The sequence below is a fragment of the Salmo salar genome, chromosome 06 (assembly GCF_965601325.2).
Source record: "Salmo salar chromosome 06, fSalSal1, whole genome shotgun sequence".
NCBI lineage: Eukaryota > Metazoa > Chordata > Actinopteri > Salmoniformes > Salmonidae > Salmo > Salmo salar.
In genome coordinates this window covers 33,163,409-33,233,234 of record NC_138296.1, presented here as the reverse complement: position 1 = coordinate 33,233,234, position 69,826 = coordinate 33,163,409, and the positions used below count along the sequence as shown (strand labels likewise).

The following is a 69,826-nucleotide window of genomic DNA, read 5'->3' as shown; positions in this document are numbered from 1 at the left end:
ACAGGTTATAGTGGAGTTAGGTGAAGAGACATTACAGGTTATAGTGGAGTTAGGTGAAGAGACATTACAGGTTAAAGTGGAGGGAAATCAGGCCACAGACAGTACATTCCTGTTGACTTGGGCCTAGTGACTATAGCTAGAGCCTAGAGTTACAACACATGGTAAGGAAAAGCTCAGTCCTATTAAGATACCAGACATATAAACATGTGGCTTTCAGAGAATAAGAAGGGCAGTACGTGCAAAGTCAGGGCGGTCCCATGGCACCATGTTCAACGCTGCTGCCAGTGAGGAGGATCAAGGAGGCAGTTGCCACCGTCGCCTCGTATCACAGAGCATCACTGAGCTGAAGACAGAAAGGCAATCAGCTGGAGTCAAAGCTGATTCTGCACACAGACACTCTGTGGGCGCAATTGATGCACAATGCCCCAAACAGCTTCTTAGATTAAAGGGGAGGGGTCAGCTGAGGTTAGCTCCCAGATTCAGGACTCCGCCACCGGCTGCAAATGAGAAAGCCTGGCCCCATCCGAGGTGAAGCATTTAAGGAATTTCAATGAGCAGAGCTCATTGCGATGCAGAGGGAAAACAGAGCATGTTGATGCTGTATTAGGTGGTATGTGCTGCCCATAGTACTGTGGCCAAAGGAGTTTTGGATAAGATCCAAAACTGTCCGATATGCTGTACCTTTCCTCCTGAACAGAATTCAGATTAGCCTATCAGAGGACTCATAATGTTGAAGACTGCTGGTTATGTAAAACACCTTGGTGAAACAGAACATAATATTCACCCATACAAAATGGTTGAATGTACTGTACTGTAGCTTCATTGACTGTAATTTCGTTGTTGTGTTTCCAATTGTCTGAGGGGACAATGTTTGAAGGTCATCTCACACATTCAACATAATAGCATACTGATTTCCCACATGACAGCTTTTGAATCTTTGCTATGCCAACATTTGACAGACACTCTTCCACAAAAACTGTACATGATGCCTCCTGGCCTGGTCTCGCAACATGGGGGTCTCAATGCTACCTGTCCCTGTCTCCCTGCAGTTTCCTCTGGCACATATCCTGTACTGAATACTGAAATAACATGCTCTATTCAAAATACAATAGGCAGAATCAAAAATAGTGTTAGTCCATATCTCTTAACAGCATAGACACTATGTTTCATACTGAATAATTAATATAATATATTATCTCATCATTACACTATTGGTATAATACACAATCAAATCATTATTTCAATCTCTATTTGAGATATGGTTTGAGATTCACTCATCAACTGTGGCACTCTCTCGGCACGACAGTACCCAAATCTTCTTCTTTCATCCTTGTTCCATTGAAGCCTCCAAACTCTAGTGTGTGGAATCTCTCTCTTTCCTAACAGGCTGAGGGGGAGAGAATGAGGATATTCATTAATTAATTTCCCCTCCTTCTATTCCTGACCCAGGATGACCTTGTACAACCTTTCCTCGGAGACGTCATTATTACATAACCACAACAGAAACCTAGTATGTAGGCAACTCTTCACTCCAATACGGCTCAATCTCTGACTAAAATATGTGTGTGTGGTATTAACATAGGGGCATGCGTCTAAGCAGATTATGTGTGTTTCCAGCATTAGTTAAACCAGAAGAGGCTTATTAAATGACGGGCTCCATACTGTAACGTTCGTCTGTGGAAGAAGGAGTAGACCAAAGCGCAGCATGGTACGTGTTCATGATGTTTATTATGACTTGAACACTGAATAAAAAAAAACAAAGTGGAACAAAACGCAACAGCTCTGTCAGGTGAACACACCAAACAGAAAACAACTACCCAGACCAACCCTGTGGGAAAAGGCTACCTAAGTATGGTTCCCAATCAGAGACAACGATAGACAGCTGTCCCTGATTGAGAACCATACCCGGCCAAAACAAAGAAATACCAAAACATAGAAAAAGGAACATAGAATGCCCACCCTAGTCACACCCTGGCCTAACCAAAATAGAGAATAAAAACCTCTCTATGGCCAGGGCGTGACAGTACCCTCCCCCCAAAGGTGCGGACTACGGCCGCAAAACCTGAACCTATAGGGGAGGGTCTGGGTGGGCTTTTCTCCGTGGTGGTGGCTCCAGTGAGGGACACAGACCCCGCTCCACCTCTGGCACTGCCCACTTAGTTGGCGCCTCTGGAGCGGGGACCCTCGCCGCCGACCCCAGACTGGGCACCGACTCTGGCAGCTCCGGACTGGGCACCGACTCTGGCAGCTCCGGACTGGCGGGCGACTCTGGCAGCTCCGGACAGGCGGGCGACTCTGGCAGCTCCGGACAGGCGGGCGACTCTGGCAGCTCCGGACAGGCGGGCGACTCTGGCAGCTCCGGACTGGGGTCAGGCACAGGACTCACCAGGCTGGGGAGACATGCAGGAGGCCTGGCTCTGGGAGCAGGCACAGGACTTGCCAGGCTGGGGAGACATGCAGGAGGCCTGGCTCTGGGAGCAGGCACAGGACTCACCAGGCTGGGGAGACATGCAGGAGGCCTGGCTCTGGGAGCAGGCACAGGACTCACCAGGCTGGGGAGACATGCAGGAGGCCTGGCTCTGGGAGCAGGCACAGGACTCCCCAGGCTGGGGAGACATGCAGGAGGCCTGGCTCTGGGAGCAGGCACAGGATAGACCGGGCTGTAGGGGAGCACTGGAGACTTGGTGTGTAGGCTTGACACCCCTCTTCCAGGCTGAATGCCCACTTTCGCCCAGCATGGGCGGAGCGCAGGCACAGGATGAACTGAGCCCTCCCAGTGCCCCGGAGACACAGTATGCAGAGCTGGCGCAGGATACCCTGGGCAGAAACGGCGCACTGGAGACCAGACGCGCTGAGCAGGCACAATCCGCCCTGGCTCGATGCCCACTCTCGCATGGCACTTGCGGGGGGCTGGTATATAGCGCACCAGGCTATGAGCGCATACTGGAGACACCGTGCGCTTTACCGCATAACACGGTGCCTGACCAGTACCACGCTGCTTCCGGTAAGCACGGGGAGTTGGCTCAGGACTATCGCCTGGCTCCGCCAATCTCCCCGTGTGCCCCCCCCCCCCCCCAAAAAAAATGGGGCTGCCTCTCAGCCTCCTCTTGCCGTGCCAGCCGATCCTCCCAGAAACGCCGTTCCGCCTTCACTGCCTCTATCTCCTCGAGCGGGCGGCGGTATTCTCCCGGCCTTGTCCATGGTCCTGCCCCATCCAGGATTTCCTCCCAGGTCCATGACTCCTTTCTATCACGCTGCTTGGTCCGTTGGTGGTGGGTAGTTCTGTAACGTCCGTCTGTGGAAGAAGGAGTAGACCAAAGCGCAGCGTGGTACGTGTTCATGATGTTTATTTTGACTTGAACACTGAATCAAAAAAACAAAGTGGAACAAAACGCAACAGCTCTGTCAGGTGAACACACCAAACAGAAAACAACTACCCACACCAACCCTGTGGGAAAAGGCTACCTAAGTACGGTTCCCAATCAGAGACAACGATAGACAGCTGTCCCTGACTGAGAACCATACCCGGCCAAAACAAAGAAATACCAAAACATAGAAAAAGGAACATAGAATGCCCACCCTAGTCACACCCTGGCCTAACCAAAATAGAGAATAAAACCTCTCTATGGCTTGGGCGTGACACATACTTCGAGCCCTCAATCTCCCTTTCTGTCCCTCTGTTGCTGGGCTCTTGTACTGACTCTGGGGCCAGCTGGTGCAAGGCCACATGATCCTCTCTGGCACTCCACTGAAGATGCTGCTATGTCATATTGGAAATAGTAATTGCTTGAATAGCAGAAGTAGTTGAGAGAATGAGAGGAGGCTAGTCTCTCTCATTAAGAGGAGTGTGGGCACCTGCATCTCACTCTCATTTGAAGGATGAAAGAGAGCACTGCCGAGCATTCAGAACAACCCACCACCAAACATGAATACACACATAGATACAAACTGTCTGTAGTCTTTTCTTTATAGATTTAGATGAGTCTTGGATAAAAGACTAAGCAAGGCTGTTTGAGGATGAGATAACAAGAGGTACATTTCATTTCAATGATAAGAGCGTGGCATTGCCTTCAGGCTAACTTGAAGCTGAACTCGCTGGTCACCACTGGACAGTTTAGATACATTTTGAGGGAGATATGTGATTGTTGTGCTTGTTTTGATTAATCTTGTTGTACTGTATGTATTGTATTGTGTTGATGTTATTTTGCTTTATGTTGTATTGAATCGTGTGTTCGTGTTCACAGGGCTCCCTTGAGAATGGACCCTGGTCTCAATGGGGACCAACCCCTAAAAGTTCAATAAAACTAATTATAAAAACAAATGAGGTGAGAGCACTTAACTAGAAATCTTCTTGGAAATAGTACCACACACATACAGTATGTTTCATGTTTTTTTAGTAGCACAGCAAATACTAAATCTCTCATCAAAGCAATGTATTTGAATTGATTTCCCCCCATCTATCTTCAGAGTTCGTTCTGTTAGGTGACCTAAACTGGGATATGCTTAACAACCCGGCAGTCCTACAATCTAAGATCAATCTCACACAAATGATCAATGAACCCACCAGGTACAACCCTAAATTCATAAACATGGGCACCCTCATAGATATTATCCTGACCAACTTGCCCTCCAAACACACCTCCGCTGTTTTCAATCAGGATCTCAGCGATCACTGCCTCATTGCCTGCATCTGCTATGGGTCTGCGGTCAAACGACCACGCCTCATCACGGTCAAACGCTCCCTAAAACACTTCTGCGAGCAGGCCTTTCTAATCAACCTGGCCTGGGTATCCTGGAAGGATATTGACCTCATCCCGTCAGAAGAGGATGCCTGGTCATTCTTTAAAAGTGCTTCCCTCACCACCTTAAATAAGCATACCCCTTTCAACAAATGTAGAACTTAGAACAGATATAGCCCTTGGTTCACTCCAGACCTTACTGCCCTTGACCAGCACAAAAACATCCTGTGGCGGACGGCACTTGCATCGAATAGTCCCCGCGATATGCAACTTTTCAGGGAAGTTAGGAACCAATATACACAGTCAGTCAGGAAAGCAAAGACTAGCATTTCAAACAGAAATTGGCATCCTGTAGCTCTAACTCCAAAAAGTTTGGGACACTGTAAAGTCCATGGAGAATAAGAGCACCTCCTCCCAGCTGCCCACTGCACTGGGCAGCTGGCCCAGAAACCCTGTCACCACCGATAAATCCACGAAAATCGAGAATTTCAATAAGCATTTCTCTATGGGTGGCCATGCTTTCCTCCTGCCTACCCCAATCCCGGCCAACAGCTCCGCACCCCCCGCAGCTACTTGCCCAAGCCTCCCCAGCGTCTGCTTCACCCAAATCCAGATAGCAGATGTTCTGAAAGAGCTGCAAAACCTGTACCCGTACAAATCAGCTGGGCTAGACAATCTGGACCCTCTCTTTCTAAAATTATCTGCCGCCATTGTTGCAACTCCTATTACCAGTCTGTTCAACCTCTCTTTCATATAGTACGAGATCCCTAAAGATTGGAAAGCTTCCGCGGTCATCCCCCTCTTCAAAGTGGGTGACACTCTAGACCCAAACTGTTATAGACCTATATCCATCCAGCCCTGCCTTTCTAAAGTCTTCGAAAGCCAAGTTAATAAACAGATCACTGACCATTTCGAATCGCACCGTACCGTCTTCGCTGTGCAATCTGGTTTCCAAGCTGGTCATGGGTGCACCTCAGCCACGCTCAAGGCATTAAACAATATCATAACCTCCATCGATATCATAACCTCCACCTCCACAGTACTGCGCAGCCGTCTTCATCGACCTGGCCAAGGCTTTCGACTCTGTCAATCACCGTATTCTTATCGGCAGACTCAACAGCCTTGGTTTGTCAAATGACTGCCTCGCCTGGTTCACCAACTACTTCTCAGATAGAGTTCAGTGTGTCAAATCGGTTGTCCGGACCTCTGGCAGTCTCTATGGGGGTACCACAGGGTTCAATTCTGGGGCCGACTCTTTTCTCTGTATATATCAATGATGTCGCTCTTGCTGCGGGTGACTCTCTGATCCACCTCTACGCAGACGACACCATTCTGTATACATCTGGCCCTTCTTTGGACACTGTGTTAACAAACCTCCAAACGAGCTTCAATGCCATACAACACTCCTTCCGTGGCCTCCAACTACTCTTAAACGCTAGTTAAACTAAATGCATGCTTTTCAACCGATCGCTGCCCGCACCCGTCCGCCCGACTAGCATTACTACCCTGGACAGTTCTGACTATAGAATATGTGGACAACTACAAATACCTAGGTGTCTGGCTAGACTGTAAACTCTCCTTCCAGACTCATATTAAACGTCTCCAATCCTAAATTAAATCTAGAATCGGCTTCCTATTTTGCAACAAAACATCCTTCACTCACACCGCCAAACATACCCTCATAAAACTGACTATCCTACAAATCCTCGACTTCGGCGATGTCGTTTACAAAATAGCCTCCAACACTCTACTCAGCAAACTGGATGCAGTCTATCACAGTGCCATCCGTTTTGCCACCAAAGCCTCATATACCACCCACCACTGCAACCTGTATGCTCTTGTCGGCTGGCCCTTGCTACATATTCGTCACCAGACCCACTGACTCCAGGTCATCTATAAGTCTTTGCTAGGTAAAGCTTCATCTTATCTCAGCTCACTGGTCACAATAACAACACCCACCCGTAGCACGCGTTCCAGCAGGTATATCTTTCTCGTCAACAACCAAAGCCAACACCTCCCTTGGCCGCCTTTCCTTCCAGTTCTCTGCTGCCAATGACTGGACCGAATTGCAAATATCGCTGAAGTTGGAGACTTATATCTCCCTCTCTAACTTTAAACATCAGCTATCTGAGCAGCTTACCGATCGCTGCATCTGTACACAGCCCATCTGTAAATAGTCCATCCAATCTACCTACCTCATCCCCATATTGTTTTTATTTACTTTTTTGCTCTTCTGCACACCAGTACTTCTACTTGCACATGATCATCTGCACATCTATCACTCCAGTGTTAATTTGCTAAATTGTAATTACTTCGCCACTATGGCCTATTTATTGCCTTACCTCCTCACGCCATTTGCACACACTGTATATAGACTTTTTTTCTATTGTGTTATTGACTGTACGTTTGTTTATTCCATGTGTAACTCTATGTTGTTGTTTGTGTCGCACTGCTTTGCTTTATCTTGGCCAGGTCACAGTTGTAAGTGAGAACTTGTTCTCAACTGGCCTACCTGGTTAAATAAAGGTGAAATAAAAATAAATAAATAAAATAAACGTAGGCTTCCAACTAAAGGGGAGAGCATTGACATTGTTCTGAGACAAATTGAAAAAATGCTGCTGCATTACTCAGCAAGCTTTTTGCACAATGTTATGATTGCCTCGAGAAAATGAGGTAGAGCGTGATAGTGTGTGCGTATGTGTGTGCATATGTTTGTGTCCGTGTGCGTCTGTGTGTGTCATTCAAGGCTGCCTAATGTTTTGAGATGAGCCAGCGATTGCGTCTCTTCAGCTGAAAGGAAGAGGAAAAAGATAGAAAACGGAAAAGAAGTCCTCCTGGGTCTAGAATTCTGTTTCTATAAAGTACACACTCCAACACACAGCTCACCACTCCATTTCATACCTTATGTGTCAATGCCATCGCAGGCAGAGTAACAATTGAGCCATTTCTTGCACAACACCTCCCACTCAACCACAACTTCCATGGTCCTGAGAACACTGAGCAGCTTGCTTTGGATCATCTCCTCATGCACAGAATGTCATTCACCCTTTTGAGTGAAAAAAATCTAATTAGGACACATGATGTGTAACTGACGATGCAGTGTCCTCAGCAGACATTTGGGTTCTGGCAGAAGAGATGGGGAACACAGGAAGGGGTGACGTGTGCAGTAACTTTGGTTTGGTTGCTTCGGTTTTTAATTCACCTGCTTAGCTACTCTAATGGGCTAGAGGGGACTGCTGGTTTATCATTTACAACCAGAATTTTTTCTAATGATGGAGGCAGGAGAGAGATGGGTGACCTTTCAGGCATTGTGGGGGAGGTCTCTCCCTGTCGCAATATCTCTGTAATGTACAGAGGTCTGCTGCCACTGGGGATATGCATCAGAGAGGGAATCCCCCAATTAGCTGACTGACCATTCTTTATAGCCGATGGACAGGGACGGAAAGGGAACAGAAATTGTCCCAGACATTATTAACACATTGGCTTGTTTTGTTCTTTGAGGCCCCCACACCAGCCCATTTTTTTCCCTTGAGGCCCCCATTATAAACCAAGTAATGACCATTTTGTGCAAAAAACACAATTTAGACAGGCCCACTGGGCTCTCTGCCGATGGAGCTATTCTTAAGCCTGCAGTCTCTGCCAAATGTTTCTGGTTTCTGACTTCCATTATAGTGGGTCTTCACAGAAATGTACAGCAGCTGAGTGGATTCCTGGTGAGGATAGATTGATTTGCCTGAGAGAGAGCACTGGAATTGTCCGTACGACAGCAAACTAACAGGAGAAAAGCAAGATAGATTTGTTTCTAACTGCCAGCATTAGTGCCTCTGTTTTAACTGGTGGTCTTGTCAAACATATTCTTTGTATAGGAGGAAGATATTTGTGGTCCAATAGGTTCTATTGTGTAATTATAAACCAGTACTTATTAGATGTTCTCATGCTATAAACGTATGTGATTGATTAATGTGCTGGAAGATTTATCCTGAACTCCCTTGGGAAAAAGATCACCACACCACATGTTAACAATAGCATACTTCGGTTATTATCAAGAGGGCAGACACCATGCTACAGATTAAGTGGGCAGTGACTGGTGGAGTGCAATGTCCAAGTGACTTAGATGTAATTCAAAGAGTAGAATCCCCAAAGCCCCCCATCTCTCTCTCTCTCTCTCTCTCTCTCTCTCTCTCACACACAAACACACAGTCATTTATCTCAACGCCTCCTACTTTTCTCTCTGGGGCGCCTGCGAGCAGAAGACCCGTTACCTAGTTACAAGCGAGTGATGGTGCAACCAGTAGCCTAATGTAATGTTGGTGGCTTTCAGTGCAGGCTACCTCTCGGACTGTGAACAGTCAGGTGGAAGTGCGCATAAAAGAAAGTTAATTCCGTTTTTATTTATTTATTTTATATCGGACACACTAAAGAAAGAACAACTGTGTACCCTATTATTTGCATGTAACATTTTTGAGGGTAATTTCTCAAGAGAAAGCACAACTTCACCATTATTTAATCACCCAGCTGTGGATACTTACCGAAAAAACGTGTTTGCAAAAGTGAAAGGTAAGATTTTTTTTAAATGGTTTTTGTTTAGTCTATTACTAGAGCAATATACACTGAGTGTACAAAACATTAAGAACACCCGCACTTTCCATGACATAGAATGACCAGGTGAGTCCAGGTGAAAGCTATGATCCCTTATTAATGTCACTTATTAAATCCACTTCAATCAGTGTAGTTGAAGGGTAGGAGACAGGTTAAAGAAGGATTTTTAATCCTTGCGACAATGGAGACATGGATTGTGTATGTCTGCCATTCCAAGGGTGAATGGGCAAGACGAAAGATTTAAGTGCCTTTGAACGCAACCTGGTCTCAGAGCATTTCGTATTATTCTGTTTGTAAACCCAAGACACATCATTTAGTATGATATGTTACGTTTTGTATAGTATGTGTTAATTTGTGGATTTCCATCACCCATTTCGTATGATATGTTATGAAATATGATTTATATTATATGTTACAAATTTGCAAACGTACCATAAGTTACGAATTTGCCAAACGTACAATATGTTATGAATTTGCATAACATATGATCTGTTACAAATTCTAGCTAGGTGGCTAACAATAGCTAGCATGCTAACATTAGCTAGTTTAGGGGTTATGATTAAGGTTAGGGTTAAGTTTAGGAGTTAGGTTAAAGGGTTAAGGTTCGATTTAAGGGAAGGGTTAGTTAAAATGGTTAAGCTTAGGGTTAGGTCGAAGGGTTAGCTAAAGGGGTTAAGGTTAGGGTAAGGGTTAGCTAACATGCTAAGTAGTTGCAAAGTAGATAAAAAGTAGTAAGTAGTTGAAAAGTTGCAAATTAGCTAAAATGCTGAAGTTGTCCGTGATGAGATTCGAACTCGCACCCTTTTGGTTGCTAGACGCGTGCTGTTCATCACAGTGTCTCGCCAACATTCCCTAGGTGTAAAATACAGAGAGGCAAGGTGTTCTTGCAGACCATGCCCACTCCAAACACCCCTCACCCCCCTGCTCACCTCCTCCCACCAGCCAAAAAAGACCAAAAAATATATTTATTTTTTACTACTTTAGTTTTGATAAGAAAGAAGCTGGGGGATGATGTCTGCTGGAGATTGATGGACGAGCAAATGGACAGAGCGCAGAGTTGAGGCAATCTGAGGATGTTTTTAGCACTCAGTCTGGGCGATTGGTGGAAAATCTGGGACAGAGGGCCCGGGGGCAATCAAAAGAAAAAAAACTAGAGCTCAGTTAAAGTTAAAGATCATAGGAGAGCAGACTCACCAATGAGCATGATGAGTTCCATCTGTCTGTCCGTAGCTCTGGAGGGACCGTATGTGAGTCAGCAAGCCCTGAAGAGCTATACCCCGTAGAACAACACCCACAGGATTAGGTTAAAAATAATAACATTAATAAATCATCCAAAATTAATTTATAGACATGCTGGATCATCACTCTTTAATTTATTCAAGGCTTTTTGGCAGATTTGAATATGTGGGTAGGACCTCGCTCAGATGGAAAATCTGGGATCCCAGCAGCTTTCCCACACACACACACACACACACACACACACACACACACACACACACACACACACACTTCCCCACCCATTGAATCTGGCACCTCCCACACACATGCACACTCAGTATGTGTGGTCATTTGGCATTTACAGTCCCTACAGTACAAACACACAATGTTAGGAACTTCTGTAGATGGTCCAATGATGTTTGTTGTAATTAGAAAACAATGAATGGCTTTTATTAAGACATCATCTTGAGACTACACTGTTAGAAAAAATGGTTCCAAAGTGGTTCCTTGGCTGTCCCCATAGGAGAACCATTTTCAGTTCCAGGTAGAACTGTTTTTTGTTCAAGGTAGAACTCTTTTGGTTTCCATGGAAAGTGTTCTACATGTAACCCAAAAGGGTTGTACCTGGAACCAAAAAGGGTTTGTCAAAGGATTTTCCTATGGGGACAGCCGAAGAACCCTTTTAGGTTCTAGATAGCATATTTTATTCTAAGAGTGTATATTATGAGTTGTCAGTAGAGCAGTGCCTTAGTTCTGTGACTGTTGGGATGGGATTTTTAGATGAAGGCAGAAATATGGAAGCAGATAAGGTATGTAAACATCTTTGCATGGCAATGACATTGACCTTGGTTCTCACGTGGTCCTGTTTGTATTCAACACTGAAGGAGACTGATTCGAATGGTGTGTCCAAGCCATACATGGTGGTTATGTACAGATGTAGGATCCAGGGGCGGAAATCCCGGGGGGGGGGGGGGAAATATTATTTGTCCCCCCCAATATATCACTGAAACATAACTATGTAATTTAAATAATATTAATAATACGCAATGAAAGCAATTGTGCTGATTATAGACACTTAATAGCGCGTTTTTAAGTTTCAAAAGATTGCAACCCCCCCACCCTTTGTCTCACAATGGTTTGATCCACTGCCAGTTCCTTAGCTTGCTAGGTAACAGAGAGGTCGTATCTACTGTCTGAAAGGCACTCAATGCACGTAACTGACGTGAGGTTAATCCAGTCAATCGCGCACACACACACTAGCTGAATATGCAGAGCTAGCGTGCAAATATTAACTATTAAGCTAGCTAGTACCTATTCCATTTATGTGGCGTCGTCAAAGATGGAATCAACATGCAGATGATGTAAGTTAGTGCTTCAAAGTCCCTGTGATAAGGTTAGCGATAAACTGAAATCCAAACTGAACAGAACTACACTCTCTTCTACCATTGTCTTAAATATATTTAATGGTCTCGATGCAAAAGCTAAATTGTCGCAAGTGAACTTTTATTTATTTATTTATTTTATTTTACCTTTATTTAACCCGGGTAGCAAAGATTATAGCAAACACCACTGAAACTGAATTGGTGCTCGCTAGCTTTGCAAATTCAGCTATTGTTGGAAGCCAGGCAATATGAAACAAACTATTAAAATTACAAAAGGTTGCAGCATATGTTGTGTAAATGGTGAATTCATACAGCTGTCAACTCTTGTAATTTTAATCGGTTTCACATTTGTTAGCTACATTTTAGATCGAAGCCCAAATAGAATGATTGAAGATGATAGAAGCCCATCTCCTACTGTAAATAACCTACACACTGTGTGTGTAGCCAGCCAGCCAGCCAGGTAGAAAAATGGCAGAAAAATAAAAGACGGACATCAGAGTATTTTTCAATACACCAAAACGCATAGTAAGAACCCTAGTAGCCTAATATCTCAAAGACTAGTTGATAAAATGTTCATAAGAAATAAATGAAATTCTAATGGAAATGTTTCACAATGATGTCATTAGGCAGAGCAGGCAACAGATGGCACACAGACAGCAGAGTTGGGGATAGATATGCAGGGACAGACTGGCAGAGACAGGGAGTCTCAGGTAAGTTTGTTGAATCTTTGTTTGACAACATTATGAAAGGTTCTCAATTTTTTGGACTTGTAAAATAGGAACATAATTGGAAAATGCCATGGATACCCCCACTCTCAACTTAAACTGGTGACTGAACTAAGATTTGTTAAAGGCAATGGTATTGCTGTTGTGATTAGTTGTGTAGTTTTGGGTACCGGTAGTTAGGAGTACGGCAAACACCTTATTTCTTTGGTTCCTCAATATACATTTACCATATTACAATGTAGGCTATGTGTTACAGCACTACTTTTGGTGTCCCCCTCAGGAATTGCTCTTGAGAAAATGTCATGTAATTGTCCCCTCCAAAGTTGATATCAGATTTTCGCCCCTGGTAGGATCTTCATTTGAGCCAGTTTGCTACAGCAGGAAAGTAATCCTGCAGCAAAAAGAAATGTGGATTATCATGTTGATTATAGTTAGTGGACGTTTTTATATGGGTTGATTGATACATTTGTCATAGGGAAAATCAAGTTTGAAGTTTAAAAGTGGAAATTAGAAAATGCAAAAGTATTTTTAAACCTCAAATACACTACAAGTAAAACATTTCCTGCATTGCAGTTCTCCTGCAACAGGGTGATCAAATTAAGATCCTACAACTGTATGATGATACTTGACTTTGACCCATACCTTTGGCTGCATATTATTCAGTTACTAACATGGCACTGAATCTGTAGGACACATGCCAACTGATTTGAGGGCTCCATGAATGTTTCGTTTAGATTTTTGTTAGGTTGCTTTAGTTTTGCATGTTGTTTAGCATATCTGATCATTATTTCATAAGAATGTGTGAGGTAGCCTGGTCCCATGCTCTTTGTGCTGTAGCCACCTAACGTTTGGCATGACAACAAGAGAGGAGTTGGCTCAAGCACAAACAGACTGGAAAACCAGGCTATGTAAGGGGTGTTGTGGGCGGAGTTGACCCTGTCTGAAGGAATGGATTTATTGGCTATCTAAGTAGTGTTTCCCATACCAACTAATTAACTGATTGGCCCATACAGGTAAAACAAGGCTTTTATCAAGAGGCCTGTCTGCTAGGGCTGTGTTTGGTTTACAGGTTATCTTTGCCAACAACTATCTAGACAACTTGTCACAACAGCTATGCTTTACCTCACAAGTGTGATAATTTATTTATTCGTCTTTTATGTAATATACTTTACAGTAAAAAAGATTAAGTGCCAAAACGTCAACCTAGTACTATATGTTAGGAGTGATGCAAGTGCTAGTTGGATTAGTTAGTGTGCTGTGATCACCTATCTATCAGGAGAATCTTTTGGCCAATTTGTGCTTGAATGCTTTCTGATTGGTAAAAATGGTTAGCTGTATGCTAAATTTCAGGGACACTGAAGTCTTTCTGTACTGATAGATACATTATTGTGTTCAGTTCCCTTATTTCCTCAAACAATTTGGCCTCTAAATCATCAGCTTTTATTGACTCTGACAGTGGCACGACATGGAAAAACAAGATTGATATTTATGAGGCAAGAATCTTTGAGATTGCTTTCTGTTTGAAGGGCAAGATTAGATTGGGTAAAAAAAAATGGGACTGATACTTAATTAAAAACTGAATGGCCCTTCTCTTTTTCAGAGATTTTTTGTGTTCCCTAGAGGTTCACAGCTTGCAAAAAGTGTTATCTGCAAATGCCAGCAGGCAAAAAGAACAGAAAAGAACAGTTCAAGGAAGCAGTGATTTTACCTCCCAGGTAGCAAAGGAGGGTGTTCTACATCTAGTCATTTAGTTAGTGGGACCAAATAACAGCTGAGAGTCTTCATTCCCATGGAAAGCTATTTTCACCAATTTATCTGAGATTCTTAGAAATAGACCGGCTAGTCTAGTGTTCAGCAGTCATATAACACTGTGCGTATGCTTCTGGTTCAACTGCAAGTTACCCAAGTTGATGATCACTTGTGATTGATCAGGCCTTTGTTAATGACTGCAGTTATGAAGCTTATGAAATATGTAACTGAAATTATTCATGCAAGTTCATGCATTAAAATGTATTCTGGAGATACTCTGTTTTTAATTTTTTTAAATGGTGTACTTCTTCTTTTACCGTTGCTTGTTTTAGGTCCTTTTTAGCCATTGGTGGAGCCTCAGGTACTATTTACAAATGTGGTCAGCTTTTGGGGAGTGACAAGTCCCCATATATAGTGCACACTTTAGATGAGGAGCTGCAAATAATTAATCAATGGTTTCTAAGCAACTACATTAATCATCATCTGAGGTATGAATAAGTGCATGTAGACCTACTCAGATTTATAAATGCACTCATTAAGAATTCCTAAATATCCCATTCATGTTAAACAGTGCCTTCAGAAAGTATTCATACCCGTTATCTTAATCCACATTTATATGTGTTACAGCCTGAATTCAAAATTGTCTAAATTGATATTTTTTCTCAACCATCTACACACAATACACCATAAAGACAAAATTAAAACATGTTTTTTTTTTTTATATTAGCAAATTTATTGAAAATTAAATACAGTAATATCTCATTTACTTGAGTATTCTCACCCCTGAGTCAATACTTTACAGAAGCATCTTTGGCAGCGATTACAGCTGTGAGTCTTTCTGGGTATATCTCTTAAAGCTTTCCACACCTTGATTGTGAAACATTTGCCCATTATTCTTTTCAAAATTCTTCAAGCTCTGTCAAATTGGTTGTTGATCGTTGCCAGACAACCATTTTCAGGTCTTGCCGTAGATTTTCAAGTAGATTTAGGTCAAATTTGTAACTCAGGAACATTCACTGTCTTCTTGGTAAGCAACTATAGGTGAATTAATCTCCCAGTGTTTGGTGGAAAGCAGACTGAACCAGGTTTTCCTCTGGTCCTTAACAATTACAAGCATACCCATAGCATGGTGCAGCCACCACTATACTATGGAGAGTGATGTAATGTGTAATGTGTTGTATTGGATTTTCCCCAAACATAACACTTTGTACTCAGGACAAAAAGTGAATTGCTTTGCCACATGTTTTGCAGTATTACTTTAGCGCCTTGTTGCAAACAGGATGTATGTTTTGTAATTTTTTTTATTCCGTACCGGCTTTCTTCTTTTCACTCTGTCAGTTAGGTTAGTATTGTGGATTAACTACAATGTTGTTCATCCATCCTCAGTATTCTTCTGTCACAGCCATTAAACTCTGTACCTGTTTTAAAGTCACCATTGGCCTCATGGTGAAATCCCTGGGAGGTTTCCTTCCTCTTTGGCAACTGAGTTAGGAAGTGACTGGGTGTATTGATACACTATCCAAAGTGTAACTAATAACTTCACCAGGCCCCCCCCCCCCCCCCCCATCTATCAATAGGTGTCCTTCTTTGTGAGGCATTGGAAAACCTTCCTGGTCTTTGCGGTAGAATCTGTGTTTGAAATTCACTGCTCGACTGAAGGACCTTATCAGTGGCTTCCCTAAAAAAATGTAGCTAGAAAAAAACATAAAATAACTTATCTTTCATCTCTCTGTGTTTCATAATTTTTTTTCAATTCGCAAGAGGATGAATATCTTTCACTGGAGAAAGCATCTTAGCAAGTGAAACAGCACCCCTCTGTCTCTGTATGTGTAGGCCATCTATCCGATTCTGTCTGGTCAAAAAGTGTATGACATTGTTGCCTCCCGTAGCGTTGAATGCAAAGGAAGACAGAATTTGGCTTCCCTTGATAAAAAAAGTATACAAAAATAGCCAATCAGTGTTGAGCTAAAGTGAGCGCAACTGTGAATGGTCCTGGCGCACCAAAACAAAGTGTCAAGAGAAGCCAATTTGGATTTGGCTTCACTCAAATCACATCGAGAGCAATACGTCATTAACAGAAACAACTTGAATTGTTGCATCTCATTGTGTTGTTGACCTCCGGTGGCTAACTAGCTAGCTAAAATTGTCCCATTCCTAAATTATCCATGGATGGAGATAAGGATTTGGACTTGTGGTTTAACCTAAATCTCCATACTGGCCAATGATTATAACGGAGATTCTGATCCAATCATAAATTCATACGCCTGTGAGGATGGAAACTCAATATGTAGCTAGATGTAGAAGGTTAATGTTAACGAGCTAACATGGTCCATGAAAGGAAGTTAGGCTAGCGAGCAAGCATTTTAGCCAGGTAGCCTAGGACATAGATGTTTCGTCAACATGAAAGAGAGGAGGATAGCATTGGCATTTCTCTACAAGTAGGGTGAATCAGCACACACACATAAATCAGAACCATGGACAGCCACATCATATTTAGCTTACATTGATTGGATTAAATCATTTTTGGTATCTTTTAGTTGTCACTACATGCAATATGCTTTGTAGACTTCACCGGACAGAGGTTGCTCTCCGGTTTTGTGATGAAACTAAAGTTGGGATGAATATATTCTGCCACTGTGTCCTCTTATTGTCTAGGTCTTAGGCCTCTATATCACGGCCGCAAGGCATACTGTATGAACTAACAGGTTATAGAGCAAACAACGCAATTATCACAACACATAGGTTGTAATATGCCTTTTTTTCTGGCTTGGCTACCCCAGTGATATTACCCACCCACTGCTACTGGACCTTAGAGATGATTATATATGTGGGGTAGAGAGATGCGGTAGTCATTCAAAAATCATGGTAAACACTATTATTGTACACAGAGTGAGTTCATGCAACTTACTATGTGACTTGTTAAGCACATGTTTACTCCTGAACGTATTTAGGCTTGCCATAACAAAGGGGTTGAATACATTTTGACTAAAGACATTTCAGCTTTTCATTTGTAATACATTTTGTAAAGATTTCTAAAACCATAATTCCACTTTGACATTATGGGGTATTGTGTGTAGGCCAGTGAACAGAAATCTGAATTTAATCAATTTTTAATTCAGGCTGTAACACAACAAAATGTGGAAAAAGTCAAGGGGTGTGAATACTTTTTGAAGGCACTATATATAAATACATGTATAAATATCAAACCATTAGTCAGCCATTAACAAATGCCTTATAAATCATCTTATGAGTTGATAATCATTTCTTTATAACTGTTTTATAAGTACAATAGTATAACATTATTAATCATTTACAAATTGTGAACATACTATGATCCAACACCTTATTAATTATCAAATAAAACATTTAAAATAGTGTTTATAAATGCATCAATTACTATTTCGAGATTGCTTATTGACATTTACAAATGTAGGAACAATGATTAATAAATGGTAAGTAAACTCTTTTTAAACTGTTTATAAATGATTAATTAAGGGATCTTTATCTCTATGAACTTCATGTTGTATCCATTATCTCAGATGGGCAAAGAGGAGAAATGACAGAAAGTGCTCAGTATTGAGTCAAGGCCCTCGACCAATCAAAGAGCATCAAAATAGACTGGCATCAAAGGCTGTGACACCTGTATCAAAGAGCATGACCAAGCCAAGAGCAGGACTGGGTGGCAGTTGTCAAAGAACATTGGATTGCTGTTGTTTTTTGTTATTGTCGTCAGTGGCGGTTCTAGACCATTTCAACTGGGGGGGCTAAGCTGGGGCCAGTTGTACTGTTAGAGGGGCCAGTTACATTAGACGTTATTGTTGTCATATCGTTTTCTTCACTGCATTGCAGGCATTAGCAGGCAAAAGACCATGTTCATAACCATCATCGTTGCCACTGTCTAATAACGGATGTAAAAAAAGAACGATAGCAAAAATTTGTTATGTAAAATGTATTTCATATTCCACATTTAGGGGGGCCACAAGGGGGTCCAAAATTGTCACAGGGGCACTGGCCCCCCCAGAACCGCTAGTGATTGTCGTCCCATTTATATCATGCCCAAGAAAACGAGAGCACTCCCTGTGCCTCAATAACCTTGCCATAGCAACATATCCTCATGACAGTGAAATGAAAGCGCCTATGGAAACATAAAAAAATATATACTCAGTTGCCAGTTTATTAGGTACACTACCCCATTCACTAAAATGGTTCGCTCCTACAGTGAGTCACGTGGCCATGGTTTGCTATATAAACCATGCAGACAGGCATCGAGGCATTCAGTTACTGTTCGACTGTCACGAAATTCGAAGTGGTGTTGAAGGGAAGACCAAAATGCAGCTGGTATGTGGATACTCATTCTTTTAATGGGAAAAAAACAAACAGCATCCACAGGAAAAAAACAAAACAATAAACAGTACTCACGACTAACAACAGTGTGGCAGGCTCAACAAGCAGTGCTCACAAACAGTTCCCCACAAACACACAGACAAACACACCCAACTAATATAGGACTCCCAATCAAAGGCAACACCACACACCTGCCTTCAATTGGAAGTCCACCCCAATTAACTAAACATAGAACAACCCAACCTAGACAGAACATACAAAACACACTCCTTCTGCCACGCCCTGACCAAAACGTATACACCTACTCCACCTGCTGGTCAGGACGTGACATTACCCCCCCCTAAAGGTGCAGACCCCGAATGCACCTTCAAAAGAAAACACAGAACACCCAAAACAAACCGAAAAAATCCCCCTAACTACAGGGAGGGAAGGGAGGGTGGCTGCCATCAACGACGGCACTGTGCTACACCCCCCCTCCCCAACCCACCTATGTTGGAGGCGGCTCAGGTGCGGGACGTGGACCCCGCTCCACCCTCGTCGTTGCCCACTTCGGTAGCGCCCCTGGCTGCTCCGGAAGACTAGTAGGCGCACCTGACTTCGCCCGACTGGCGGGCGTCTCTGACTGTGGCCGGCTGGCGGGCCACTCTGGCTGATCCTGGCAGTCGGCCCACTCTGGCAGCTCCGGGCAGTCGGGCCAGTCTGGCAGCTCCGGGCAGTCGGGCCAGTCTGGTAGCTCCGGGCAGTCGGGCCACTCTGGCAGCTCCGGGCAGTCGGGCCACTCTGGCAGCTCCGGGCAGTCGGGCCACTCTGGCAGCTCCGGGCAGTCTGGCCACTCTGGCAGCTCCGGGCAGTCTGGCCACTCTGGCAGCTCCGGGCAGTCTGGCCACTCTGGCATCTCCGGGCAGTCTGGCCACTTTGGCATCTCCGGGCAGTCTGGCCACTCTGGCATCTCCGGGCAGTCTGGCCACTCTGGCATCTCCGGGCAGTCTGGCCACTCTGGCATCTCCAGGCAGTCTGGCCACTCTGAAATCTCCGGGCAGTCTGGCCACTCTGGCAGCTCCTGAGTAGTGAGTGACTCTGGCGGCTCCTGACTGGCGGGCGGCTCTGGCGACTCCTGACTGGCGGGCAGCTCTGGCGACTCCTGACTGGCGGGCAGCTCTGGCGACTCCTGACTGGCGGGCAGCTCTGGCGACTCTTGACTGGCGGGCAGCTCTGGCGACTCTTGACTGGCAGGCAGCTCTGGCGACTCTTGACTGACGGGGAGCTCTGGCGACTCTTGACTGGCGGGGAGCTCTGGCGACTCTTGACTGACGGACAGTTCTGGCGACTCTTGACTGGCGGGGCTGGACTGACGCACTAGAAGCCTTGTGCGTGGAGCTGGTACTGGACGTGCCAGCCCGGAGACACGCATCTCAAGGCTAGTGTGTGTAACGGGAAACACCGGACTGTAGAGGCGCACTGGCGGTCTAAAGTGCAGGGTTGGCATCACCCCTGCTGGCTCGATGCCTACTTTCCCCTGGCACATGCGGGGTGCTGGTACTGAGCATACTGGCCTGAAAATACCAGGCCTTATCATAGCACCTAACACAAAGCACGGGACCTGTCCAGTCTGTCTACCTCTAAAAAGGGTACGGGGCGCTGGCCTGGGTCTCCAGTCTTGCCCCGTCAAACAGCCCTTGTGCCCCCCCCTAAAAAATTATTGGGGGTGCCTCTCGGGCTCCCTTACCAGTCGTTTTCCCCAGTCCTCGCCAGAACTCTTCCGCTGCTTGGTACTGGTTAGGTGGGGAATTCTGTCACGAAATTCGTCGTGGTGTTGAAGGGAAGACCAAAATGCAGCGGGTATGTGGATACTCATTCTTTTAATGGGAAAAAAACTAACAGCATCCACAGGAAAAAATCAAAACAATAAACAGTACTCACGGCTAACAACAGTGTGGCAGGCTCAACAAGCAGTGCTCACAAATAATTCCCCACAAACACACAGACAAACACACCCAACTAATATAGGACTCCCAATCAAAGGCAACACCACACACCTGCCTTCAATTGGAAGTCCACCCCAATTAACTATACATAGAACAACCCAACCTAGACAGAACATACAAAACACACTCCTTCTGCCACGCCCTGACCAAAACTTATACACCTACTCCACCTGCTGGTCAGGACGTGACATCGACTGAATGTTAGCATGGGAAAAACTAGTGATCTAAGCAACTTTGAGCGTGGTATCATTCCAAGATGGCGTAGCAGTCAGGCGTCTTTGTCTTCGTCCTGTCGTGTCCCGTGTATATATCTTTTTCCTTCGCATTTTCTTCGCATATATTTCGTATATATTTTTAAAATATGTTTTAACCTCAACTCCAACATACTTTCCTGCAACCCGCCTCACCCAATGTGGTATGGATCTGCTATTTTCTTTACTCTAGAACCAGAACCCCGAACAGAAGCTATCCAGCTAACTAGCTACAAGCTAGTAGTCAGCTAGCCACTGCTAGTGGTCATCAGCTAACCTTTAGCCCGGACAACTCCTGCCAGTCTGCACAACGCGATTCAACCCAGAGCATACCGGACCCTTTTTCCCCACATCTCCGGATTCCTACCACAAGCTCTGAACCTTTTCACCTGGATCCTCGCAGCTAGCTAGCTGCTATCTGAGTTGCTACTCCTGGCTAACGTCTCTGTCCCGAAGCAAGCACCAATTAGCCTGGAGCTAGCCTATGCTAGGCCCATTTCCCGGCTAGCTGAAGAGGTCCATCAGCCACTCCTTGGGCTACAATACCTATTTTGCCAATTGGCCTGGACCCCTTTTACTGCCGATACAGAGCCCCGCCGATCCTTCGCCACTGGTCTATGGTCTATGATGATATCGAATTTCTAGCTGCAGACTATTAATTAATATCAAAGACTTGTTATTATTCTGTCGATATCGATAGTCTAAAAGTTTAACCACGTGGTATGGTTAAACTTCAGTAGAGGAATGCATGGTCAAACCTTGGCTCTCTCTTCTGAGGTAAGCTGGTCCGGTGAAAGAAACCCTGGGTGGGGGTTTTATTCGGAATGACAGAAAAAGGCTGTCTCATGACGCCAGGTCTCGTCTGTTCATGGGGGTGTGCCGATGACTTGGTAAAACTTTAAACAGAAAATACAATTCTCTCACATTAACCTGTTAGGGCTAGGGGGCAGTATTGACACAGCCGGATAAAAAACATACCCGATTTAATCTGGTTACTACTCCTGTCCAGTAACTAGAATATGCATATAATTATTGGCTTTGGATAGAAAACACCCAAAGTTTCTAAAACTGTTTGAATGGTGTCTGTGAGTATAACAGAACTCATATGGCAGGCCAAAACCTGAGAAGATTCCATGCAGGAAGTGGCATGTCTGACAAATTGTGTTTCATTGTGGCTCTTTTTATTGAAGACTGAGGATCTTTGCAATAACGTGACACTTCCTACGGCTCCCATAGGCTCTCAGAGCCCGGGAAAAAGCTGAACGATATCGAGGCAGCCTCTGGCTGAAACACTTTATCGCGTTTGGCAGGTGGCCGATCAGAGTACTATGGGCTTAGGCGCGTGCCCGAGTCGACCGAATGCTTTATTTTCTTTCGTCTGTTTACCTAAACGCAGATTCCCGGTCGGAATATTATTGCTTTTTTATGAGAAAAATTGCATAAAAATTGATTTTAAACAGCGGTTGACATGCTTCGAAGTACGGTAATGGAATATTTAGAATTTTTTTGTCACGAATTGCGCCATGCTCGTCACCCTTATTTACCCTTTCGGATAGTGTCTTGAACGCACAAACAAAACGCCGCTGTTTGGATATAACTATGGATTATTTTGAACCAAACCAACATTTGTTATAGAAGTAGAAGTCCTGGGAGTGCATTCTGATGAAGACAGCAAAGGAAATAACATTTTTCTTATAGTAAATCTGACTTTGATGAGTGCTAAACTTGCTGGGTGTCTAAATAGCTAGCCCTGTGATGCCGGGCTATCTACTGAGAATATTGCAAAATGTGCTTTCACCGAAAAGCTATTTTAAAATCGGACATATCGAGTGCATAGAGGAGTTCTGTATCTATAATTCTTAAAATAATTGTTATGCTTTTTGTGAACTTTTATCGTGAGTAATTTAGTAAATTCACCGGCAGTGTTCGGTGGGAATGCCAGTCACATGCTAGTCACATGCTAATGTAAAAAGCTGGTTTTTGATATAAATATGAACTTGATTGAACAAAACATGCATGTATTGTATAACATAATGTCCTAGGGTTGTCATCTGATGAAGATCATCAAAGGTTAGTGCTACATTTAGCTGTGGTTTGGGTTTATGTGACATTATATGCTAGCTTGAAAAATGGGTGTCTGATTATTTCTGGCTGGGTACTCTGCTGACATAATCTAATGTTTTGCTTTCGTTGTAAAGCCTTTTTGAAATCGGACAGTGTGGTTAGATTAACGAGAGTCTTATCTTTAAAATGGTGTAAAATAGTCATATGTTTGAAAAATTGAAGTTTTTGCATTTTTGAGGAATTTGAATAACGCGCCACGGGATTACACTGGCTGTTGAGTAGGTGGGACGCGTCCCACCTAGCCCATAGAGGTTAACATCTTACCAGCGTCTCAACATATTCCAAATAGTTTTAATCTTATTAAATCATTGTATACAACCATTTAGATGCAAGTCCCATATCTGAGGCTATTATATAAACCTTAGTATGGTAATATGGCAATATTGTCTCTAATGAGTATCACAAAATTGTACCAAGCGGACCAGTTCGTAGCTGGATTCTTCACCGATCTTTTATACCTTCTCCAGAACATAAATGTCGTTCGGTTCTCCAATTCTGTGAGGTGGAAAAATCCTTTGTTCTCTCCATGAAAACACTCTGTCTCATAATACTGGGGCCATGAGGCAGGACATTCTCCTTTGGAATTGTACGACCGCCTTTACACAGCCTTGTGTCAGAAGTATAGAGGTCGGGGGAGGGTGCATAGAAAACCCAGAGGGCAATGTCATGACACCCCCCATCTATCGTCAAAGCTCGTACTGTTAGGTGACCTAAACTGGGGAATGCTTAACACCCCGGCCGTCCTACAATCTAAGCTAGATGTACTCAATCTCACACAAATGATCAATGAACCTACTAGGTACAACCCCAAATCCGTAAACACGGGCACCGTCATAGATATCATCCTAACCAACCTGCCCTCCAAATACACCTCTGCGGTCTTCAACCAGGATCTCTGCGATCACAGCCTCATTGCCTGCGTCCGTAATGGGTCTGCGGTCAAACGACCACCCCTCATCACTGTCAAACGCTCCCTAAAACACCTCAGCGAGTAGGCCTTTTTAATCGACCTGACCCGGGTATCCTGGAAGGATATTGACCTCATTCCATCAGTAGAGGATGCCTGGTTATTCTTTAAAAATGCTTTCCTCACCATCTTAAATAAGCATGCCCCATTCAAAAAATTTTGAACCAGGAACAGATTTAGTCCTTGGTTCACTCCAGACCTGACTGCCCTTGACCAGCACAAAAACATCCAGTGGCGTTCTGCATTAGCATCGAATTGCCCCCGCGATATGCAACTTTTCAGGGCAGTTAGGAACCAATATGCACAGGCAGTTAGGAAAGCAAAGGCTAGCTTTTTCAAACAGAAATGTGCATCCTGTAGCACAAACTCCAAAAAGTTTTGGGACACTGTAAAGTCCATGGAGAATAAGAGAACCTCCTCCCAGCTGCCCACTGCACTGAGGCTAGGAAACATTGTCACCACCGATAAATCAATGATAATTGAGAATTTCAATAAGCATTTTTCTACGGCTGGCCATGCTTCCCACCTGGCTACCCCTACCCGGTCAACAGGCCTGCACCCCCACAGCAACTTGCCCAAGCCTCCCCCATTTTTCCTTCACCCAAATCCAGATAGCTGGTGTTCTGAAAGAGCTGCAAAATCTGGATCCCTACAAATCAGCCGGGCTAGACAATCTGGACCCTCTCTTTCTAAAAGTATCTGCCGCAATTGTTGCAAACCCTATTACTAGCCTGTTCAACCACTATTTCGTATATCGTCTCAGATACCCAAAGATTGGAAAGTTCATCCCCCTCTTCAAAGGAGGAGACACTCTAGACCCAAACTGTTACAGACCTATATCTATCCTACCATGCCTTCCTAAGGTCTTCGAAATCCAAATTAACAAACAGATCACCGAACATTTAGAATCCCACCATACCTTCTCCGCTATGAAATCTGGTTTCCAAGCTGGTCATGTGTGCACCTCAGCCACGCTCAAGGTCCTAAACAATATTATAACCGCCATCGATAAGAGACAATACTGTGCAGCTGTATTCATCAACCTGGCCAAGGCTGTCGACTCTGTCAATCACCACATTCTTATCGGCAGACTCAACAGCCTTGGATTTTCAAATTATTGCCTCGCCTGGTTCACCAACTACTTAGACAGAGTTCAGTGTGTCAAATCGTAGGGCCTGTTGTCCGGACCTCTGGCAGTCTCTAGGGGGGTGCCACAGGGTTCAATTCTCGGGCCGACTCTTTTCTCTGTATACATCAATGATGTCGCTCTTGCTGCTGGTGATTCTCTGATCCACCTCTATGCAGATGACACCATTCTGTATACTTCTAGCCCTTCTTTGGACACTGTGTTAACTAACCTCCAGACAAGCTTCAATGCCATACAACTCTCCTTCCGTGGCCTCCAACTGCTCTTAAATGTAAATAAAACTAAATGCATGCTCTTCAACCGATCGCTGTCCGCACCTGCCCGCCCATCCAGCATCACTTCTCTGGACGGTTCTGACTTAGAATATGTGGACAACTACAAATACCTAGGTGTCTGGTTAGATTGTAAACTCTCCTTCCAGACTCACATCAATCATCTCCAATCCAAAATCAAATCTAGAATCGGCTTCATATTTCGCAACAAAGCATCCTTCACTCATGCTTCCAAACATACCCTCGTAAAACTGACTATCCTACCGATCCTTGACTTTGGCGATGTCATTTACAAAAAAGCCTTCAAAACTTTACTCAGCAAATTGGATGTAGTCTATCAAAGTGCCATCCGTTTTGTCACCAAAGCCCCATATACTACCCACCACTGCGACCTATATGCTCTCGTTGGCTGGCCCTCGCTTCATATTCGTCGCCAAACACACTGGCTCCAGGTCATCTGTAAGTCTTTGCTGGGTAAAGCCCCACCTTATCTCAGCTCACTGGTCACCATAGCAGCACTCACCCATAGCACGCTCTCCAACAGGTATATTTCACTGGTCACTCCCAAAGCCAATTCCTCCGTTGGCCGCCTTTCCTTCCAGTTCTCTGCTGTCAATGACTGGAACGAATTGCAAAAATCACTGAAGCTGGAGACTCATATCTCCCTCTCTAACTTTAAGCACCAGCTGTCAGAGCAGCTCACAGATCACTGCACCTGTACATAGCCCATCTGTAAATAGCCCATCCAATTACCTCATCCCCATACTGTTTTTTTTTTTTTTGCTCCTTTGCACCCCTGTATCTCTACTTGCACATTAATCTTCTGCACATCTATCACTCCAGTGTTTAATTGCTAAATTGTAATTATTTCACCACTATGGCCTATTTATTGCCTTACCTCCCTCATCTTACCTCATTTGCACACACTGTATATATACTTTTCCATTGTGTTATTGACTGTATGTTTGTTTATTCTATGTGTAACTGTGTTATTGTTTGTGTCGCACTGCTTTGCTTTATCTTGGCCAGGTCGCAGTTGTAAATGAGAACTTGTTCTCAACTGGCCTACCTGGTTAAATAAAGGTGAAATAAAAATGTAAATTAAAGTATGACCGTCGGTGCCAGGCGCGCCAGATCCAGTATTTCAGAAACAGCTGCCCTCCTGGGCTCTTCACGCACGACAGTGTCTAGGGTTTATTGAGAATGGTGAACACACAAAAAACATCAAGTCAGCGGCAATCCTGTGGGCAAAAACAACACATTGATTAGAGGTCAAAGGTCAATGGCAAGCTAACAGACGGGCCACGAACAGGCAAATAACGGTGCAGTACAACAGTGCTGTGTATCTCGAAATGCACATTTTGTCAATCCTTGTCACGGATGGGCTATTGCAGCAGACAACCACACCGGGTTCCACACCTATCAGCTAAAAACGAAGCGACTCCAGTGGGCACGCTATCACAAACACTGGACTATTGAGGAGTGGAAAAACATTGCCTGTTCTGACAAATCCCAGGATTTGGTGTAAGCAGCATGAGTCCATGGCCTCACCCTGCCTGTTGTCAACGGTACATGCTGGTGGTGTTGGTGTGGTATGGGGAATGTTTTCCTGGCACACGTTAGGTCCCTCGATAACATTTGAGCAATGTTTCCATGCCCCAAATAATTCAGGCTGTTCTGGAGGCAAAGGGGGGTTAGACCCAGTACTAGATGAGTGTACCCAATAAACCGTGTATGATCATGTGCATTAGTGATCATCTTTAAGAGGCATGTGTCTTCTGTTCTTCCCAGCTTTGGAACACAATTGATCTGGCAGAGAGGGCTTATTACGTGGATGCAGCTCTGAAGTAGTCACTTAGCATTTATGTCTCTTTTCCCATGGCAGCTCCGCACTGACGCACTGACTGGCCAGACTCATTCAGAAATATTTGTCTTCCGAGTGGCAGTAAAAGAGAATGACATTGATTAAAAGACGTGTGTGTTCTTCATTCATACTATATTCCTGCCTTCCCCATGGTACCCTGACCAGCTCAGAACCCCAATTTGTAAATGTAATAGTCTTTAGATTTTTTTTTAAAGGCTGGTCCACAGGTCCTGAGCTGCCCTTCTCTGTGCAGAGAAGAGAAATGCTGGAGATAAGAGAGAGCCTTCAGAGAAAAACAGTCCAATCGTGCAAAGACCATTCCACTAACAATATGTTAATAACTGAAGAAAATCCAGGCATTAGTGACAATGTTATGTTCATAAGCCAAGGATAAAGATAAATGCAATGGCTTCCCTCTCTTCTCCATGTGGAGCTGAAGACTTCAGAGCGTGATCTTGTTAGCCTGTCATGTGTGCCCTTTATTTGGTTCTGTTTGATTTATGGCAGCAATCCCAACGCATTCCTTCTCCCTGGTGTCTCCGCAGCTCGGGGAAACCAGCACCAATGTTGGAGGATGGTAAATGTATGCACCTCGCATGAAAATAATCAAACAATTTAGAATATAGAAATTGTGCGATGGAGGAAAATGCTCTTAGTCAAAATGAAACATTTAAGAAATATACACTGAGTGTACAAAACATTAAGAACACCTTCCTAATATTGAGTTGCATCCCCTTTTGCCCTCATAACAGCCTCAATTCGTCAGGGCATGGACTCTACAAGGTGTCGAATGTGGATGGATGTCCTTTATGTGGTGGACCATTCTTGATACACACGGGAAACTGTTGAGAATGAAAAACCCAGCAGCGTTGAAGTGGATTTAACAAGTGACATAAATAAGGGATCACAGCTTTCACCTGGAGTCACCTGATCAGTTTGTCCTAATGTTTTGTACACTCAGTGTATATACTGTATAATATTTCTCTTCAACCCCTAAAACATCTGTTTATCTCTCACGTTCCTTTGCCAGTACATTTTCACAGTTGGTCTTTCTTCATGTAGCTCCCTCAGATCAGAACCTGAGCGTCAGTGAGGTGGAAAGCCTGCTTTGAATCTGCTTCACCTCAGCTTCCAGATTTTGAAGTGATGATGACCTTTTAGTGAACTGAGGAAACAGTCGGAGTGTTTGATGAACCCTATCAATGAGCTCAGCTCACGTCTGTGCTATTATAAGTAGGGTTTTGATTTTCCTGAAAAAAATTCATTCAATTACATTTCCAAAAACAGAGAAAATATTATTATGCATATTTCATAGACAGAAATGAATAGATTTGAAAACCATGATAATATGCTAAATGGGATTACATTTAACTGTGGTGATAGATATGACATGTTCTAACCCACTTGGTACAGATGTCCGTTCAACTACTATTTTTTATGTATATTTTGTTGAATTGTCAACTAATGTGAAGTCAACATGAAATAAAAAAAAATGCACCATGACATTGGATTTACGTTAAAAGTTTGGTGAAAAAAAATACAAAATTCCCTTACGTTGATGACGTTGATGACTTTTTGCAAATCTAATCAGTTTTCCAAGTTAATTCAACATCATCACATGTATTTATTTTTATGACATGGAAACAACCTTGATTCAACCAGTTTTTGCCCAGTGGGAAGTCCCTAGAATTCATGTGTATGTGTCCATTTTGTAGTTCAGTACATCCATTGCTGACCAAATACCTCTCTTGTGATGATGGTACCTATGACACAGGATCAAGTACCAAGGGACAAAGGATGACCTGCTTGACCCAGGTCATTATGTTAAATCAATACATAATCTTCTTTTTAATAAAAAAAAAAAAAAAAAAAGTCAGATTTTTGCAAGTGATTTAAAACTATATACATTGCTGTTATTGCTTCTGAGCATAAAGAGATGAATCCAGGGCCATTCCTGTCTGTGTTTTCATGGGATCTACACAGTATGATGGAAGGAGGTAGATAGAGAGAGAGAAAGCCAGGTGTTAATTTGTTCCAGAACCCCTACACGTCATCAGTAGTGGATGTTTACCCAGCGTGGCATTGCGACTCCACAGCTAGATACGAAAAGGGCCCTCCTGTCACAATTGTCGTAGTGATGGGACCAAAATGCAGCAGGGAGTGTATACTCATCTTCTTTATTGACGGGAAAAGAAGGAAAAACCAAACAAACACGTATACAAAAATAACAAAACGATGAACAACAGTCTTGAAGGCAACACAGCAATCCAAGAACAATCTCCCACAAACACTAAACCAAACACATACCCATATATAGGACTCTCAATCAGAGGCAACTAGAAAACACCTGCCTCCAATTGAGAGTCCAACCCCAATAAACTAGACATAGAAATACAAAAGACTACAGTCCACATAGAAATACAAACATAGAACATAACCCCAAAAACCCGGAACTAACTAAACAAACGCCCTACTAAATAAATCACCACCCCGAACCACATAAACAAAATACCCTCTACCACATCCTGACCAAACTACAATAACAAATAACCCTTATACTGGTCAGGACGTGACAGTAACCCCCTAAAGGTGCAGACCCCAGATGCACCTCATAAATATATATTTAAAAAAAAAAACAACAACAACAAATCCCCCTAAACTAAAGGGAGGGAAGGGAGGGTGGCTGCCTACACCCCCCCTCCCCAACCCACCTATACAGGAGGTGGTTCTGGCTCCGGCCTACTGTCCTCCAGACTGTAGACAAAGTCTCTAGGTTCTGGACCGTAGGCAGACTCACTCAGTTCCGGGTCGTAGGCCGACTCACTCAGTTCCAGATCGTAGGCCGACTCACTCAGTTCACAACTGCAGGCAGACTCATTCAGTTCACAGTTAATTTCCATCTCACCCTGTTCCGGGTCGCAGGCAGACTCCCTCGGTTCCGGGTCGCAGGCAGACTCCCTCGGTTCCGGGTCGCAGGCAGACTCCCTCGGTTCCGGACTGCACACTGTTGCCGGATACTCTGGACTGCACACTGTTGCCGGATACTCTGGACTGCACACTGTTGCCGGATACTCTGGACTGCACACTGTTGCCGGATACTCTGGACTGCACACTGTTGCCGGATACTCTGGACTGCACACTGTTGTCGGATCCTCTGGACGGGGCACTGTTGTCGGATCCTCTGGACGGGGCACTGTCTCCGAACTCTCGAGGCTGGGCTGACGCACTGGAAGCCTGATGCGTGGGGCTGGTAGAGGAGGTACCAGGCTGGAGACACGCACCCTAGGGCTAGTGCGGGAAGCAGGAACCGGCCGAGAGGAACTACTATTACGCACTATAAGCCTGATGCGTGGTGCTGGAACTGCCAGTTTGAAACCACACACCCCATGGCTAGTGCGAGGAGCGGGAACAGGCTGAATAGGACTAGGCTGACTCATTGGAAGCTTGATCTGTGGTGCTGGTACTGGTCGTGCCAGACTGGAGGTACGCACTTCCGGGTCAGCACGAGAGGCGGGAACTGGACAGACTGGGCCCTGGAGGCGCACAGGTGGTCTTGATCGCACCTCCTGCACAACCCGTCCTGGCTGGATGGAACTAGCAGCCCTGTACAAGCGGGGTGCTAGTACAGGGCGAACTGGGCTGTGCAGGGGCTTGATGGTTACCGTGCGTAGAGCGGGCGTAGGGTAGCCTGGTCCTAGGAGGCGTACCGGCAACCAGACGCGCTGCGCAGGCATCCTCGTACCAGGCTGGATGCCCACTCTAGCACGGCATCTGCGAGGGGCTGGAATAACACGCACCGGACTGTGCGTGCGTATGGGCGAGATCGTGCGCACTTCTTCATAAGTCGGCGCCCTCCACTCCATACACTTCTCCATATAAACACGGGGAGCTGGCTTAGGGCTCACCCTTGGCCCAGCCAAACTACCCGTGTGCCCCCCCAAAATAATTATTGGGGTTGCCTCTCGTGCTTCTCCCTCAGCGCGTACATAGCCTCGTACCAACGCCTCTCTGCCTTAGCTTCCTCGATTTCCTCCCTTGGGCAACGGTATTCCCCAGCCTGGTGCCAAGGTCCAGCCCCGTCCAGAATCTCCTGCCAGGTCCATTTCTCCCGCCAGTCCATATCGAATTCCCATTGCTCCTTACTCCGCTGCTTGGTCCTTGGTTGGTGGGAGATTCTGTCACAACTGTCGTAAGGAGAGGACCAAAATGCAGCAGGAAAGTGTATACTCATCTTCTTTATTGACGAACCACATAAACAAAATACCCTCTGCCACGTCCTGACCAAACTACAATAACAAATAACCCTTATACTGGTCAGGACGTGACACCTCCGAAGCCTTTGAGCTTACCTGAGCTTTCTCCCGTCTCACATTAACTGTGCACACATACACAAACTCCATATTTACATTCACACAAGTACATACACACCGATGACAGCATATGTGTTGGCAGAAGAGCTACACATAGTGGTCTGTGGTGCACCAGAGTACCTAGTTCCCAATAAAATGTAAATTATTAGGCCCAGCAGTGGCTGTTTGTGGGAACACACTCTGTTTCATTTGTCTGGGGGGTCAATAGCCACAAAGAGAAGCCAAACACAGGTGTTGCGATCTGGTCAATTTCTCTACATGCCCTCACTCCTTGTCTGGCCTTAATTATTTCCTGTCTGACTCATGCTGGGCTGCGTACCTAGTGACATTCCGTTTGGGTGTCCTTTTTCATAATTTCATACTTATCATTTAATTTAACCTCCACCACCTGCTCATTTTTGTTTTGTTTCATCTTCCACGCTCATTGTTTTCCCCAGCTCTTCATTTGTCTTGATATTTGTTTTAACAGCAGCTTTTCACACAGCCAGACACTGACGTCTTCTTCTCTCATGTACCTCATGCTTCTGGGAATTTACCAAACAAGGCTTTCACCTGAATGAAGTGCAAGAACACAATTAAAGCCGTTTGGAAAACCCTCAATGACGTATTGTCTGGCTACTATTGTGCCTTGGCCCTGAAAGAGCCCATAAGAGGCATAAAAGACATAAAGCCACTGTCAAGTCTGTCACATCCCTTTTAAGGTCCCTTTTAATTTGTGTCTCTCCTTCTCTCCATTGAGCTGCAGATGCTTCTCAATAAAACATGAGATATGAAAGATCTCCTCAGTTTAATAAGTCTTTCTGGTCTCTCCACAGGACAGATGGGTGGGAGTTGAGAGAGACAGACAGACATCCCCCTGCTCCTCCATCTCTCCTGCCTGGACTTCTGCTCACCGCCCCCTCAGAGATGGCAGAGGACATGTGGGAGAACAGCACAGTCCCCAGCCCTTACCCCGACCTCCCCCTGTCTTTGCTACTATGCAACGACACCCTCCTCAATGACACCCTCCTCAATGACACCCTCTTCAACTGTATCAACTCCACCAACATTCCAGAGATGCCATTAGGACCCAGTGTAGCAGGGGTCCTCATCCCACTCATCTACATCATCGTCTGTGTCATCGGCCTGGGCGGCAACAGCCTGGTTATACACATTGTGCTGCACTACTCCAAGACGGAGTCTGTGACTAACATCTATATCCTGAACCTGGCCATCGCTGATGAGCTCTTCATGCTGGGCCTGCCCTTCCTGGCTGTCCAGAACACCCTCCAGTTTTGGCCCTTTGGCTCCTTTATGTGCCGCCTGGTCATGACCGTGGACTCCATCAACCAGTTCACCTCCATCTTCTGCCTGACCGTAATGAGCATTGACCGCTACCTGGCAGTGGTCCATCCCATATGCTCCTCCAAGTGGCGGCGGCCCCAGGTGGCCAAGGTGGTCAATGGCACAGTGTGGGCCATCTCCTTCCTGGTGGTCCTGCCTGTGGTAATCTTCGCCAACGTCCACAAGACGGGCGGCACCTGCAATATCTCCTGGCCTCGGCCGGCCAACATTTGGCGGGCGGCTTTTATCATCTACACGTCTACAGTGGGTTTCTTCTGCCCACTCCTCATCATCTGCCTCTGCTACCTGCTCATTGTTTTCAAGATCCGCAGCTCTGGCAAGAAGGTCCACGCCACGTCCACCAAGCGCAGGAAGTCGGAGCGCAAGGTAACGCGCATGGTGGTGATTGTGGTGGCCGTGTTCGTCTTCTGCTGGTTGCCCTTCTACGCCCTCAACATCCTCAACCTGCTGGTGTCTCTGCCATCAGAGTACCAGGGCCTCTACTACTTTGTTGTGGTAATGGGCTACGCCAACAGCTGCGCCAACCCCATCGTCTACGGCTTCCTGTCAGAAAACTTTAAGCGGGGCTTCCGCAAGGCCCTGTGTCGCTCCTCACGCAAGGTGGAGAGCCACGACCTGACAGAGCGCCAGCAGCACCAGCAGGAGGAGAGAGGGAGGGTGCTGAAGCCCCGAGAGAGCTTAAGGAGAGTCGTACGAGATGAGGAAGAGGATGATGAAGACAGGGAGGACGTCACAGAAATGACGGAGATCTGTAGGATCGCCCAGAATGGGAACGGACATCCTGAGAGTTCCCAGGCCCTGTTAACACCTCAAGGCGCCAGCTCCAGGGGCATCTGAGCATGAAGCATCCCCAGAAAGGAAAGCCAAAGCTGGTGACATTGGTGGGAAAGGCCCAAGCTTGGGGCCTCCAGCATCCCTGCATAATGGACACACAAATGGGAGTGTCAAACCACTGCCAGAGGAGCCAGTGGAGAAGAACATCTCACTGGAGATAAGCTACCTATAATGTAAAATAACTGGCTCTGAAGTCAGTTACCTGATGGAACTTGCATTAATATTTTGTAGCATTCATGTAATGTCTATGGAATGAGCCACACTAAAGTGTGGCTTTATTTAAATGTACAGCGCTATACACATATAGAGAAGAGAAGCTCTCTGCAAGGCCATAGCACCTTTCATAATTTATTGTTACATTCCTGATCAATGGGGTGGCAGCGTAGCCTAGTGGTTAGAGCATTGGACTAGTAACCAAAAGGTTGCAAGATCAAATCCCTGAGCTGACAAGGTACAAATCTGTTGTTCTACCCCTGAACAAAGCAGTTAACCCATTTTTCCTGACATATCTGATTGTAATTTTATTACATTTTTCCTGCACAATGTGACAATCATTTATATATAGATGAATGTAGCGTCACTTTTATATCCTAGTCATTCATCTCGCTACACCTAAGCTGGAGGAACAGAGGACAGAAGAAAAAGAAGGCACCTTGTGTAGCTTCTATTCCATGCTGTGGTTGTGTTTGTACTGCTGCTATATGGGGGAAGAAAAGGGCTCTGGAAAGAGTTGGCAACTTGGCATCCGGTGACAGTGTCTCATGTTACTGAATATCAAGGTGGAATATATGGTGACAGTGTCTCATGTTACTGAATATCAAGGTGGAATATATGGTGACAGTGTCTCATGTTACTGAATATCAAGGTGGAATATATGGTGACAGTGTCTCGTATTACTGAATATCAAGGTGGAATATCTTGTGACAGTGTCTCATATTACTGAATATCAAGGTGGAATATATGGTGAGAGTGTTCAATTTGCTTGAGGGCATACCAAGGTTGCACATATCTGATTGTTGTTGTGTTGTTGTTCAGCACTTGACCCTCTGGTTTCTGTAACTCAGCCTATATAGTATGCCATTTGAAAGGTCAAGGAACATCAGAGTTCCTATACACTGATTGTTTCTTTTAAGAATGACTTTTTCCTTTTCTTTTGAATGTTATCTGGCAGCTATGACAGCGGAGCCACATTGGAGGCATTGAGGTTGAACAGACAGAGGATATGAGAATATAGACAGATAAAATATGAGCATGAATGGCTGAAATCACGACATTGTAGGGATGGTATCTACAATATCTGACATCTAGGTGATTCATATGACTAAATGTGTAATAAATATATTTGTTTTATCATAGATATTTACTTGGACAACAAAAGGAGCGCAGAATGTAAAAATAGTAGATGTTCTCTTTAGAGGTTTAGTTCATCAGGGGAAAAGACTACTGTAAATCATGCACACACACCAAGCCATGAAAAAGAAACTGGTACTGTAGGTGCACACAAAATATGCATTATTAGACCGTTACACCAGAGTTATCACAAAGCCACAAACCCTCATAAACCAATTTGCCCAGTGGAGTGGAAGGCATTAGGTGAAACCACACTGACCAACACATAAAGTGCCTCTATATTGTTACACTCCACCAACATTGTTGACTCTTGTGCCCCTTTCACTGCATTCAATGATGCAAACAGCACTGTATTGTAGAACGCAGTTAACTCACTTGAACAATGCTATCTGATCTATGATAAATCAATTTCCTCTGCCACACTCCCACACACACACTCTCTCTCACACAGCTGCATTAAGAAGTGTGAAAACATCATGAAAAGGGAATTGTTTCACTAATGCCATGCTTGCAGTTCCGCTGTGCAGACTTGTGACAAGCAGCATGCTGTGAAGTGTTGTGTAATTGCCACTTTCCTGTAAAATATACACTTGTTTACTCGTGCTTCAGTTGTGTACGGGATTATTCTATCATATGTGATTTTTGTTTCCCACTGTTTGTGTGATCTTTCCTCCGTAATAATCAGCGCAGTGCTTTTTGTTGACGGAGGAGAGGCAAGCAGCTGACCACCTGATTGGTCGACGGGTGGTATCTTTATGCAAGGCTAAGAACACAACAGAGCACTGAAAGTCAGAGAATAGGCAGATGTGCCATTTGGTTTGGGATTAAATCTCTCAATCCAAGGGCAACACACATGCATTAACATGTTCTCAGCTAACTATCTGTAGAGGATCATCCTGTTGCGTGGCCATTGCGTTCCAATGGGCCATGCCAAAATACCATCAGTGTTATTGTGCCTCTTCTTTTGATGATGTCTCAAGCATCTCATTGTGCCAATGCAATCTGACATTTTAAGCATTGCTCAAAGAGACAGCTGGGGGATAACAAGTAAATGGTTTGCTGATGGTTTGTGGGAGAAGGGACTGTTCTGGCAGATGAGGTGTGGGAGAAGGGACTGTTCTGGCAGATGAGGTGTGGGAGAAGGGACTGTTCTGGCAGATGAGGTGTGGGAGAAGGGACTGTTCTGGCAGATGAGGTGTGGGAGAAGGGACTGTTCTGGCAGATGAGGTGTGGGAGAAGGGACTGTTCTGGCAGATGAGGTGTGGGAGAAGGGACTGTTCTGGCAGATGAGGTGTGGGAGAAGGGACTGTTCTGGCAGATGAGGTGTGGGAGAAGGGACTGTTCTGGCAGATGAGGTGTGGGAGAAGGGACTGTTCTGGCAGATGAGGTGTGGGAGAAGGGACTGTTCTGGCAGATGAGGTGTGGGAGAAGGGACTGTTCTGGCAGATGAGGTGTGGGAGAAGGGACTGTTCTGGCAGATGAGGTGTGGGAGAAGGGACTGTTCTGGCAGATGAGGTGTGGGAGAAGGGACTGTTCTGGCAGATGAGGTGTGGGAGAAGGGACTGTTCTGGCAGATGAGGTGTGGGAGAAGGGACTGTTCTGGCAGATGAGGTGTGGGAGAAGGGACTGTTCTGGCAGATGAGGTGTGGGAGAAGGGACTGTTCTGGCAGATGAGGTGTGGGAGAAGGGACTGTTCTGGCAGATGAGGTGTGGGAGAAGGGACTGTTCTGGCAGATGAGGTGTGGGAGAAGGGACTGTTCTGGCAGATGAGGTGTGGGAGAAGGGACTGTTCTGGCAGATGAGGTGTGGGAGAAGGGACTGTTCTGGCAGATGAGGTGTGGGAGAAGGGACTGTTCTGGCAGATGAGGTGTGGGAGAAGGGACTGTTCTGACAGATGAGGTGTGGGAGAAGGGACTGTTCTGGCAGATGAGGTGTGGGAGAAGGGACTGTTCTGGCAGATGAGGTGTGGATTTTGTACTCTGCCTGGTGGCTCTTTTCTTGATTGTTATTCTTGAAGTTGCTGTGTTTTGTGCATCAGCAGAAGCCAATCCCTAAATGTAATTGGATTAATAAAATAAAAAGTTGCTCTGGATGAGACCATCTGCTAAGTGGTGTAAAAGTAAAATGTAAAAATAAAGATTTTGTGGCTATGGAAAGGCTGTCTGTTTGATTGACTGTGTTCGTTATCCAAAACAAGTGCAAACAATCCATAACAACCAAAGTCATAATATTTACCCATGGCAAAATGTCTTAACGTAGCCTAATAGTAATCATCATATTTCTTAACATAGATGGAGTTTCTGTGCTTTACTATATACTCCTGGGAGTATAGGCCAGCTCTTAACTCAATCCACTGCTGAAGTACTTCAATAAAATATTTTCAATCCCATTTATTTCCAAACTCGCTTTTCCAAAAGGTCATTTCTGCAAAGATGACAAGCAGCAATGACGAAATCTGTCCCGCCGGTCTCACAATGAAACAGCATGCAGAGCTCACTACACATTGTAACACTCACTACACATTGTAACACTCACTACACATTGTAACACTCACTACACATTGTATTTCTCCTCAAATAAAAATGTAGGTTGACACACGGAAATCATATTTGGCAGAGACATGCCGCTGATTCGTCAACAGACCTTCAGTTGTTTTATATGAGGAAACGATTGGAAGGCATGGACCCCAGGGTTAGCCTCAATTACCATGTGAGAGCAGTAAGCAATGCAGCATGGGACCATAGTGGTATTGATCTACTCTCATTGGGTGAAGGATAACAATCAAAACACACTGATACAGGCAATTCCCCTGTAACAGAATGACACTGAGACTCAGATTTTTCACTTTAAAGTATGCCAAACAAAAACTATTGATTGCAAAGTTAAAACTCCGTGCACAAGGACTACTGTCAACAACTTCCACAGAAAATTTTACAAAAACACATTTACTCGAAGAACAGTGCAGATGTCAAATTTGGTTGCAGAATGACGATAAAATCTGTGACTCCAAATTAAGATTCAAAGATGTCTGCAGAAAGAGTGGAGTGTCAGCTATGATATGACATCTTGAGTTTGAAAAAAATCTATTTTGGTTCAACGCTATGCAAGAGACGGGCTTTTGTAGGCTTTTTTAATGGTTTTCAATGGACAAGAAAGAAGCACAATGTTATTTAGTGAAATTTCATCCATAAACACAAATATAATTTTTTTCTATATTTTATATGACCACGTTTTCATGAATTTGATGATATAATCGTCAAGCCCATTCAAAAGACCAGGGACATGAACACAGAGGTATGATGTAGGAATGGGTCACTTGTACAGGGTATTGAACTACAGTAAGTGAAGTGGTTTAACACCCGATAACAGAATGACGGTAACAGATTGAAGTGTTTAACACCCATTGATCTGTACTGTATTATAATTATGGATTTCATTCTCTCCATGGTGATGCATCCTGAATTTGTACACAAAGGTAGAAAAATGTAATATCCTCCTTTGCATGTTTGGGTATTATTCTACATACTGGCTATTATTCTAGTGCACTCCGCCCTCAAATAAGATTGTCCCGCCCAGAGTACAGCACAGCACAGTACTGTGTACAGCAGTAGAGTAAAGTAGAGTAGGGTACAGTTCAGTACAGTTTAGTACAGTACAGTACAGTACTGTGTACAGCAGTAAAGTAGAGTAGGGTATAGTTCAGTACAGTTTAGTACAGCACAGTACTGTGTACAGCAGTAGAGTAACGTAGAGTAGGGTATAGTTCAGTACAGTACAGTACATTTTAGTACAGTGCATTATAGTATGGTACATTATAGTACAGTATCATACAGAAAATTATACTCTACTCTACTTTAGTGTGCTCTACTGTACTGTACTGACCTATACTCGACTCTACTTTTCTTTACTGTACTGTACACTCTTAGAAAAAAGGGTTCCAAAGGGTTCTTCACCTGTCCCCATAGGATAACCATTTTTGGTTATCTTTGGAAAGGGTTCTCCATGGAACCCAAAATGCTTCTACCTGGATCCAAAAAGGGTTCTTCAAAGGGTTCTCCTATTGGGACAGCCAAATAACCCTTTTAGGTTCTATATAGCATTTTTTTCTGAGAGTGTAATGTGCTCTACTATGCTCTACTGTACTGTAGTGTACTGTGCTATCAAAACTTGTGAAACAGTGATTGGTTCAGATCTGGACCGACCAAATTTCAACTACTTTTCAATGTCCATGGACGTCCGGTATCGGTTGCTGCTCAGTGGTGAGAGGGATGGTTACAGGAAATGGAAAGAGAGGGGGCTTGTGGGTAGGTGTCAGTAACAGCCGGGAGAGGTGACATTAACTGAAGAGAGAGAGAGAGAGAGAGAGAGAGAGAGAGAGAGAACATTTCAATCTGTTTGAAATTCAATGCACGACTGAAGGACCTTACAGATAATTGTATGTGTGGGGTACAGAGATGAGGTAATCATACCTAGGTGTCTGGTTAGACTGTAAACTCTCCTTCCAGACTCACATTAAGCATCTCCAATCCAAAATCAAATCTAGAATCAGCTTCCTATTTCGCAACAAAGCATCCTTCACTCATGCTGCCAAACATACCCTCGTAAAACTGACTATCCTACCAATCCTTGACTTCGGCGATGTCATTTATAAAATAACCTCCAACACTCTACTCAGCAAATTGGATGCAGTCTATCACAGTGCCATCTGTTTTGTCACCAAAGCCCCATATACTACCCACCACTGCGACCTGTATGCTCGCGTTGGCTGGCCCTCGCTTCATATTTGTCGCCAAACCCACTGGCTCCAGGTCATCTATAAGTCTTTGCTAGGTAAAGCTCTGCCTTATCTCAGCTCACTGGTCACCATAGCAGCACCCACCCGTAGCACACGCTCCAGCAGGTATATTTCACTGGTCACCCCCAAAGCCTATTCCTCTGTTGGCCGCCTTTCCTTCCAGTTCTCTGCTGTCAATGACTGAAACGAATTGCAAAAATCACTGAAGCTGGAACTCATATCTCCCTCTCTAACTTTAAGCATCAGCTGTCAGAGCAGCTCACAGATCACTGCATCTGTACATAGCCCATCTGTCAATAGCCCATCCAACTACCTCATCCCCATATTGTTATTTATTTATTTTTTGCTCCTTTGCACCCCAGTATCTATACTTGCCCATTCATTCTCTGCACATCTATCACTCCAGTGTTTAATTGCTAAATTGTAATTACTTCGCCACCATGGCCCATTTATTGCCTTATCTCCCTTATCTCCCACAAAAATATCCTGTGGCGTTCTGCATTAGCATCGAACTGCCCCCGCGATATGCAACTATTCAGAGAAGTTAGAAACCAATACACACAGGCAGTTAGAAATGCCAAGGCTAGCTTTTCAAACAGAAATTTGCTTCCTGCAACTCAAACTCTAAAAAGTTCTGGGACACTGTAAAGTCCATGGAGAATAAGAACACCTCCTCCCAACTGCCCACTGCACTGAGGATAGGAAACTCTGTCACCACCGATAAGCCCACTATAATTGAGAATTTCAATAAGCATTTTTCTACGGCTGGCCATGCTTTCCACCTAACTACCCCTACTGCATTCAACAGCACTGCACCCCCCACAGCTACTCGCCCAAGCCTCCCCCATTTCTCCTTCTCCCAAATCCATTCAGCTGATGTTCTGAAAGAGCTGCAAAATCTGGACCCCTACAAATCAGCTGGGCTTGACAATCTGGACCCTTTCTTTCTAAAATTATCTGCCGAAATTATTGCAACCCCTATTACTAGCCTGTTCAACCTCTCTTTCGTGTCGTCTGAGATTCCCATAGATTGGAAAGCAGTTGCTGTCATCCCCCTCTTCAAAGGAGGCGACACTCTTGACCCAAATTGCTACAGACCTATATCCATCCTACCCTGCCTTTCTAAGGTCTTCGAAAGCCAAGTCAACAAACAGATTACCGACCATTTCGAATCCCACCGCACCCTCTCCGCTATGCAATCTGGTTTCAGAGCTGGTCATGGGTGCACCTCAGCCACGCTCAAGGTCCTAAACGACATCGTAACCGCCATCGATAAGAAACAATACTGTGCTGCCGTATTCATTGACCTGGCCAAAGCTTTTGTTAATCACCACATCCTCATCGGCAGACTCAGTAGCCTTGGTTTCTCAAACGATTGCGTCGCCTGGTTCACCAACTACTTCTCTGATAGAGTTCAGTGTGTCAAATCGGAGGGCCTGCTGTCCAGACCTCTGGCAGTCTCTATAGGGGTACCACAGGGTTCAATTCTTGGGCCAACTCTTTTCTCTGTATACATCAATGATGTCGCTCTTGCTGCTGGTGAATCTCTGATCCACATCTACGCAGACGACACCATTCTGTATACTTCTGGCCCTTCTTTGGACACTGTGTTAACAACCCTCCAGACGAGCTTCAATGCCATACAATTCTCCTTCCGTGGTCTCCAACTGCTCCTAAATACAAGTAAAACTAAATGCATGCTCTTCAACCGATCGCTGCCTGCACCTGCCCGCCTGTCCAGAATCACTTCTCTGGACGGTTCTGACTTTGTGGATAACTACAAATACCTAGGTGTCTGGTTAGACTGTAAACTCTCCTTCCAGACTCACATCAATCATCTCCAATCCAAAGTTAAATCTAGAATTGGCTTCCTATTTCGCAACAAAGCATCCTTCACTCATGCTGCCAAACATACCCTCGTAAAACTGACCATCCTACCAATCCTCGACTTCGGCGATGTCATTTACAAAATAGCCTCCAATACCCTACTCAACAAGCTGGATGCAGTCTATCACAGTGCCATCCGTTTTGTCACCAAAGCCCCATATACTACCCACCACTGCGACCTGTACGCTCTCGTTGGCTGGCCTTCGCTTCATAATCGTCGCCAAACACATTGGCTCCAGGTCATCTACAAGACCCTGCTAGGTAAAGTCCCCCCTTATCTCCGCTCACTGGTCACCATAGCAGCACCCACCTGTAGCACGCGCTCCAGCAGGTATATCTCTCTGGTCACCCCTAAAGCCAACTCCTCCTTTGGTCGTCTCTCCTTCCAGTTCTCTGCTGCCAATGACTGGAACAAACTACAAAAATCTCTGAAACTGGAAACACTTATCTCCCTCACTAGCTTTAAGCACCAGCTATCAGAGCAGCTCCCAGATCACTGCACCTGTACATAGCCCATCTATAATTTAGCCCAAACTACTACCTCTTCCCCTACTGTATTTATTTATTTAATTTATTATTTTGCTCCTTTGCACCATATTATTTATATTTTAACTTTGAACTTTCTTCAAATTATAATTCTACCATTCCAGTGTTTTACTTGCTATACTTTATTTACTTTGCCACCATGGCCTTTTTTGCCTTTACCTCCCTTATCTCACATCATTTGCTCACATTGTATATAGTCTTATTTTTGTCTACTGTATCATTGATTGTATGTTGTTTTACTCCATGAGTAACTCTGTGTTTTTGTATGTTGTCGAACTGCTTTGCTTTATCTTGGCCAGGTCGCAATTGTAAATGAGAACTTGTTCTCAACTTGCCTACCTGGTTAAATAAAGGTGAAATAAAATAAAAAAATCCTACCTCATTTGCACACACTGTATATAGATTTTTTTCCCCCCTATTGTGTTATTGACTGTACGTTTGTTTATTCCGTGTGTAACTCTGTGTTGTTGTTTGTGTCGCACTGCTTTGCTTTATCTTGGCCAGGTCGCAGTTGTAAATGAGAACTTGTTCTCAACTGGCTTACCTGGTTAAATAAAGGTGAAATAAATAATTAAAAAAATTTAAAAAGAATGTTAAACACTATTATTGAACACAGAGTGAGTCCATTCAACTTATTATGTGACTTGTGAAGCAAATTCTTACTCCTGAATTTATTTAGGCTAGCCATAACAAAGGGGTTGAATACTTATTGACTCTAGACATTTCAGCTTTTCATTTTTAATGAATTTGTAAACATTTCTAAAAACATAATTCCACTTTGACATTATGGGGTATTGTGTGTAGGGCAGTGACACAACGTCTCCATTTAATCCATTTGAAATCCAGGCTGTAACACAACAAAATGTGGAAAAAGTCAAGGGATGTGAATACTTTCTCAAAGCACTGTAAGCCTTAATTTCTCAAAAATATAGACTCTTAGCTTTCATATGACACCTAATTTGATGTGCTCCTATGAACTTCACATTAGTGCTCATAGTGCTTTTTAAATGGAAATGCCCATCTCTGGTTTACACAAGCAAAGTGTCAGTGCTTGTTCACTGTCTACCATACAGTGTATATTATCTTATGGACAAACTGTCAAAGGAAGAGTAATATGAGCATCTTGACTGGCCGCAGTTTGATTCCTCTGAGGAGTGCTCTCTGAAATGTGGGAGCTCTCAGTCTGTACTGTTGATGATCCCTTCATTCTACAGAATGAGACCTGGACTCCTCCGGATCCAGAACTTACTCTGGTTAGCCGAGTTAACAACTTGCGGGGTACATTATTTGTCATAGTATGAATAAGTGGCCTTACATTTTCTTTTCTTAAGATCGGAACTGTATCCTTCCAAAAGCGAATCATTACACGGAGACACAGGGAACAGGATCCAGGATGAAAGGAAAGAGCTAAAGAAAAGACTGAAGAACAAAGAAAATATGTTGACAGGATCTGAGTTCTTCAAGCTGTTTGGAGACCGAGAGATAATGTACATCTGAATCACACACAAAAAAAAGTTTAAAAAGTAAGTGGAAGAAGGAACACTCCGCAATACAACATCCAAAGGTGTAGGCAGAGACACAGAGCACACATTGGAGGCCTTAATACATAGCAGCTGTCAGTAATTTCCTTCCAACATATTGGAGCACATCCAATACCTCGATTACCATTAGCATTCAAGTGCAAACTGCAAGTTCAGCACAGAAGAAGCAGGTGGGTAAAGTGCAGCTTTCTGAATGTGTCGCAGTCTGGTGTTGACTGCAATGTTGCTAACCATTAACCTTTGCCTTCCTTCTCACACACAGTACTGCACATAGTATCTGACTTGGGGTATTATTCAAGGGGTAATAATAGAGATCCATTAAAATCTCCACTATTGTTGTTATTTGAATACTGGCCAAGAATCCCCAGAAAAATTATAGAAGTGGTTTCAGCAGCTCAGTGAGTTTTAACAAATAGTTTAACAATGAATATTGTTAAATGAGTATGTATTAATGAATTTGCACCCCTTTTCCTGAGGGATTTAATAAATCCAAAGTTTTCGTGTTTGGTCCTAGTGTTTAGTGCAGGAAAAGTTTACTTTAGCTTCCATTAACAAAAACAATGGATCCCTAACTCATAATAAACAACCACAAACTTCCTTAACACTGTATCATTAATTCTGCAACATGCAAGAGCAAAAACACACCAGTGGATCTGGACAACAAAGAGCATAGGCCTTCAGGTTTCTCCTGTTCTGTATCCTGGCTTTTCTCACAGAAGGCTTGAAAGGAACGTCAGAGGCAAAGGCTCTTTATGCCTTTTGGAGGGCCCTCAGACATTTGGGGGAGTGTATCCCCCATCCTACGCATGATACCTAATGGCCTGCTATTTCCATTTCAACTCACCTAACACTGGAAGGATCAAGCAACCACCACATTAACATCTACCTGTGAAAATAGCATATTCACAGTGCCTTAATATATCACAATACATTCTGAGGACATTTCTCATATATCTTTAAACATTATAAATTAGAGACATCTAAAGTTGGTCTATAAAAGCTTCTTGGCTCTCATACCAGCCATAATGTCAGGGTATGTCCACAACCTAGACTCAGGTGTAGACGTAACATAGTAAATGTAAATCCGGGAAACTGCAATTAATATGATATGTTACGTTTTGTTTGGTATGTATTCATTTGTGGATGTCCATCGTCCAGTTCATATGATTTGTTACAAATTTCAATTCATATCTTACAGAGGAGAGCTGAACACGCCCCTATTCACATCGACGGGGCTGTAGTGGATGGGTCGAGAGCTTCAAGTTCCTTGGCGCCCACATCACTAAGGACCTATCATGGTTCAAACACACCAAGACAGTCGTGAAGAGGGCACGACAATGCCTATACCCCCTCAGGAGGCTGAAAAGATTTGTCATGGGACCTCAGATCCTCAAAAAGTTCTACAACTACACCATTGAGAGCATCCTGACTGGTTGCATCACCACCTGGCAACTGTTCGGCATCTGACCGCAAGGCACTACAGAGGATAATGCATACAGCCCAGTACATCACTGGGGCCAAGCTTCCTGCCATCCAGGACCACCATACTAGGCGGTGTCAGAGGAAAGCCCTAAAAATTGTCAAAGACTACAGCCACCCAAGACATAGATTGTTCTCTCTGCTACCACACGGCAAGCGGTACCGGAGCACCAAGTCTGGGACCAAAAGGCTCCTTAACAGCTTCTACCCCCAAGCAATAAGACTGCTGAACACTTCATCAAATGGCTACCGGACTATTTACATTGACCCCCTTATTTTCTTCTTATGTATTCTTATTTTTTGCACTGACTCTCTTGTACAGGCTCAAACCACACACACGCACATACACACGGACACACACACACATGCATATTTGGCTCTGCCCAACTGCTGGGGTTGCTGCAGAGAAGGTGGAGGAGGTGGTGAGTGTAACCGGTGTGAAATGGCTAGCTAGCTAGTTAGTGGTGCGCACTAGTAACGTTTCAATCGGTGACGTCACTTGCTCTGAGACCTTGAAGTAGTTGTTTCTGGATTTTGTGAAATGATAGGTAACAATGCTTCATAGGTGACTGTCGAAGTGTTCAGAGGGTCCTTGGTTCAAGCCCAGGTTGAGGCAAGGAGAGGGACGGAAGCAACAGTGTTATATAACCATAGCAAACGTAACATATACTAATTTGAGTGTCCCGGATTTACATTTACTAAGTCTATGAGATCAGGCTGATGTCCTTACAAACCCCATAAGCCTTATGAGACAGTATAACATGCAGATAGTTAATAATATATGCCATTTAGCAGATGTTTTAATTGAAAGAAACTTACAGTCATGCGTGCATTTTACAGGTGGCCCCGGGAATCAAACACACAATTGTGGCATTGCAAGAGCTATGCGCTACCAACTGAGCCATACAGGACCACATAAACATGTGTGGCCACTGCATTCAGACATGTCCCACACATACAAACTAAAGACTCCATGCAATGCTAGTCTCTAAGGGAATGAATCGCGTTGCTAAGATACCAATAGTCTGGCTGAAGAAGAGATTAAAAGGAAAGTTTTGTGAGTGTGCTGATTATTAGATGGAGAGAAAGATAGGTAAGTGGGTGGATGGAGCTGCATCAAGGGAGATAGTGAGAGAAGGCAGACTGGTCTCATAGATCAGACGTAACATAGTAAACGTAAATTAGTACAGTATGTTATGCTTGGTATGGTTACATTAGACAGAAGGTTACTAAAGGCAAAAATGTAAATAGAATTGTCGGTTGGTTGGGTGGATGTATAATGCAAACATCTAGTAACCCAAAGATTGCCTGTTCAAATCTCATTTTAGATAATTAGCAACTTTGCAACTGCTTATTAGATTTTAGCTACTTTGCAACTATATATAATACATTTTGGAAATTCGTAACATATTGTACGTTTTGCAAATTTGTAATATATTGTACGATTTGCAACTTGTAACATTTTGTACGAATAACAATTCGTAGCATATCATATGACTAAATGGCTCAAATGTAAATGAAATGAATGAGGGAGATCCACAAATTAATACATGCCATACGAAACATAACTTAAACAACCTCTCTGGGATAGGGGGCAGTATTTTCACGTCCGGATGAAAAGCGTGCCCAAAGTAAACTGCCTGCTACTCAGGCCCAGACGCTAGGATATGCAAGTAATTGGTATATTTGGATAGAAAACACTCTAAAGTTTCTAAAACTGTTAAAATAATGTCTGTGAGTATAACGGAACTTATTTGGCAGGTGAAACCCCGAGGACAAATCATCCAGGAATTTGTTTTTTTGAGGTGACTCCGTTATCAATTCGTTTTCTATGGGAACCTAGATTTCTGTGGCACTTGGTTGCAGTTCCTATTGCTTCCACTAGATGTCAACAGTCTTTAGAAATTGGTTGATGTTTTTCTTTATAGAAATTAAGAAGTACGGCTATTCAGAACGAGGGTACAGCCGAGTGGACTATACTGTTTTGATGCGCGCTCCAGGTCACGCGCTTCATGTTGTTTTTATCTGGTATTGAACACAGTTTATCCAGTCTTAAATTTGATTGATTATTTACATTTTAAAATACCTAAAGTTGGATTAGGAAAGTTGTTTGAAATGTTTGGACAGCGTTTACAGGTAACTTATTAGATATTTTGTAGTCATGCTGGGTGAGTTGGAACCAGTGTTTTTCTGAATCAAACGCGCCAAATAAATTGACATTTTGGAGATATAACGATGGAATTAATCGAACAAAATGACCATTTGTGATGTTTATGGGACATATTGGAGTGCCAACAAAAGAAGCTCTTCAAAGGTAAGACATTAATTATATCGTTATTTCTGAGTTTTGTGTCGCGCCTGGCGGGTTGAAATATGATTGTCATGTGTTTGTTTAATGGGGTGCTGTCCTCAGATAATCGCATGGTTTGCTTTCGCCGTAAAGCCTTTCTGAAATCTGACACGGTGGCTAGATTAACAAGAAGGTAAGCTTTAATTTGGTGTATTGCACTTGTGAATGTATGAAAGTTAAATATTTATAATAATTTAGTTGGAATTTGGCGCTCTGCCATTTCACTGGATGTTGTCAAATCGATCCCGTTAACAGGATTTGATCCATAAGAAGATATCATACTAAATGGAGTGTCACAAATTTACATACAGAATAATATGAAAAGCTCTGAGACCACGTTAAAGAAGGAGGAGGTAGAGAAAGAGAAAGATAATGAAAGGGCAAAATAGATTAGACCCACTCTGAAGGGCAAGCTGCTCCTTTGTCTTCCTCCTGAAAACCACTGCTCACTTTGGCTTGAGTACATGGTGCTTCTACCACTGGTCTTCACGTTAACAATACTAACTGTAGTAGAGAACGATAAAGCCTACAAGTGCTTTTAGTCATCATCATAGATGAGCTGCCTGCTATTAGCGAACCAGGTAATTACCTGTAGGAACAAGAAAACATCAAAAGAACTTGAGCTCTTCTCAGAGTTGATGCACACATTCATCAATGTTCTAGGTTAACATTCTCACACTGCTTCTATCCATCAACCACTGCTCTTTTATTCCCCCCATTCATCATCATTTGCTTTGATTAGCTCCTCGATGGCAGGAACGGGTCTTGCGCCCTTTTCTCTAAACCTGTGAGAGTTGAATCTTGCTGATCAATTGATCCTCCTCTGCCTGTACTCCGTATGTGATTGTGTACTCTCTGTTTATTATCTATGCATAGTCACTTTACCCCTACCTACTTGTACATATTACCTCAATTACCTCAACTAACCCGTACCCCTGCACATGGACTCGGTACCGGTACCCCTTGTATATAGCCTTGTTATTGTTATTTAATTGTGTTGTTTTTCCTTAGTTTAGCAAATGTGTCTTACTTACTTCTTTAAAACTGCATTGTTGATTAAGGGCTCATAAGTAAACATTTCACGGTAAGGTCTACACCTGTTGTATTCGGCGCGCGTGCCAAAAATAAATGTATTTGATTTGTTAGGGGGAGCTTTGTAATTGCTCCTGTCACTGGTTATCAGGTGATCTTTTCTCAACTGCTCCACTGCAGGCTCCTCAATGACTCCTCAATGACTCTTAATCAGTGGGGTGCACCACCTGCTGATAGGCTTTTAATACCACCTCTACCCCACCACCACCACATGCGCACCGTGATGACCTCATGAATCACCCCCTAGAACTCATACTTCACAGCCCACCCTGTCGACACTGCTTAGACCGGGGGTTCCGGGGGCCCACACTGTGAGGAGCTTCTGTAATGCACAGATGATCCCACAGAAAGTAGAATGGCAAAGAGTGAACTGAGCCTGTTAGCATCAACAGCACCATTGTAAATCAACTACCTGGTAGATATAACAAGTATTTCATGTGGTTGATTGTTGATCCAATCAATCAATTTCACTTTCTAAATTGCAACTATTGTCACCGCTTGGCCATGACAATTTTTTAATTGGATATTGCAAGGACTTCTTTGCTCTCCACAATCAAATAACGACTTGTCTCTGATTTATACTTTCATCTCCAGCACTTCAGTATTCTGTCAGTTGTATTGAGAGAGCCATTTGTCTTATGATAAATGTATCTTAATTGATAAATTAACACACAACGGCAGAAAAAAAGAACTGTGCTCTTGACTAGACTCTGTTAGTACACTCTTAGAAAAAAAGGTGCTATCTAGAACCTAAAAGGGTTCTTCTGCTGTCCCATAGAACCCTTTGAAGAAACCTTGTTGGTTCCAGGTACAACTCTTTTGGGTTATATGTAGAACCCTTTGACAAAGGATTCTACATGGAACCCAAAAGAGTTCTACCTGAAATAAAATTTTAATGTCATAAAAATGTACACAATAAAATAACAATAAAAACAGTGAGTAGCAGCAGTGCAGGGGGGGTTAATGTAAATAGTCCGGGTGGCCATTTGATTAATTGTTCAGCAGTCTTATGGCTTAGGGGCAGAAGCTGTTAAGGAGCCTTTTGGACCTAGACTTGGCGCTCCGGTACCGCTTGCCGTGCGGTAGAAGAGAGAACAGTCAATGACTTGGGTGACTGGAGTCTATGACAATATTTTGGGCCTTCCTCTGACACCGCCTAGAATATAGGTCCTGGATGGCAGGAAGATTGGCCCCAGTGATGTACTGGGTCGTATGCACTACCCTCTGTAGCGCCTTATGGTCGGATAACGAGCAGTTACCATACCAGGCGGTGATGCAACCAGTCACGATGCTCTCGATGGTGCCACTGTAGAACTTTTTGGAGGATCTGTGGAACCCTTTTTTCTAAGAGTATACAACTTATTCATTTTTGGTGGGGGGTTGTGATTAAATAGGACTTTGGAAAGGCTGTCTGTCTAATGTATTATCACATTTATCATACTTAATCCAAGATGGCGTAGCAGTCAGACGTTTTGTCTTTGTCCTGTCGTGTCCCTTGTATATATATTTTACATCTTTTTCTTCACATATCTTTTAAAAATATTTTCCTAAACCTCAACTTCAAAATATTCTCCTGCAACCCGCCTCACCCAATGTAGCGTGGATCTGTTTTTTTTCTGAAGTATTTCTATTTACTTCGGATCTGGAATCGCTCAACTGAAGCTAGCCAGCTAACTACCTACCAGCTATCGGTCAGCAAACCATTGCTAGCGGTCATCAGCTAATCTTTAGCTCGGAAACCTCTCGCCAGTTCGAACAACGTGACTCAAACCAGAGCATAACGGACCTATTATTTTTATTTTTTTTAATTCCCCATATCCCCGGATTCCTACCGCAAACTCTGAACATTTTCATCTGGATCTTCGCAACTAGCTAACCGCAATCCCGGGTGACTACTCCTGGCTAGCGTTTCCATCCCGGAGCAAGCACCAATTAGCCTGAAGCTAGCCCAGCCAGGGCTCCTGTGCTACCACCAAAGCCCATTCCTGGGCTACAATATCCGGACCCCTTCTACTGCCGGTACGGGGCACGGAACCCCGCCGATCCTCTACGACTGGAATACCGACACAATCTGCCCGAGGATTCCAACAGGCCCCTCAGGCGCCACATCCGCTGAAGGCCCATTCTGCTAACAGCAGGCCTGCTAGCTACCTAGAGCTACGTGGAACCCTACTAATTCACAACTGGTCTATCGACGTCACCGCACGAAGAGGCAAAAACAGACTTACCTCCATCGCGACGTCCCCCAAAGGCCCTTCTGCTAATTTGCTAGCCCCGGTCTGCTAACTGCTAGCTTGCTTGCCCCGGTCTGCTAACTGCTAGCTTGCTTGCCCCGGTCTGCTAACTGCTAGCCCCGGTCTGCCAACTGCTTGCTTGCTAATCCGGTCTGCTAACTGCTAGCTTGCCAGCCCCGGTCTGCTAACTGCTAGCTTGTTTAACCCCGGCCTACTAACTGTTAGCTTGTTAGTATCGGCCTGCTAACTGTCTGAATCGCCGTGTCGCCAGTCAGCCCAACCACTCACTGGACCCATATGTTCACTTGGCCACGCATGCCTCTCTCTAATATCAATATGCCTCGTCCATTACTGTTCTGGTTAGTGATTACTGTCTTGTTTCACTGTAGAGCCTCTAGACCTGCTCAATATGCCTTAACCAACCATGTTGTTCCACCTCCTACATATGCGATGACATCACCTGGTTTAAACGTCTCTAGAGACTATATCTCTCTCATCATTACTCAATGCCTAGGTTTACCTCCAATGTACTCACATCCTATCTTACCTTTGTCTGTACACTATGCCTTGAATCTATGCTATCGTGCCCAGAAACCTGATCCTTTTACTCTCTGTTCCGAACGTGCTAGACGGCCAGTTCGTATAGCCTTTAGCCGTACCCTTATCCTACTCCTCCTCTGTTCTTCTGGTGATGTGGAGGTTAATCTAGGTCCTGCCGTGCCTAGCTCCACTCCCACTCCCCAGGTGCTCTCATTTGTTGACTTCTGTAACAGTAAAAGCCTTGGTTTCATGTATGTTAACATTAGAAGCCTACTCCCAAAGTTTGTTTTACTCACTGCATTAGCACACTCTGCCAACCCGGATGTCTTAGCCGTGTCTGAATCCTGGCTTAGGAAAACCACCAAAAACCCAGAAATCTCCATCGCTTACTATAACATTTTCTGCCAAGATCGAACTGCCAAAGGGGGCGGTGTTGCAATCTACTGCAGAGATAGACTGCAGAGTTCTGTATTACTATCCAACTCTGTACCCAAACAATTCGAGCTTCTACTTCTAAAAATACTTTCCAGAAACAAGTCTCTCACTGTTGTCGCTTGCTATAGACCTCCCTCTGACCCCAGCTGTGCCCTCGATACCATATGTCAATTGATTGCCCCCCCATCTATCTTCTGAGTTCGTGCTACTAGGTGACCTAAACTGGGCCAGGCTTAACACCCCGGCCATCCTACAATATAAGCTTGATGCTCTCAATCTCACACAAATTATCAATGAACCTACCAGGTACAACCACAAATCCATAAACACGGGCACCCTCATAGATGTCATCCTAACTAACTCGCCCTCCAAATACACCTCTGCTGTTTTCAATCAAGATCTCAGCGATCACTGCCTCATAGCCTGCGTCCGTAATGGGTCTGCGCCCAAACGACCACACCTCATCACTGTCAAACCCTCCTTAAAAATCTTCTGCGAGCAGGCCTTTCTAATCGACCTGGCCGGGGTATCCTAGAATGACATTGACCTCATCCCGTCAGTAGATGATGCCTGGCTATTCTTTAAAAGTGCCTTCCTTACCATCTTAAATAAGCATGCCCCACCTCAAAAATGATTGAACTAGGAATAGATATAGTCCTTGGTTCACTCCAGACTTGTCTGCCTTTGACCAGCACAAAAACATCCTGTGGCGTTCTGCATTAGCATCGAACAGCCCCCGTGATATGCAACTTTTCAGGGAAGTTAGGAACAAATATACACAGGCAGTTAGAAAAGCTAAGGCTAGCTTTTTCAAACAGAAATTTGCATCCTGTAGTACTAACTCAAAAAAGTTCTGGGACACTGTAAAGTCCATAGAGAATAAGAGCACCTCCTCCCAGCTGCCCACTGCTCTGAGACTAGGAAACACTGTTACCACCAATAAATCCACTATAATTGAGAATTTCAAGGAGCATTTCTCTACGGCTGGCCATGCTTTCCACCTGGCTACCCCTACCCCGGTCAACTGCCCGGCACCCCCCACAGCAACCCGCCAATGCCCCCACCATTTCTCCTTCACCCAAATCCAGATAGCTGATGTTCTGAAAGAGCTGCAAAATCTGGACCCATAAAAATCAGCCGGGCTAGACAATCTGGACCCTCTGTTTCTAAAATTATTTGCCGAAATTGTTGCAACCCCTATTACTAGCCTGTTCAACCTCTCTTTCTTATCGTCTGAGATTCCCAAAGATTGGAAAGCTGCCACGGTCATCCCCCTCTTCAAAGGGGGTGGCACTCTAGACCCAAACTTCTACAGACCTATATCTATCCTACCCTGTCTTTCTAAGGTCTTCAAAAGCCAAGTTAACAAACAGATTACCGACCATTTAGAATCCCACGGTACCTTCTCCGCAATGCAATCTGGTATCAGAGCTGGTCATGGGTGCACCTCAGCCACGCTCAAGGTCCTTAATGACATCATAACTGCCATCGATAAGAGACATTACTGTGCAGCCGTATTCATCGACCTGGCCAAGGCTGTCGACTCTGTCAATCACCACATTCTTATTGACAGACTCAACAGCCTTGGTTTCTCAAATGATTGCCTCGCCTGGTTTACCAACTACTTCTCTGATAGAGTTCAGTGTGTCAAATCGGAGGGCCTGTTGTCCGGACCTCTTGCAGTCTCTATGGGGGTGCCACACGGTTCAAATCTCGGGCTGACTCTCTTCTCTGTGTACATCAATGATGTTGTTCTTGCTGCTGGTGATTCTCTGATCGTCCTCTACGCAGACGACACCATTCTGTATACTTCTGGCCCCTCTTTGGACACTGTGTTAACTAACCTCCAGACGAGCTTCAATGCCATACAACTCTCCTTCCGTGGCCTCCAACTGCTCTTAAATGCAAGTAAAATGAAATGCATTCTATTCAATCGATCACTGCCCGCACCTGCTCGCCCGTCCAGCATCACTACTCTGGACGGCTCTGACTTAGAATACGTGGAGAACTACAAATACCTGGGTGTCTGGTTAGACTGTAAACTCTCCTTCCAGACTCACATTAAGCATCTCCAATCCAAAATTAAATCTAGAATTGGCTTCCTATATCGCAACAAAGCATCCTTCACTCATGCTGCCAAACATACCCTCGTAAAACTGACCATCCTACCGATCCTTGACTTCGGTGACTTCTTGACTTCTTCATCTATAAAATAACCTCCAATACTCTACTCAACAAACTGGATGCAGTCTATCACAGTGCCATCCGTTTTGTCACCAAAGCCCCATATACTACTCACCATTGCGACCTGTACGCTCTCGTTGGTCTGCCCTCGCTTCATACTCGTCGCAAAACCCACTGGCTACAGGTTATCTATAAGTCTCTGCGAGGTAAAGCCCCGCCTTATCTTAGCTCACTGGTCACCATAGCAGCACCCACTCGTAGCATGCGCTCCAGCAGGTATATCTCACTGGTCACCCCCAAAGCCAATTCCTCCTTTGGTCGTCTTTCCTTCCAGTTCTCTCGGATCGGATCGGATGGGGCCACAGTGTCTCCTGACCCCTCCTGTCTCAGCCTCCAGTATTTATGCTGCAGTAGTTTGTGTGTCGGGGGGCTAGGGTCAGTCTGTCACATCTGGAGTATTTCTCTTGTCTTTTCCGGTGTCCTGTGTGAATTTAAATATGCTCTCTCTAATTCTCTCTTTCTCTCTTTCTTTCTTTCTCTCTCTGGGAGGACCTGAGCCCTAGGACCATGCCTCAGGACTACCTGGCTTGATGACTCCTTACTGTCCCCAGTTCACCTGGCCGTGCTGCTACTCCAGTTCCAACTGTTCTGCCTGCGGCTATGGAATCCTGACCTGTTCACCGGACGTGCTACCTGTCCCAGACCTGCTGTCCGAGACCTGCTGGAACCCTGACCTGTTCACCGGACGTGCTACCTGTCCCAGACCTGCTGTTTTCAACTCTCTAGAGACAGCAGGAGCGGTAGAGATACTCTCAAAGATCGGCTATGAAAAAGCCAACTGACACTTACTCTTGTGTTACTGACTTGTTGCACCCTCGACAACTACTATGATTATTATTATTTGACCATGTTGGTCATTTATGAACATTTGAACATCTTGGCCATGTGCTGTTATAATCTCCACCCGGCACAGCCAGAAGAGGACAGGCCACCCCTCATAGCCTGGTTCCTCTCTAGGTTTCTTCCTAGGTTTTGGCCTTTCTAGGGAGTTTTTCCTAGCCACCGTGCTTCTACACCTGCATTGCTTGCTGTTTGGGGTTTTAGGCTGGGTTTCTGTACAGCACTTTGAGATATCAGCTGATGTAAGAAGGGCTATATAAATAAATTTGATTTGATTTGATTTGATTCTCTGCTGCCAATGACTGGAACGAACTGCAAAAATCTCTGAAGCTGGAGACTCATATCTCCCTCACTAGCTTTAAGCACCAGCTGTCAGAGCATCTCACAGATCACTGCACCTGTACATAGCCCATCTGTAAACAGCCCATCTATCTACCTACCTCATCCCCATACTCTATTTATTTATTTATCTTGCTCTTTTTCACCCCAGTATCTCTACTTGCACATTCATCTTCTGCACATCTACCATTCCAGCGTTTAATTGCTGTATTGCAATTACTTCGCCACCATGGCCTATTTATTGCCTTAACTTACCTCATTTGCACTCACTGTATATAGACTTTTTGTTTTCTTTTGTTCTACTGTATTATTGACTGTATGTTTTGTTTATTCCATGTGTAACTCTGTGTTGTTGTATGTGTCGAATTGCTATGCTTTATCTTGGCCAGGTCGCAATTGCAAATGAGAACTTGTTCTCAACTAGCCTACCTGGTTAAATAAAGGTGAAATAAAAATAAATAAAATAAATAAATGTATACGCTGCTTAGCACTAAAATAATCAAAACAAATTAGATGCAATATGCTACAAGTGTGTTCTAGTTTATTAGTGCATCCTAATCAGAATAATGATTAATCTTGTCACTTTCAATACAGACACAGCGTGTTAGTGTGCATATCCCAACATGATGTGACAGAACGTTTGATTTCAGAGGCAGAGGTCTCCACAGTAAACTTATTCTCAGCACATGGGTAATGCTTGCCTGCCCACGTTTGTTGAAGGGCATTGCTTGCATACTGCAATGCACAGGTAACCTTAGATTTTTGCCTAAACAGCAGCATCCTCTGATGAGAGGACTGTGAGGTTGGATGCCTTTGAGAGTCCCTGTCCAATCATATTCATCAGCCACAGCAAATCATGAATATTTTAGCACATCTCACTAACCAAGACCAATTAAAAACATGCATACAAAGCACAAACTTAAACATGACAGATTATCAAGGTTTCAAAGCAGACCTTTGTGTTACAGACATTATGCTGCTTGCTTAGCAAGTACGGCTTGCAGCTCACACTGAAGCTCAAACCCAGGACCTTTGCTTTGCTAACACACGTGACCATCCTCCTTGACAACAAACCAACCATTTAAGCTATGGAATAATATCAAATGCCATAGCTCCATCTGTAACATTTCAATCTAGCTGTGGAGTAAGCTTAAGGTACGTTCTTAATTCTGTTACATTTGCATTTAGCACTTTGTCTCCGTTGTGATGTCATAACTTGAGGGTATTGGAGTCTGTTTACCATCACAGTCAGACTAGACTGGGGGTGAACTCATGGATGCCATCATTATCATCATAACTCCAGGTTTATTTATTTATTATTATTTTCAGAAACGTGTAGAATATTTGCAGGACTGCAGGTAGGTAGAATAGGATACAGAACATTTTAGGTAGATTTTTTAATTCAATTTGACCTTTATTTAACTAGGCAAGTCAGTTAAGAACAAATTCTTATTTACAATGACGACCTACCCCGGCAAAACCCGGTCGATGCTGGGCCAATTGTGCGCCGCCCAATCACGGCCAGATGTGATGCAGCCTGGATTCGAACCAGGTACTATAGTGACACCTCACTGAGATGCAGTGCCTTAGACCACTGCGCCACTTGGGAGCAAATCTGTAGAATAAGATAATAATCTGTGGAAGCTAGCCTACTTTAGACTAATCTCTCGTGGACAGATCTGGTACCATAGAATCTGTCAGGACTAAACTGGGTGTGTAGGATAACAAGCAGCAGTAGTTCTAGTATGGGTTATTTGGACAAATCACGATTTCTCAGGTGTTAGCATCTTTCAAATTTTGGAAGGGGAGGGGTCATTTGGCCCCCATCTTGCAACCTTGTTACGGTTTTGCTCCTTGTTCTAGCATTTTTTGCTCTCTTAATTAACATGCATGGACCCCAAACTTAATCGAGCAGCTGACCAATTATGCTAGACTTTACTTCTGGGTTAACTGAGATTAACTTCAGACAAACATGGCTGCTGCTTGCTTGGCTAGAGGTGAATGAAATTACATTCAAAGAGCTATCACAAAATGTACCCACAGGGACACAATGTTGCATTCTAATCTAATATTTCAAATATATTTAGTAATATAATCAGTTTAATTATTAAATAGTTTATCCGGACTTTCCAATTGCATAGTTACGTTATATCGCCGACCTGTAATCACCACCGCAGATTGTTGAGGACTGATTATTTGCAGAGTACGCGCAGGTGGCGTCCACATTTTATCCACCAGGGCCCAGATGCACAAAACACTTCTTACGATAATGTCATGTAATTTAATTCACCTCTAGCCAAGCAAGCAGCAGCCATGTTTGTCTGAAGTTAAAGGCTTATAAAAAATAAATAAAAAAAGTTCATAGTGCAATTCTTAAAAATGTCTTAAAAGCCCAGTGCAGTCAAAATGTGATTTTTCCTTTGTTTTACATATATTTCCACAGTATGAGGTTGGAATAATACTGTGACATTTTTTAAATGATGATAATGCCCTTTTGGTGTAAGAGCTGTTTGAAAAGACCACCTGTAATTTCAGCCTGTTTTGGTGGGATTGAGATTTGGCCTTCCAAGGTGGCATCACCATGAGGTAAATGAGTTAATAGACCAATAAGAAAGAGATTTCCAAACCTCTCTGCCAGTTTTCCTAGCAGTCCTAGCAAAATTATTCTGTGAGAAATTGCCCTTTGCTAAGAAGCTATTTTAGTTTCTATTTGACCATTTTAATTGAAACCAATCACGGTAAGGTACTTAATTGTTATCCAGAAATGATTTGATATTGTGATCAAAACGGCTGCATTGGATATTTAAGAATTCATGATTTTCTTACCAACTTCTCAAATATCTTCTTACGAATCATCTTTTTAAGATGATTGTCACTAGGCAACCGAGCTAGCTAGCTATCTGGCCAGCAATGGCAATCATGTAGCATTTATCTAACTGAGATTACTGTTCTAAAACATGTTCTTGGGTTTAAAACAATCAATACTGAACTTTGTGAGTCAATTAAACATGTCCAACTGCTTTCATTAACCTCTACAGGATCGGTGTCCCCCCCGCAGGACGGTTGAACTAACATAGGCTAATGTGATTAGCATGAGGTTGTAAGTAACAAAAAAAAAATCCCATGACATAGACATATCTGATATGGGCAGAAAGCTTAAATTCTTGTTCATCTAACTGCACTGTCCAATTTACAGTAGCTATTACAGTGAAAGAATACCATGCTATTGTTTGAGGAGCGTGCACAATTATGAACTTGAAAATGTATTATAAACCAATTAGGCACATTTGGGCAGTCGATAGAATGTTTTGAACAGATATGCAATGGTTCATTGGATCAGTCTAAAACGTTGCACATACACTGCTTCCATCTAGTGGCCAAAATGTAAATTGTGCCTGGGCTGGAATAATTCTTTATAATACTTCAAGATAATACTTCAAAGATGATGGTAAAAAAACCGCATGTTTTTTCTTTGTATTATCTTTTACCAGATCTAATGTGTTATATTCTCCTACATTAATTTCACATTTCCACTTTGTTTAACAGCAGAGAAAACCCGCTAAATTATATTTTTTCAACTTGAAATTTGATTACTTTTCCTAGAGTGACCCCAACATTACAAAAAGTGAAACATCGCCTTTGTTCATATTTCCATGAAAGCTGTACACCACCAGGGTACAAAGATTGTCTTAGGGCCATTTTTGACCCGGCAGTTATAAAATAATTTACACACCACAAAAACCACAAAGACACAATGAGAAATGGAGATTATGTGTGCTACTGATTGAACTCAGACAAAACTAAAACGTTCTTGTGCATGTGCAGCATCTCCCCTCCACGACCCCACACATGACTCAAGTTCACAGACAAAATAAAAACAATTTCAGACAAAATAAACAACATTTTAGACAAAATAAACATTTCTTGAAAGCATTGTATACTAATGGGGAATGCAGTCAGAGGCTATAAAGGTGCTACAGATGACAGTCCCCCCAGTTCAAAGTACACGTTTCAGTGCCCAACAGGTCGTAGATCTGATCTTTTTTCAGATGTCCAGGAGGAACAAGAGAACAATGATTTAGAAGAGGAGGAAGATGGGGAAAAATACAACCTAGAGCACGATGCATCATCTTCAGATGAAGAAGAAATCCCCCAAGCTGAAAGAGAGACATTTTTGTCAAAGAACAGCAAAATAACATGGTCCTTGTCACCATATGACAACCAGGGCCGAATGGCAGCACAGAATGTCATAAGGATGACCCCAGGGCCCACAAGACATACAGTTGCCCATGCCCAGGACATCGCCTCAACATTCTACATGTTCATCACACCAGCCAGCCTCCTGGCAATGACAAATTTGGAGGGTTTCCCATAAATATGGAGACAACTGGAAAAGGATGGATGAGATTGACCTGCATGCCTACATAGGGCTGCTAATCTTAGCGGGTGTGTATCGGTCCCGAGGCGAGGCTACATGTTGTTACTGGGATCTGTAATGTAAGTGATTTTCACTGTTAATTTGATTATGTATTGCTGTAATATCATAGATTTATGTGATTGTTTTCTGTGACACTGATACTAATTACTGACAGTAATCTCTTTTGTCAAAAGGTCGCTGTCCTTTCCGGCAATATATACCCAGCAATCCAGCAAAGTATGGCATCAATATATGGGTGGCCTGTGACGCACAATCATGTCAATTCTGCCCCCCAAAGAAGGACTGTAAAACAAATACTATGTGCTGCACATGTGAGAAATACATCTGCAAAGTCCACACTTGCATACTGTCCTACATGTGCTAATTAGAGTTGATTGATTTATGTTCTTCACATTTTTGTTTTGTATCTATTATCTTAATTTATTCTTATTTATTGTTGTTGTTTATACACCTTGTGGGTGGGGGCAATGGTTAAAAAATGGGAGAATACTAGTATTTTGTAGTTGAATTCCTCATTGTACAGTATATAAGAATACACAGTTGAAGTCAGAATTTTACAGAAGTTTATATACACTTAAAATCCATTTTTCAACCTCTCTGCAAATTTCTTGTTAACCAACAATAGTTTTGGCAAGTCGGTTAAGACATCTACTTTGTGCATGACACAAGTCATTTTTCCAACAATTGTTTAAAAACAGATTATTTCACTTATAATTCACTGTATCACAATTCCAGTGGATCAGAAGTTTACATACACCAAGTTGACTGTGCTTTTAAACAGCTTGGAAAATTCCAGAAAATGACATCATTTGAGTCAATTGGAGGTGTACCTGTGGATATATTTCAAGGCCTACCTTCAAACTCAGTGCCTCTTTGCTTGACATCATGGGAAAATCTAAAGAAATCAGCCAAGGCCTCAGAAAAAAATTGTGGACCTCCACAAGTCTGGTTCATCCTTGGGAGCAATTTCCAAACACCTGAAGGTACCACGTTCATCTGTACAAACAATATTACGCAAGTATAAACACCATGGGACCACGCAGCCGTCATACCTCTCAGGAAGGAGACATGTTCTGTCTCCTAGAGATGAATGTACTTTGGTGCGAAAAGTGCAAATCAATCCCAGAACAACAGCAAAGGACCTTGTGAAGATGCTGGAGGGAACAGGTAAAAAAATATCTATATACACAGTAAAACGTCCTATACTGACATAACCTGAAAGGCCTCTCAGCAAGGAAGAAGCCACTGCTCCAAAACCGCCATAAAAAAGCCAGACTACGGTTTGCAACTGCACATGGGGACAAAGATCATACTTTTTGGAGAAATGTCCTCTGGTCTGATGAAACAAAAATATAACTGTTTGGCCATAATGACCATCATTATGTTTGGAGGAAAAAGGAGGTGTCGAGCCTTTTATTCTCTATGTTGGTTAGGTTAGTGTGTGACTAGGGTGGGTTATCTAGGTTGGAGTGGCCATCACAAAGCCCTGACGTCAATCCCATAGAATATTTGTGGGTAGAACTGAAAAAGCATGTGCGAGCAAGGAGGCCTATAAACCTGACTCGGTTACACCAGCTCTGTCACAAGGAATGGGCCAAAAGTCACCCAACCTATTCTGGGAAGCTTGTGGAAGGCTACCTGAAACATTTGACCCAAGTTAAACAATTTAAAGGCAATGCTACCAAATACTAATTGAGTGTATGTAAACTTCTGACCCACTGGGAATGTGATGAAAGAAATAAAAGCTGAAATTAATCATTCTCTCTACTATTATTCTGACATTTCACATTCTTAAAATAAAGTGGTGATCCTAACTGACCTAAGACAGGGAATTTGTACTTGGATGAAATGTCAGGAATTGTGAAAAACTGAGTTTAAATGTATTTGGCTAAGGTGTATGTAAACTTCCCGACTTCAACTGTATCACTATGTTGCCAAAAAAGTTCAAGACTGTTATTGTTTCCCTTTAGTAACTTGCATTCAAAACTACTTTCTGCACATTTCTGCTACTTTCTTAGGCTATACAAGTGATCTCTCTTGCTAAAAAAATGTATGTTTACACCTATGCAGTACATTTAGCAATAATAATAATAATAATAATAACAAACTACTTTAGTAAAGAAAACAATTATGACAGGTGTGTTGTAATAAAAATGAGTTGTGTCCACTGATTAAATGCAGTCTTTCTGCATTATGAAGAGGGAAAACCCACATATTCACAAAGTTTGTGATGAATGACAGGTTGTTTCTTCATGCAAAATAGATTTGGGGTTTAAAACTCAATTAAGCTGTTTTATTTTAGGGGTTTAGTGAAGGCGGGTCATTTTTTACCCTTAGGAAAAGGGGAGTATACAGAATGTTAAGACTACACAAGGGTTATGTAGGACCATCCTTTTGCTCTGCTCAAACTATCATACTACGCTACTCTCGTCACCCCACTGGGGAACCATCGATACGGCTGGCTAGGCTATCTTCAAAGAAGCATCTTCAAGAGTGAATGGAAGGAAAGTCAACTCTGTAGTTGTGTTCAGGACTACACAAAAGGTTATCGGATACCGGACAACTACGAAGAAGGACAACAGTAGAGGAGTTGTTGGAACCATTTTGGACAATCAGAGCCTTACAAGCGTCCTGCAAAAAGGCCCAACCCCCTTTCCATGGGTGCCCCGTTCACCGAGAGATCCCAGACGAACCCATCACTTCACGTAAATACATTAAGGATTTCTTGCTCAATGCAGGCGGCGGTTCGTGTCCAAAGAATATGGTTATTGTAAGTGAGAGTAGTTTCTGAATGAGGCAATGCTAAGTGTTTCTGTCCCTCTCTCTCCCTCTCCATCTCTTCTTTAAATTCTCTTTCGAATATACTTTACTTAGAACAGCTAATCAACCGTATCAGTGATTGTCTGGGAGGGGATTTTAACATCTCCACCTCGTGTTGAGATTCAAAGTTCAAACCATTTTAAAAGTGTAGCTGCCGCTTCACGCTTTTTCTGATTCAATGTGTTTTTTTCTTAACCCATCATTTATACCTCTTGCTCGAAAGAGGCGGTTCCGGCCGGCTGGCACGCTAACTGACCTCAATCTGGGGCGGTGATTACTCACTGTGCAAAGTTATGGAAAACAATTATGTCTTATAACTTCTCAAATCACATCCCTCTCTTAACAAAAACACTTTCATAATTTTTCATATTACATGCACAACCCATCGTATAGGAAACTTAATCTATGTAGTGTGTATACTTTCCAAGTTACAGTTTTTCCTTAATAACATTTTTAAAGACATCACAAAATAACAAACAAATGACATTAGTGCTCTATAGATTGCATCTGACCATTCCCCACATTTTACGTTAGAAATATTGTTCCAGTATTCACTTTCAAACGTGTTAGAGTTTCAGCGTGAAAAAGGTCTGTTGAGACAAAGCACATTCATTTGGTGAATTTGGAGAGAACAGGCCTGGATCTTCTCCCTTGATTTACAACAGGATGTGAGTGTCAATTTCCATTAGTTCTTTCCTCCCCCTCTACAGGTGAAAGGGGTCTGATTGAAGGTATTCATTGCAAACCTGATCTATTTGGATTCTCGTGGTCAGTCATGACAACAGAGACAGAGCGGAGTTGCAGTTCAACGGCTCAGACACGAGACATAAACTGAGCAAAAAAAGAAACGTCCCTTTTTCAGGACCCTGTCTTTCAAAGATAATTCGTAAAAATCCAAATAACTTCACAGATCTTCATTGTAAAGGGTTTAAACACTATTTCCCATGCTTGGTCAATGAACCATAAACAATTAATGAACATGCACCTGTGGAACCGTCATTAAAACACTAACAGCTTACAGACGGTAGGCAATTAAGGTCACAGTTATGAAAACTTAGAACACTAAAGAGGCCTTTCTACTGACTCTAAAAAACACCAAAAGAAAGATGCCCATGGTCCCTGCTCATCTGCGTGAACGTGCCTTGGGCATGGTGCAAGGAGGCATGAGGACTGCAGATGTGGCCAGGGCAATAAATAGCAATGTCCGTACTGTGAGATGCCTAAGACAGTGCTACAGGGAGACAGGATGGACAGCTGATCATCTGCGCAGTGGCGGACCACGTGTAACAACACCTGCACAGGATCGGTACATCCGAACATCACATCTGCGGGACAGTTACAGGATGTCAACAACAATTATCCGAGTTACACCAGGAACGTACAATCCCTCCATCAGTGCTCAGATTGTTCGCAATAGGCTGAGAGAGGCTGGACTGAGGGCTTGTAGGCCTGTTGTAAGGCAGGTCCTCACCAGACATGACCGGCAACAACGTCGTCTATGGGCACAAACCCACCGTTGCTGGACCAGACAGGATTCACGTTTATCATCGAAGGAATGAGTGTTACACCGAGGCATGTACTCTGGAGCGGGATCGATTTGGAGGTGGAGGGTCCATCATGGTCTGGGGCGGTGTGTCACATCATCATCGGACTGAGCTTGTTGTCATTGCAGGCAATCTCAACGGTGTGCGTTACAGGGAAGACATCCTCCTCCCTCATGTGGTACCCTTCCTGCAGGCTCATCCTGACATGACCCTCCAGCATGACAATGCCACCAGCCATATTGCTCGTTCTGTGCGTGATTTCCTGCAAGACATGTATGTCAGCGTTCTGCCAGCGAAGTGCCCAGATCTCAGTCTCATTGAACACGTCTGGGACCTGTTGGATCGGAGGGTGAGGGCTAGGGCCATTCCCCCCGGAAATGTCAGGGAAATTGCAGGTGCCTTGATGGGAGAGTGGGGTAACATCTCAGAGCAAGAACTGCAAATCTGGTGCAGTCCATGAGGAGTAGATGCACTGCAGTACTTAATGCAGCAGATACTGACTGTTACTTTTGACCCCCCCCCCCCCGTTTCTTTTTTTGCTGAGTTTGTGTTAGAGACTCCAGACAATCACAGATTACAAAGGGAAAACCAGCCACTCGCGGACACCGACGTCTTGCTCCCAGACACGGTAAACACCTTCACTCGCTTTGAGGATAACACAATGCCACCGACGCTGCCACTCCCGAGGACTGTGAGCTCTCGTTTTCCGTGGCTGACGTAAGTAAGATATTTAAGTTGGTTAACCCTCGCAGGGCTGCCGGTCCAGACGGCATACTTACCTGGCTGGAGTGTTTACGGACATATTCAATCTCTCCCTATCCCAGTCTGCTTTCCCCACTTGCTTCAAGATGCTCACCCTTGTTCCTGTACCTAAGAAAGCAAAGGTAACTGAACTAAATTACTATTGCCTCGTAGCACTCACTCACTTCTGTCATGATGAAATGCATTGAGAGGCTAGTTAAGGATCATATCACCTCCACCTTACCCGACACCTTAGACCCACTGCAATTTGCATACCACCCCAATAGATCAACGGATGATGCAATCACACTGCACACTGCCCTATCCCATCTGGACAAGAGGAATACCTACAGTATGTAAGAATGCTGTTCATTGACTACAGCTCAGCCTTCAACACCATATTACCCTCCAAGTTCATCATTAATCTCAGGGCCCTGGGTCTGAATCCCACCCTGTTCCACTGTGTCCTGAACTTCCTGACGGGCCGCCTCAGGTGGTGAAGGTAGGAAACAACACCTCCACTATGGTGATCCTCAACACAGGGGCCCCACAAGGGTGCGTGCTCCTCCTGTACTCCCTGTTCACCCATGACTGCGTGGCCATGCACGTCTCCAACGCAATCATCAAGTTTTCAGATGACACAACAGTGGTAGGCCTGATTACCAACAACAACGAGACAGCCTACAGGGAGGAGGTAACGGCCCTGGCGGAGTGGTACCAGGAAAATAACCTCCCCCTCAACGTCAACAAAATGAAGGAGCTGATCTTGGACTTCAGGAAACAGCAGAGGGTGCCCACCTCCAAACACATCGATGGGGCCGCAGTGGAGAAAGTGAAAAGCTTCAAGTTCCTCAGCGTACACATCAATGATGGTGCACCCACACAAACAATCTGGTGAAGAAAGCGCAACAGTGCCTCTTCCACCTCAGGAGGCTGAAGAAATTTGGCTTTGCCCCTAAGACCCTCACAAACTTTTACAGATGCACCATTGATTGCATCCTGTCATGCTGTATCACCGCCTGGTTTGGCAACTCTACCGTCCGCAACCGCAGGGCTCTCCAGAGGGTGGCGCGGTCTGCCCAGCGCATCACTGGGGGCACACTGACTGCCCTCCAGGACATCTACAGCACTCGGTGTCACAGGAAGGCCAAGAATTTCATCAAGGACCTCAGCCACCTGAGCCACGGCCTTTTCAGGTGCATCAAAGCTGGGACCGAGAGACTGAGAAACAGCTTCTATCTCAAGGCCATCAGACTGTTAAATAGCCATCACTAGCCAGCCTCCACCCAGTACCCTACTCCGGACTCCAACATTGCTCGTCCTAATATTTCTTTATTTCTTAATTGCATTATTTTACTTTTAGATTGTTGTGTATTGTTAGATATTACTGCACTGTTGGAGTTATCTGCTAAACATGTGTAAGCAACACAGGAGGTTGGTGGTACCTTATAGGTGAAATGATATCAAATACATCAAACACATTTGATGCCATTCCATTCGCTCTGTTTCAGCCATTATTATGAGCCGTCCACCCCACAGCAGCCTCCAGCCATCTGTCTTGTAACATGTTTAATGTTGTTGTATGAAGATAGCAACCAATAAAATGCAACCAATAAAAATGTATTTGTTTGGTATGTGGTAATACAGTGTAAATTGTATCCCTGTCTCCTACTGGTCATCATTTATATCCTCTAAAGAGGGAGCTGGGACAGTTGCACCTATCTATAAACCAGCACCTCTATCGGAGTCCACCATCAGTTGGTGGTGCTCTTTTTCAACCAGCCTGTAGAGGAGGCACACACACACAACCGCAAGAGACAAACGATCAAAAAACAAGGAACAACAACAATTGAAAAATGTGTGTGAAAAGAAACTCAACGAAAACTCTGAGAGACAAGGAAACAACACAAGGAATCTTTGGAGAAAAGTTCCTTACAATGAACTCCAAAAAAACTGTGGGAGTCAATGAAAACAATCCCCAACATGAACCCCACAAAATAATCAGTGCACATAACAGATTAAGTAACAAAAGCTAATGAATTAAATCATTTTTACACAAGGTTTGATGTACATGACTTCTCTGAGTGTGCTAATGTGATTGACACAATTGTTATTGATGACTGGATTCTTACTAGGCTGGAAATAAATCTACAATAGTTTGTCTTTAAGCACACCTGTATGCATAAACAGGCCTTAGATCCTTACCAATTTGCCAATAAGCTAAATCGTGGGACTGATGATGCAATCAAGAGTATAGCACAAATCATTGCATCTCATTGTTAAGCACCTGGAGAACCCCAAGGCCTATGCTAGACTGTTGTTTATTGATTTCAGTTCAGCATGTAACACACTACATACAGAACAGGAGGTTGGTGGCACCTTAATTTGGGAGAACGGGCTTGTGGTAATGACTGGAGCGGAATAAGTGCAATGGCAACAAATACATCAAACACGTGGTTTCCAGTTGTTTGATGCCATTCCATTTCCTCCGTTCCGGCCATTATTATGAGCCCTTCAGCAGCCTCCACTGCACTACAGCCACATGTCCTACTCAGCCAGTTGAGGCAGATGGCTGTTTTTCGTGTAGGCATTCTGGTTGCCAAGATTACAACCTTCTTAACACATTTATTCTACATCAGCAAGAGAGAAGTTCCTATGATAAAATTCCTATGATACTTACAGGTCCTAGTAAATGTCTTTACACCCTTTCGTTATCACCAACTTCCCTCTCTGTGGTGGGGGGGGGGGGGGCTGTAATGATAACACTTCCATATTAAATCAGTCATGAGATAAGATAAGGACTTTATTATCCCTGTGGGGAAATTTACTTTGCGGCTCAATGTACATAAAAACATATCATCAAGCTTATACAGAATGTCAAGAAAAAAGGGTTCCGAAAGGGTTCTTCGGCTTTCCCCAGATGAAAACCCTTCTTGGTTTCAGGTAGAATCCAAATCATGTCCAGTCAATTGAATTTACCACAGCTGGACTCCAATCAAGCTGTGGAAACATCTCAAGGATGATCAATGAAGACAGGATGCACCTGAGCTCAATTTCGAGTCTCATAGCAAAGGATATGAATACTTATGTAGATAAGGTATTTCTGTTTTTTAATAATACATTTGCTATCATTTAAAAAAAAATTGATGAGGGGGGAAAAAACTATTTACTCCATTTTAGAATAAGGCTGTAACATAACAACATTTGGAAAAGGGGAAGGGGTCTGAATACTTTCCCAATGCACTGTAGGTAAACATTCTTTGTATGAGCTCTGGTCCAAAGGTGTGCATCATCCTTCACCATTCCTGGTGGTCAAGGATGACAAACTTTTTCCTCCAGGGACGCCATGTATGGGCCAATTTAATTATTCCATTACATTTTAGACAATGAAATTAAATGTTTGTGACTGATTGAATTGTAAATTAAACCTAAAATGATGTATTGCCACTTGGGGTGATGTTACATTCATAAGAACTCTTATTCAGCTGCCACCCTTAACACACAGAGAGAAGCACACACATATTACTGGCTTCTGATATAGACAGTTAAACCCACTTTCTCCTCTGGGGCCATGTCACCAATGATTGCGTCCACTGAAGCAGACCTGCCCATCAACCTAATAATCTCCTTAACCAGATCCCTACACTCCCTCTTCACACATTGTGCTAAACATTGTAGCGTTGGTCTTCTGCCTCTTCGCCTCTTTCTCCTGTCCCTCTGTAACGCTCGTCGTAAGAAGGAGAAGTGGACCAAGGCGCAGCGTGGTAAGTGTTCATGATACTTTATTTCAAGACGCACTCAAACAAAATAACAAACGGCGAAAAAACGAAAGCGCACAGTTCTGTCAGGCTCAGAATGCTAAACAGAAAATAACCTCCCACAAACACAGGTGGAAAACAGGCTGCCTAAGTATGATTCCCAATCAGAGACAACGATAGACAGCTGCCTCTGATTGGGAACCACACTCTGCCCAAAAACAAAGAAACAGAAAACATAGACTTCCCCACCCGTGTCACACCCTGACCTAACCAAACATAGAGAATAATAAGGATCTCTACGGTCAGGGCGTGACACCCTCATCTTTTTTATATCACAAAGATCATTTGAAAGGCCAGTTGAAAAGAATTGGCATAACAAAATTAACATTATATAATATCAATCAAAGAGCATGCAAAACTGTGTTAGTGAAAATGGCAATTGATATGAGCACTGTGTGGTAACAAAACGACTACTAATAACATACCCTCAGGTAGTTGCTGAGGGCTGAGGCTCACATGTTTTCTGACACCATCAGTATGCATCTTTATCACCTCCGAACTGATGCTGTACATCATTTTTCCCCTGCGTAATTCCCAGAACCCTGATCACTTGAATGCCTTCAAAAGAGAGGTAAAAGTGTTTCAATCCACGGTAACTGTGCTGCTTTCTGACATATAGCCTACATTATTAGCCCATACAATTTGTATGAAGGAATATACGCTGACGCTCTGTACATTATCTAGAATAATGGCGATGTGGTAGGGACGACGCGCCATATGTTTAAAGTATTCAAGGCCCTGCAACAGACTGGTGTCCTGTCCAGGGGGTGTACTTGTACATCAAGCTGCCTCATGCAGGTAGTGCAATATACATGGGCCTACTGCACTCATCTCTGTATCTTCTGCCAGCTGGATCATCTCCTGCTCTTCAAGGCTTAT

At 43.7% G+C, this 69,826-nt stretch overlaps 1 pseudogene; it reads left to right on the top strand.

Moving 5' to 3' along the window:
* The first annotated feature begins 32,557 nt into the window (after positions 1 to 32,557).
* Positions 32,558 to 37,437, top strand: LOC106601464 (somatostatin receptor type 5-like; annotated as a pseudogene).
* Positions 37,438 to 69,826: the final 32,389 nt, after the last annotated feature.